The sequence below is a fragment of the Oryzias latipes genome, chromosome 3, assembly GCF_002234675.1.
Source record: "Oryzias latipes chromosome 3, ASM223467v1".
Lineage (NCBI taxonomy): Eukaryota > Metazoa > Chordata > Actinopteri > Beloniformes > Adrianichthyidae > Oryzias > Oryzias latipes.
Window position 1 is genome coordinate 33043296 of NC_019861.2, and position 71039 is coordinate 33114334.

At 42.5% G+C, this 71039-nt stretch overlaps 4 protein-coding genes and 1 non-coding gene across 5 annotated transcripts in view; 1 reads left to right on the plus strand and 4 right to left on the minus strand.

Annotated features, from left to right (window-relative positions):
* The first annotated feature begins 15069 nt into the window (after positions 1 to 15069).
* Positions 15070 to 36604, plus strand: LOC101166040 (asc-type amino acid transporter 1). The gene is made up of 11 exons (XM_023953695.1): positions 15070 to 15287; positions 19148 to 19352; positions 22906 to 23057; positions 30885 to 31010; positions 31175 to 31328; positions 31422 to 31545; positions 31644 to 31747; positions 31821 to 31917; positions 31995 to 32144; positions 34642 to 34819; positions 35319 to 36604. Exons 1-11 carry the CDS (start codon positions 15146 to 15148, stop codon positions 35414 to 35416), a joined length of 1530 nt encoding a protein of 509 aa, XP_023809463.1. The 5' UTR covers positions 15070 to 15145; the 3' UTR covers positions 35417 to 36604.
* A 64-nt stretch (positions 36605 to 36668) lies between these two features.
* On the minus strand, positions 36669 to 47559 carry lrp3 (LDL receptor related protein 3). The gene is made up of 7 exons (XM_023953694.1): positions 47119 to 47559; positions 43892 to 44027; positions 43609 to 43814; positions 41813 to 42429; positions 41273 to 41745; positions 40222 to 40354; positions 36669 to 40134 (listed from the first exon to the last, which is right to left on the minus strand). Exons 1-7 carry the CDS (start codon positions 47186 to 47188, stop codon positions 39409 to 39411), a joined length of 2361 nt encoding a protein of 786 aa, XP_023809462.1. The 5' UTR covers positions 47189 to 47559; the 3' UTR covers positions 36669 to 39408.
* Positions 47560 to 50079: 2520 nt separating this feature from the next.
* On the minus strand, positions 50080 to 50153 carry trnat-agu. Its single transcript has one exon. It is a non-coding gene; the product is annotated as a tRNA-Thr (tRNA).
* Positions 50154 to 50380: 227 nt separating this feature from the next.
* Positions 50381 to 58127, minus strand: dnaja2 (DnaJ heat shock protein family (Hsp40) member A2). Its single transcript, XM_004067476.4, has 9 exons — positions 57937 to 58127; positions 56956 to 57015; positions 54815 to 55044; positions 54663 to 54743; positions 54457 to 54590; positions 54170 to 54366; positions 52157 to 52301; positions 51942 to 52069; positions 50381 to 51433 (listed from the first exon to the last, which is right to left on the minus strand). The coding sequence occupies exons 1-9, from the start codon at positions 58012 to 58014 to the stop codon at positions 51245 to 51247; spliced, it is 1242 nt and encodes a 413-aa protein (XP_004067524.3). The 5' UTR covers positions 58015 to 58127; the 3' UTR covers positions 50381 to 51244.
* A 2397-nt stretch (positions 58128 to 60524) lies between these two features.
* The window catches only part of neto2 (neuropilin and tolloid like 2), a 29375-nt gene continuing 18860 nt past the window's right edge, over positions 60525 to 71039 (minus strand). Inside the window, exons 8-10 of the mRNA XM_004067530.4 lie at positions 64571 to 64684; positions 64338 to 64468; positions 60525 to 62179 (exon numbers count right to left, since the gene is read on the minus strand). Of these exons, the coding sequence (XP_004067578.2) occupies positions 61445 to 62179; positions 64338 to 64468; positions 64571 to 64684 (980 nt within the window). The 3' untranslated portion in view covers positions 60525 to 61444. The remainder of the gene's footprint in view (positions 62180 to 64337; positions 64469 to 64570; positions 64685 to 71039) is intronic.

Here is a 71039-nt window from a genome sequence, read left to right on the forward strand (position 1 = left end):
TGGGAAATGAGCACAGGCTTACTCCGTGCCAGCAGTTCCCCCCATAACTCAGATATGAATTTCTAATGAACTGTGTCCTAGAAAAACGACATTATTTTTTTTTGCCTAAAAACGGCATAATCATAAATTAAAAGACCACAAGGAAAGCCTTGAAAATAGATCAAAAGATGACTGGAGTCAGCCTTTAAGTGATTATATAATAATACAATTTTGACTTATTGCACATTATAATGTTAAAGGGCCTATATCATGCCTTTCGGTGACAATATCCATGTCAATGATAATATATATTACCGTTGGCTTAATAAAGAACGATTTTTAAAATGTAAACATGAGTTCTTTTCGCAGCTTATTTTTACTCGATCCCTGAGGCTCCGCCTGTCGCTCCATGTGGGTCCCGCCCATTTCATGACGTCATCACAGAGCCGGCCTCAGCAGCGTGCCTGCGTTTCACCCACGAAAACAAACAACATCTGAACTTTTGCATAGATGGACGTGCATATTGTGCATATAAAATGAAAGCATTCTGCTGATCACCGCTAGCTCCGGAGAACGTGGGTTAGTGTGTGTGTTAGCCTGGGGGCGGAGCTGGTAGCGCAAACACTTCCTGGAAGGGGCGGTTCCTCACTTATCTACGTCACAAGTGAGGAACGAGTTGGAGAACCCGCTCGCTTTCATGGATTGGGAGGGGCTGGTGCTCAGAGAGCAGGTTTTTGGAGTAATACTCAGAAAAGGATGGACGGATCAAAATACAGCTTTAGGGTTGTTTTGTGAGGACTTAACATATAATACACTAAAAAGCTAAAAAAAAAGTTGGTTTTTCATGATTTTGGCCATTTGAAGGTCCTGGTGGTGATATCCTAACAGCAATTTATATTCACTTTTTGGTTAAAATAAACAAACAAACAAATAAATAAATAAATAAATAAATAAAGTCCCCGTTTTGCTTCCGCAAACTGACATGCACGTCTTTCCTTTGGAGGAGAACAGACTCACTGTTAAAACAATTTGTTCAGTCCAGCTACTATTAAATAACCAAAGTTAAATACATGAAAAAGTACTAGTATTGCCTAGCTATAAGCACAATTCTCCCATACATTAGCTGAAAAACTTCCCATTAGTACATAAGGGTGCAGTGAACTGTAGTTGCTTTGGCTTTCCACTCATTTCCCTTCACACAATGAAGCACAAAGCTGATTGCAAGTGAAATGCTTCCCGGCTGTTTTTCTTAAGGAAGAGAGGGCACTGCGACGAACAACGGCCACCGACGTTCAACCCCGGCCCAACAGGAAACGCTGTGGTGTTGCTATGCAGCCCTGCTCCCCAACTGCAAGAACTCTGGGTTGCCTGTTAACAAATGATGGGTGGTGTAGACATTATGGAAGACCATTTGTGCAGGCACTCCAAAAACTCTATGACTACAATAGATCAAGGGTGGGACGGTCGAGAGATCGGGCCAGAGTGATAGTTTGTTCCTGGCAGTGAAGTGGTGTCAAGTTCTTCTTTGTTCTTCCTCAAGACTCCCTGAAAAGAGCGGCTTTAACCTGTTTGCCATCGCTGATGGAGTTTGCTGCAACCAAATGGACACAGTGGACATTTATGCACCAAACTTTATTTAATTGAACAAAAGAAGCAGATGTATCGCTTCTGTTCTTCCAGGTTCATTGCAACAGTTGGATTGCTGTTTATGCAGAGGATGACATAGTTTTGATACTAGTTTATGGATTATAGAAGAGCCAATTTGACATGAGGTCAAAACGTTTTCTCAAACAAGAGTGGCATCAAACCTAAAAATAATGGGGTTTTTTTTTTATTCCATATTCTCTGGCACAATGTCTCTTATAAATAATAGATGTTGTTTAAAGTCACCGTTTTTCTTCATATGGATTAATAGACGTTTTTCGTAATCCAATCAATAGTTTCTGGAGTTTAATCTTAATTCAACTGCAAATGCAAAAAAAGTAGAGCTAGAATATAGAGATTTCACATTCTTCTGATTATTTCTTTATGCAATAAAGTTTTTAGGGGATATTCCATTAATCTCATTAATAATGTCCTTTATAAAGCAGATTTCCACCAAAAATAAAGTTGGAAAAAGGAAAAACAGAGCAGCCAGAATGAAGGAAAAGTAATATTTTTGTCTATGTGTCCTTCTAAATCTGTGTGTTTGCAGGACATTTTTGCAGAAGAAAAACTTTATCAGTAAACGACAAAGATTCATTTAAATTAGCATTATCTATTTTTTTTAAATCTCTTGTTAATCCTCAATTTCTCTGCGTGTTTTTTCTCTTATCCTTCCTTTTTCTACCTTTGCTGTATGTTTTTTAATAACAAAAGTTCACCCCTTATGTCAAAAACAGAACTTTTTTCCTCCTCTTCCTCATCCCTCCTGCAATCACACTGAAGCCAGTGTTTCTGCTCGCCTTCCTGCTGCCAACAAAGCATCTCCTCTCTTTGTCGGGGCCTCCTTTTGGAGAGGGGGGCTGGCCTCCAAGTTAGTTGTGCATTCGTTAGCGTTTGCCTGCCGCAACTTAACAACTTAACTCCTTAAAACAGATGAAGTGTGTGTGTGTGTGTGTTCCAGTTTCTGCGTTTGCTTTTAAACTGTAATAAAGGGAAAAGGATTATTTACAAAAAAGCAAGTGCTAAAATAGAACCAGTGAGTACAGGACCTCCAGCTTTTTACTCTTCTGACAGACTTGTTGAGATGCTGTGCCTTTACTGCCCTAATAAATAACGTTCAGCATGTCAAAATAATAATAATAATAACACGTTGCAAATAAATATCCAACCTGCCCAAAAATTAGGAGCAATATAAGGAGCTTAATATATTTTCACAAAGCTTTTGACAGACATAATCTTTGATTAATAACTAAATAGAAATGATTGATTTAAAAAAAAGCCATAGTTTGGGTAAACCTTTCTGTTGGTCATTTATATTCTTATTATCTATTTAATAATGTTTAGTAAGAAACTTTAATTCTTTTAGGTCCTTTTAACCCTTGGTAGTCTTGGGGCCTCTTTGAACACTTTTACTACTATTTGCTCTTATAATTTATATTTAAAATACTTTTAAGTGGAAATGCTTGAAATCCATATTTTTAACCTCAGCTTTTTAACCTTTTTTTTTAATTATATTACACAATGATTCTAAAATAAGCTCAGTGAAACTCACTTCTTAGTAAATTTTGGCATTTTTTACAGCAAAAGTCGATATCAAATAGTTTTTTTTTATGTTTTATAACAAAGGTCAAATTTATAGAGACAAAATAAAAATGTAATAATAAATTCAAATACAGTAAAGTATTTAAAACTATGTGAAGTATGTGTATTAGTGTGTTATGCATTTCGTGCTGGAACAAAAACTTTTATTCATGAATGTAATAATTCTTACTCGCCTGTGTGTCTCTCAGACAATCCAAATGAACTGCTGCACCTCAGCTGTGTCATGGATCTCCAGAAGAATTTTATACTACAAACCCTAAAGCCTCTTTAAAAACGTTCCCATCTCTAGGACTTTCAAGTGTAGTATGTAAGAACCCACAACTTCAAAGACGCCTCATCTTTTTATTGTTGTTAATCTCCGGGAATATTCCACCAAACCCTGGACCAGATACTTTTAGTACCCCTGAAGGTTTTAAATCTCGTAATGGTCTTGGATTCATTCATCTCAATGTAAGGAGTTTATTGCCTGAAATGGATATGATATGCATTTGGGCAATTTCAACTGAAGTAGATGTAATTGTTGTTTCTGAAACATGGTTAAACAAATCAATAACTGACTTTGACATACATATCATTGGTTATGTTTTTAGGGCTGACCGTCCCAAAAGAGATGGAGGCATAGCCATCTATATCAAAACTAAACTTAATGCAAAAGTTCTGATACAAACGTCAATGGCTAAGAAATGTGAACTTTTAGCTCTTGATCTGGAGATCTCTGATTCTCTGCACATTACCCTAGTTGGTTGCTATAGAGCGCCCTCTGCTGATAGCTCTGCTCTTCCCTCTTTCATGGAACTGCTGTCTTCCTTTAAATACAATGAAGTTGTAATAATTGGGGATTTAAACTGGAACTGATTTCCGGAGAAATCCTCGCTAATTGATTTGATTCTTACAAATTCTCCCTCAAAGTATTCAACTGCTGCTGTACTTGCAAATGATATATGTGATCACAGTAGTATTGCTACTTCGAGAAACACAAAAATGCCCCAAACCAAACATTATCATAAAGCGCAATATCAAGCAATTTTGTGGACAATCATTTTGTCAGGATCTATATGAATTTGACTGGCACAAAATGACGGAAATTGATAATGTTGATTTGGCCTGGAGTTATTTCCATAATGAATTTACTAAAATTCTTGATAAACATGCTCCTATCCGGCACTATAAAGTGAAAGGTCATAATAATCCGTGGTTTATCTTAGATTTGGCTAACCAGCTACATGAAAGGAATGTAGCATGGGCAAAAGCTAGACATTCTGATGATGCATCTGACTGGCTGGCATTCAGAAAACTACGCAATGCTTGCACTACTGCAATTCAAAATGTGAAATCTGACCATTTTTTGAAAAATACCGCAGAAAATCTAAATAATCCCTCAAGGTTTTGGAAGATAGTTAAGTCCCTAAATGAAAATAATTCAGGTGTTGAGCTCCCTTCAAGTATAATGTAAAAACACTTGTAATATAACGGACAAGACAGAGATGCTTTCCTGTTTTAATGAGCATTTTGTTGCCTCTGGATCATTATTTAATTCTATAAAACATTCAGTTGAGGAATCCCTCCCTGTGAATCACGAAGACTTAACACATAATTTCTCATTTTACCCCTTCACAACTTTAGAAGTCTCAGAAGCCCTTAAACTCCTTGATCCTACCAAATCTGCTGGTCCTGATGATCAGACTCTATCGCACTTCCACTGACCTATTTATTTAATTTGTCTTTGTCCACAAACACCATTCAACATGTATGGAAATCGGCTTATGTGTTACCTCTACTTTAAGGCGGTGACCCTACAAATTTGAATAACTATAGACCAATTTCCAAGTTTCTCATTTTGGCAAAAGTTTTGGAAGGTCTTATAAGTGTGCAATTAAAAGAATTTCTCGCTTCAAATAATATTTTAAGCCCATCACAATCAGGTTTTAGAAAGCAACATAGCACGTCAACCGCAGCTCACAAAGTTTAGGATGACACATCCGAATCCCTGGATGACAAACACCACTGTGCCGCCCTCTTCATCAACCTCTTTAAAGCCTTTGATACTGTGGACCATACTGTGCTTAAACAGAAACTGTGCAGTATTGGGCTGTCAGAGCATACCGTCAGGTGGTTTGCAAACTCCCTGTCTGACAGGACACAGTGTGTAAAGGTTCAGAACCAAAAATCAATCAGGGGTTCCACAAGGCTCGATTCTTGGGCCGCTTTTTTTTTTACCATCTATATAAACTACCTTGATAAAAGTATCATCGATAACCTGCACCTATATGCTGATGATACCATCTTGTACACTTCAGCACTTTCAATTGAGCTTGCCATATCAAAGCTCCAATCAGCTTTTAATCAACTGCAGAACACCTTTTATCATTTAAAACTGGTTTTAAACCCTAACAAGACTAAATATATGCTGTTCTCTAAAAGCAAACCCAAACTCCAAAACATGCCACCAATTACTACAAAAGAAGGACATTTAATTGAACCGGTAACAGAATCCAAATACCTTGGTATTTTAATGGTGACTGTCTAACTTTTAAACCACATATTCAGAAACTGGCTCACAGGCTGAAACTAAAATGACGCTTTTATTTCAGAATCAAATCATGTTTATCATTTGAAGCCCATAAGAAACTTGTCACTGCCACTTTTATGTCTGTCCTTGATTTTGGTGATGTGATTTATATGAATGCTTCTGCTGATGCTTTGGACACCGTTTTTCATGGTGCACTGCATTTTGTAACAAACTTGAGGTCAAAAACCCATCACTGTGTTCTGTATGCTCGGGTAGGTTAACCCTCCGTATCCCAGCGCAGACGGAAACATTGGTACTTTTTAATGTACAAAGGCATTCTGGGGTTGGTACCGTCTTATCTCCAGCAGCTCATAGAACTGAAGAGCAGCAGCAGCTACAGCCTACGCTCTCAGGACACGCTCCTGCTCTCTGTGCACAGAGATGGGGAAAAAAGGCTTTTAGATTTGCTGCAGCGCAGTTTTGGAATGAACTCCAGAAAGACTTTAAATTTAAAGAATTGATCTCTCTGGGCTCTTTTAAAAAAACTTTTAAATGAACGTGAGACAAAGCTTTCAAACTGTAAATGCTTTATTTAAGACTGTCTGTTATGATTGAGTGTAAGTGTAAATAAGAGTTGTGTGTTATTGTTGTGTTGCTCCTTCTTGGCCAGGACGCTCTTGCAAAAGAGATTTTTAATCTCAGGGAGTTTTTATCCTGGTTAAATAAAGGTGAATGAATGAAAATGTAAACTAGGTCTAAAAAAAAACAGTCACACCTCCACTAAACCATTTACAAAGTATATAGAAACCATTGAACTTTGTTTACAGCTTTATTTAATCCAGTTGCACATTTAAAGCAAACAGAAAGTTAATTAGGTGGGTTTTTTGTGCGTTTTTGGTGAGATTCTGAACAAGATCCCCCAAAACACTGAAATGTTTGTTTACATTCTGAAAACCACAACCTGTTTATGTCTTTTTTTTTTTAAAGATGGTGTTCAGAGTAAAAGGTGAGATAGCAGCAACAAACAAGACAAGATAATGCTGACAAGGCAGAACACAGGACTGGACTCAGATGCAGAGCTTAAGGGTTTAATTTCTTGAATCAAGAGAGAAGCTAGCTTTGGCAGGTGAAAGCACATGACAAACAGGCACAGGACAAAGGGAAACACAGGCTATAAATACATGAGGAGGGGAGGCACAGGTGGGAATGATCAGGGATGATGAGGCAGACACAGGTGTGGGGAGCAGACACAGCAGGAAGGGGAAGGTCTGGAACGAGAGGTAGGTTAGACTTTCAAAACAAAACAGGAACCCCACACGAGACAACAGGAAACTTGACGAGACATGACAGAACCCCCCCCTTAAGGACCGACTCCTGACGGTCCAGGAGCCCCAGACCTAAAGAAATCCGTCAGGAGCGACTTGTCCACAATAAAGCGTTCCGGAATCCACTGTCGCTCCTCCGGCCCGTATCCCTTCCAGTCCACCAGAAACTGGCGACCCCGGCCCCGCTTCCGGACAGCCAGAATCTTCTCCACCGTGTACACCGGACCACCCCCCACCATTCTGGGCGGAGGGGGTGGCTCCGAGGGAGGCATCAGGGAACTGTCCACCACCGGCTTCACCTTGCTGACATGGAATGTGGGATGGACCCGGAGGGACCGGGGCAGCCGAAGACGGACCGCTGCTGGGTTGATGACCTTGGAGACAGGAAACGGACCCACGAACCTTGGAGCCAATTTCCGACTTGGAACGTGCAGGTTGAGGTCCTTGGTCGAGAGCCAGACCTTCTGACCGGGACGGTAGGTGGGAGCGGGACGCCTTCGGCGGTCAGCGGCTGCCTTGACCCTGTCCTGTTGCCGAACCAGGACCTGCCGGGCAGCCTCCCAGATGCGACGGCAGCGGCGGACCAGGGCGTGGACCGACGGAACTGCAACATCGGGTTCCAAGGCTGCAAACAGGGGTGGCTCGTAACCGAAGACACACTTGAAGGGCGAGATGCCGGTAGCTGAGGTGGGCAGGGTGTTGTGCGCATACTCAACCCAGATCAAGTGCCTGCTCCATGTTGAGGGGTTCTGAGAGACCAAGCACCGGAGGCCGGTTTCCAGCTGTTGATTGAGACGTTCAGTCTGGCCATTGGATTCGGGATGGTAACCCGAGGTCAAGCTGACCGTGGCACCGATGAGCCGGCAGAACTCCTTCCAGAACCGGGACACGAATTGAGGTCCCCGGTCTGACACAATGTCCTTCGGGAAACCGTGGTACCTCACAATTTGGTTCATGATGATCTCTGCCGTGCCTTTAGCTGAAGGCAGTCTAGGCAGGGCGATGAACCTGACCATCTTTGAGAACCTGTCCACGACCGTAAGAACAGTTGTGTGACCACGTGAGACAGGAAGGCCGGTGACGAAGTCCATGGAGATGTCCGCCCACGGTCTGGAAGGTACAGGAAGGGGTTGTAGGAGCCCCATGCGACGACTGGTGGAAGACTTGTTCCTGGCACAGACTGAACAGGCAGAAACGTACTCCCGGACCTCCGGCTCCATGCGAGGCCACCAGAACCTCCGAGAGATGGCGTGCATGGTCCGCCTAACTCCCGGATGACAGGAAAGCAGTGAGGTGTGGGCCCAGTGGATCACCCTAGAGCGCAGTGTCGGGGGTACAAATAGGCGATTCCTTGGGCAACCACTGGGCGTTTGCACCCCACTGTTAGCCTGCATTACCTCAGATTCTATCTGCCAAGACACCGCTCCAACCACACAAGTCAGTGGAAGAATAGGTTCAGGTTCTTTGGCAACAGGCGCGGGGTCGAACTGACGAGACAGGGCATCCGGCTTCACGTTCTTGGACCCCGGCCTGTAAGAAAGGGAAAAAGAAAAACGATCAAAAAAGAGTCTCCATCGGGCCTGGCGAGCATTAAGTCTCTTGGCAGTCCTGATATACTCAAGGTTTCTATGATCGGTCCAGACAATGAAAGGGTGCTCCGCACCCTCCAGCCAGTGCCGCCACTCCTCCAGAGCCACCTTGACCGCCAACAGCTCCCGGTTGCCGATGTCGTAGTTGCGTTCAGCCTGCGAGAGGCGCCGGGACAGGAACGCACAGGGATGGACCTTCCCATCCAGCTCCGACCGCTGTGATAGGACGGCCCCCAACCCTTCATTGGAGGCGTCAACCTCCACGATGAACTGACGGTGTGGATCAGGCATAATGAGCAGTGGAGCTGATGTGAAGCGGCGTTTCAACGCCCGGAAAGCGGTCTCAGCCGCAGGCGTCCACCGGTACTGCACCCGTGGGGACGTGAGGGCATGGAGGGGTGCTGCAATGGAGCTAAAACCCCGGATAAAGCGTCTATAAAAGTTCGCAAAGCCTAGGAACTGCTGCAGCTTCTTTCGGCTGTCAGGTGTCGGCCAGTCCCTGACTGCGCTGACCTTGGCTGGATCCATCTTTACCGCCCCTGCTGACACAACAAAACCTAGGAAGGTGACGGTGGAAACGTGGAACTCACTCTTTTCGGCTTTGACGTAAAGGTGGTTATCTAGAAGTCGCTGGAGGACTGCGGAGACATGGGAGACATGAGAGTCCAGGTCCGGGGAGTAAATCAAGATGTCATCCAAATAAACATACACAAAATGATCCAAGAAGTCCCTGAGGACATCATTGATCATGGCCTGGAAAATGGCGGGGGCGTTAGTGAGTCCAAAGGGCATGACCAGGTATTCATAGTGGCCTCTTGGGGTGTTGAACCCTGTTTTCCACTCGTCCCCCTCTCTGATCCTGACCAAATGATAGGCGTTACGGAGATCGAGCTTAGTAAACACCCTGGCCTGCTGGAGCTGGTCGAAAACAGAGGACATGAGCGGCAACGGATATCTGTTTTTGACGGTTATGTTGTTGAGCGCGCTGTAATCTATGCAGGGTCGAAGGGTCCCATCCTTCTTTCCGACAAAGAAGAACCCGGCACCAGCTGCGGATGAGGATGGACGAATGAGACCCGCTGCCAGAGATTCGTCAATGTATTTATTAAGCGCCTGGCGTTCCGAAGCTGAGATTGAATACAGGTGTCCTTTAGGAATGATGGATCCCGGAACCAGGTCGATGGCGCAGTCGTAGGGGCGATGGGGTGGAAGGCTCAGAGCCCGGGATTTATTGAAGACCTCAGACAGATGATGGTAACATGAGGGTATTGTGCTCAGGTCAGGGGCCTCTGGACCTGGAGCAGAACGAACAGGAACAGGGTTATTGTCTATGATTGTTCGTTTACCTGCAGCATGGGGACTTTTGTGTCCGTCACATCCTGGCCCCCATTCTAGTATTTTCCCGGTCGCCCAGTCCACCCGGGGATTGTGCTCGCGCAGCCAAGGAAATCCCAGAACCAGCTTCCTAGAGGAGCCCTCAAACAGGTGGAAAGACATGATTTCTGAATGGTTTCCTATGGACAGTTTGAGGGGTTCTGAGACATATGAGATATTAAAAAGACCCCTCCCATGGAGGCCCCGGGCCTGGATGGGTCTGTCCAGAGGCTGTGGCTTAAGACCTAAGCTGACTGCCAGCTTCCAGTCCATTAGGCTGACATCAGCCCCGGAGTCAATGAGAGCTACGAGAGCTGTGGAGGAGCCGTGGTGGGTCACCACTAATGACGTGAGGCTCCGTGTGCGTCCGTCCATAGCGGAGATCTGACTCACCGTTGCCGTTTTTTTTACGGGGCAGGAGAAAACGGGATGACCAATCTCCCCACAGTAGAAGCACCGGCCCTCCTGCAGGCGTCGCTGTCGTTCCTCCGCCGAAAGTCGTGTCCTTCCCACCTGCATGGGCTCTTCACAGCTGTCCGCCGTGACGGAGGGATGCGGGTCGGCTGAGAATCGGCGGTGGTTTCGTCTTTCCGCGGATTCAGCCCCGCGAGAAGACCCGCCTCCTGATGATCCGCTGCCGCGTCGGGAGACGAGTTCACGGAGTCGGTTATCCGTGCGGATGGCGAGAGCGATCAGAGAGTCGAGACCCTGAGGTAAATCCAACGGAATGAGCTGCTCCTGAATGCGCGGAGCCAGCCCTTTCATGAAGACATCATACAGCGCCACCGAGTTCCACCCGCTCTCGGCTGCTAGGGTGCGGAATCGGATGGCGTAATCGCAGACAGAGTCCCCCCCTTGGCGTATGATGGTGAGCTCACGGGCTTTATCCCGGCTGGTTGACACCGGGTCGAAAGTGTTCTGAAGCGCCTCCTGGAAGGCGATGAGAGATGAGCAGAGCGGGGAGTCACGAGCCCACTCAGCCATGGCCCATGCACGAGCCCTCCCCGCTAGATGGGAGATCATGAAGGCGATTCTGGCTCTGTCAGAAACGAAGGCATGGGGTGAATGTTCATAATGAATAGAACAATCAGTGAGGAAGGGCTTACACAGTCCAGGTTCTCCAGAGTAACGATCGGGAGGGGCGAGCTTGATTTCCTGGCTCCTGACAGGCATGGAGGTAGGAGGGACTGGGATGGAAGCAGAGGGTCCTGGAGGAGGGATTGTCCAGGGGGAACTTGAACGGAGGTCTTGAACTTGGGTAGAGACCTGAACCATATGAGACGCCAGGGCCTTCTGGAAGTCCTCCTGTTGAGAAAGGCGGGCTTCCAGGCGTTGCAGGATGGATGTTAAACTACTGCTCTCTGCTGAGTCCATTCTGGCCTGTTTGTACTGACAAGGCAGAACACAGGACTGGACTCAGATGCAGAGCTTAAGGGTTTAATTTCTTGAATCAAGAGAGAAGCTAGCTTTGGCAGGTGAAAGCACATGACAAACAGGCACAGGACAAAGGGAAACACAGGCTATAAATACATGAGGAGGGGAGGCACAGGTGGGAATGATCAGGGATGATGAGGCAGACACAGGTGTGGGGAGCAGACACAGCAGGAAGGGGAAGGTCTGGAACGAGAGGTAGGTTAGACTTTCAAAACAAAACAGGAACCCCACACGAGACAACAGGAAACTTGACGAGACATGACAAATGCTGTCGGGAAGTGTAGCTGTCTCCTGCATTATTCACCTGTCGGCCATGGTTTCCTTTACAAACCTGCAGTGTTTGGACAGATCACTTCAGTTCATGCTACACATCACTATAGGTGACTTCTATTCTCATTGTAATAATTACTTTTAGATTTCGTTTTTCAATGTTTCGCTTTTTATCAATTTATTTACTAAAAAATGTTTTTTTTAATTATTGAAAGTCTTCCAATAAACCAAATTCACCACAAAACAGGAACGTAGCCACAGTGTTCAGTAAATATCAGACTGGGAGGAGGAGATTGACTCATGGGTTTGTTGTTTGTGTTCAGTTGAGCCACTAAGTCGATGTTTTTGGGACACAAACTCTCAGTTTTATCTGGTGTAAGTCGCTGGACTGGTTTAGTAGCACTGTTTGAACTAACCCTTATTCTGAGAAGTCAGATGAATCCTTCAGCACTTCAGAGGGTTTTGGAAAATATTCATTAGTTTCAGAAAACTTGTTGGAAACATCATGAGATGCTCTTCATCCCATGTCTGTAAATCTTTTAATGGACTCTTCATGGGACTCTTCTTCAGCCTTTTGAGGAACTTGTGGCTCACTTCTGCAGAACAATAAATAAAATTACATCTTTCACAAGATTTAGTTAAGGTGAACACACAGGGAAAAGTATCCTGCTGATTTGGATGTTGTGATTTTTCCTAGTTCTGCTGTTAAACCTGGATGCTTTAACCCTTGTGCTATCTTAGTTGACCCCACCCTTACATTGACGTGTTCTTCCTACCATGACAAAGGTGGATAAAGGTGGACAGATTTCATGTAATCCATGGACACCAGTGAAGATCACAAATCATTGAAGAAAAAAGGTTCAGAGCACTGTCTAGTGGGTCTAGATGACCCAACTCCCAACGTTAAAGTGCCTAGCATAGCACAAGGGTTACCATATTTCATGAAAGAGTCTGCAGAGAAGGAAACAGGTTCTTCAGCTTTGAGACCGACCAACATGTCAATGTGTACAACTGAACTGTGAGAAAAGGGGAAGAAGTGAAGACCTTTGCAACTGGGAGATGAGATATATGACTCAATGAGTGGCAATGAAAGTCATGAGTTCAATCAAATTAAAATTAACTGAATTTTTGGCAAATATGTAATAGCAATCCAATAATAAAAGAGAACACGTGGAGGGGACGAAGCATCACTGTTAGCCCTTGTGCTATTTTGTGGGGTCCATATGACCCCACTAGACAGTGCTCTGAACCTGTTTTCTTCAATCATTGGTGTCCATGGATTACATGAAATCTTTCCACCTTTATCCACCTTTGTCATGGTAGGAATAACACGTCAATGCACAAGATAGCACAAGGGGTTAAGCCTGAATGTATCCACTAAAGAGGCATATTTTGTGTGTTAATGACAACTGTAAGGGGAACATTTTATTTATTCTTTTGCATCTCAAATTCTGCATTTTTTTGGGTGTGATGATTTGCTTCAACAAAATTTTCCTTTACTTTGTCCAGGCCATTGATGCAGATGTAAAAGTGTTTTTTCTCTTAGTTTTATTACAATAATTAATTTGATTTCAATGTTATTTAAATTAGGACCAATTTTATTTCAAACCCTGACATTTTCACTTAAAATTCCACTTATCTTTCATAACTAGCATCAGCAAAAGCCATTATTTTCTATTTTTACATTATTTTTCCTCAACCTGTCCCTATCAAAGAACCTCTGCACATCCTTCATTTTTCTTCTTTCTCTGCAGTGTAAGGTGAGGGGTTCTCCCCTCATTAGATGGAACTTTGATAGCTTCTGTTCAACAGCCAGGCTTGAGCAAAGTACCAAAGGAAAAAGCAGGACTGGCCTGGGAAGGAGCGTGAGGAACACTGTGTACCATTAAAAACATGTCTGTGCATGTGGGGTTTTTACACAATCTTGTTTAAAAAACAACAACAACAAAACTGGGGGGCTTTCTTTAAATTCAGGAAGGTTGTTGGTGAAAACAAATGCATGGCAGGGAAAGCAGCCATCCATCAGTGCCTCTGGTTACAGTACATCTCACTGCACGTGTGCTCTTTTTGACTCATTGGTATGGGAGCCTCGTTTTCATTGGGAGACCCCGTAAGGCCCCCCTCCAGCTTCACACAGACAGATGCTGTTAGAACCTGACTGATGCTTTTGACTATATTTATGAAAGCAAAGTCCTCAAATCCACTGATCTTTACCATTATGGCATGTATTTTATTACACAAATATTACACAAAGGCCATCATGCATCACTATTTCACCCTAAAAAACATTTTTCTGCTAGATTTAACAACACAAGCTCTTAGTAGACTTTGTTGACCCCAAATATGCCATTAAAGGGGTAAATTTTATTTCAGAAAAAATGAAGTGTACCTGTGCAGTTCTCACATGTGCATCAAACCTGCTGATAAACACAAATGCTCACCTGAAAAGCACCTACTCCACTTCTACAGCTCCTCTGTTCCTTTAAAGACCCGTTCCAAGGAAAATGGCGTTTTCAACATGTTCTTGTGGCATTTTTCTGATAATGCAGGACGTATATTTAAAAAAAAAAGCCTAAAACTGCATTACAGAGTATTTCTTTATCATTGTGAATCAGGAGCAGATGTTAAAATGCAGTTGGAAAAAGATCATATTTTCCATCCACTCTTGGCGGGCCACAAGCTACCTGCTACGCTCCATTCTGATGCATCCGCTTGCAGACAGATAGATCCATGAACGTCTTGGTTTTCCTCGTCTGAGCTGGAATCTGGATCAAAACTGTACGGCTGGATAGCTCCAATATCGCTCGGTTGGGGGTACGAGGGCTGTAAGCCAGCGGGAGAATACGTAAACAGAGAGCTCTCAGTAATGGGGCTGGGCAGTGGGGTTGCTTCGCCCACAACTTAAACTTTAAACTGTGTCCTGGGAAATGACAGGTTTACTGATTATGGCTAAAAATGACATATATGTAATTAAAAGACCACTGGGAATGGTTTAAAAATAAATTAAAAGATTAAACAATGATCAGATGATCAGTCACTTGGATAAATTTGGTGGAAGAAAACTTTTCTGATTCAAACGAAGAATGAATGTAAGATTGGTTTATTCATTTTTGTTGTATTAGACCAGTCAACTGTCAAGTCAACTGAAAGGTTTCTCTTCATTGTTACTTGCTTATTATCAGATTTAATCTGTGTTTAAATAAGATTATGTTTTTTTTTTCTGGTTTCCTCAAAGCATTTTATTCTTCTGTCTTTTTTGAACCCTGAATCCTGAAACATCTCCACATCGACACACCTGAAACAAGGTGCGGTGCGCTCCTTAACGCATGCGCACGTTCTCCCTCCCCGGTGACCGTGGGACATTATAAGGGCGTCCCGGGGAGCGAGACGCGGTTCAGTCTGCAGAGCTGAACCGGAGCATGGCAGAGAGGACGCGCATTTGCACGGAGGACATGGAGGAGAAAACGAGGAGGAGGAAGGATGACAGCAACTCCGACAACAGCGGCAAAGTCACCCTAAAAAAAGAAATCGGACTTCTGAGCGCCTGCGCTATAATCATCGGTATGTGAGACGTTTGGACAATATGTATCTGTGGATTTTTGGGTGAATGACGTGGAGTGTGGATGAGGAAAAGCGCACGAGCACGACTTTGAGGCAGCAGCTCTAACGGCGCGTTGTAATGTTTTTGTTGTGTTACTTCATTGTTGAAGTGTAGGGATTCTCAAGAGACTATAGAGTTGTTACTTCAACTATAACTTTAGAGGTTTTTGCAGGATCAAAACGTCAGACTTAAAGGTTTTGTGTCTGAATAATTGGCGTTTTTTAGTCAAATAGAGCGCCTCTTTTACGCACGCGGTCTGTTTAGCAGGAGACCTGGCTCCGGCTCGGAATGCGAGATTTTTGGGGCTTATGTGGAAACTGTTGCATCAGATGTGGATGTGGATTTGCTTACGTGGCTGGACTCCTTCTTGTGGACCCGCGTTTGGCTGTGTGGTAGTACAACAACTGAGCAGAGGCGTTGCATCATGGGAGCGGCGTGCGTGGTGAACCCCGCAGCGTGGCGCACCGTCCTGCGCCGCTTCAGCCATTCACTCTTTTATGTAAGTTTTGTTGTTGGACGCCACGTTCACTCCACATAAATAAACTTCAGGCATTAAAATAAAGTCAAAGGGGAAAACAAATAGCTTCTCTGGACTGGTGGGAGTTTTTGGAGCCTCTGCGCGCAGCCACAATCCGACAGAAAATACCTCAGAGGTTCGTTTTTGGGTAATGGGTGTTAACCCGACCCAAATTGACTGATGAGTTTTGGAGCGCATGCACATCTGGAGCCCTCGTGAAAAACAGCCGGTGGGGGAGGGAGGGGGGAGATTCTGCAGTAAAATATCTATTTGGGATCCCTTGGCTTTTCTAAGTTTGGGTCAAATGTGTTTGAAAGTTTAACCCAGGAATAGGAGCTTTTGTTGCATGTACCAAACATCTAAGGGATAGAGTATCTCTTGGTAAATGTGAAATTAGTTCTGGTTCCTTCCTGCTTTTCTCAGAATTTTAATGCAAACCTCAGAATTGTGTTTGTCAGCAACCAGACTTTAAGATTTCATCTAGAAGAGGCAGAAGTATCCTGCAAAAACAAAGTCTTCACAGATAGATCCACTTAGCCAAAATCAAAAAGGCCCACTCCAATGGAAATGGTGTTTTTAACATGTTCTTGTGTCATTTTTCTCATGAAGGAGGAGATATATAAAGAAAATTGAAATTAAAACTGCATTTCTAAGTATTTCTTTATTCAAACTGTTGTGAATCAGGAGCAGACAAAAAATGTGGTAAAAAAAAAGCTCTCCCTGCTCTGCTCCATTCTGATGCATCCTCTTTCAGATAAGTAGATCCACGTATGTCTTGGTTTTTCCTCGTCTGAGCTGAGCAAACCAAGATAGCTCACCACTTTTGTTGCACCGGTTATGTTAGTTTGGAGGTGTGAGGGGGCGGTATAAGCTAGCAGGAGTAAATGTCAACAAATGGATGTCGGGAAGCAGGGGGAAGCTTACTCCGCGCCAATAGTCCCGCCCACAACTTAGAGGTACATTTCTGATGAACTCCTGCTGCTCTGCAGAAACTATGTCCTAGAAAAAAGCACAGATTTTTAGATTTAGCCAAATGAAAAACATGTTATTTTACAATATTTAACGCCAGGAAAGTTTTAGTCCTAAACAAAAAAATAATAATAAAAATAATAAATCATTTTTTTCCGCAAATGTCCCTGAAAGTGGGTCAGTTAGTGTTGCACATCTAGTCGACAGACTTCTGAATTATAGGGGGGAAAAAACTTTTTTCCACTTTTTAAAAAAAAAAAGTCAATATACAATATTTCCACTGTCTCCAATTGTTTTTACAATAATAATAAAAAAAATAGTTTGGAGTCCATCCATTTGTGGGTTTTCTTTTCGTTACATCTTATTCCAGCGGGAACACGGCGAAGGCTGGATGCTCCCTGAATGAAGTGGCTGTTGATCGCCTGCATGGCCACATGAACACAACTACACTTTTATGCAGGCCCCCTAATGGGAAAATTAAGTCACCGATTTAACAAAATGGGGTTTTGGACCCCAGGAAGAGGCTGAGGGCTTAATGTCTAATCAAGATCACATCGAATGTATTGAAATGAAAGGTGTGTAATTTCACTTTGGGACTGTTTATGTTTGAGGAGATTCCTGTTTTGCTCCTTGAAGCATCAGCATTTTCCAATCGTGCCTGAACCTTCCTCTGTTCTACCGCAGCTCAACGATTATTTCACCATCGACCATTTAGTGTCTTTTCAAACAGGCGGACATGTTGACAACGGAGGCCATAGTCAACATTTTCACGAGCTGCAGCTGCACCTCCTGTGTTTTTAGTAAGTTCATGCAGCTGCAGCAACACTTACAGTCTGAATCCCTGGAACAGTTTCTCTGCTTTCAGTTACAACTCTAATTTTTACGGCTTAAACTGAAGATTTGGTGCTTAAAAACGGTTTGATTCCTAACATATGGCAGTCTGACATGCTAGTCTATAAATAGATTATTATGGAGAGTATTATTATGCAAAAAAACAAAATTCTTAGTATTTAATTTAAGGATTACCGGTAGTTTGGTTGATTTTCAGGCTGGTTCTGGAACGGTCATCAGCAGGTGGATCGTGGGCGTGCATGGAAACCAAACCATCTACGCAGTGATTCTGAAACACGCTCACAGTTCCGGTGCAGAGAGGCGGACGGCATCGGCGATGGCTTTCTGATTCATGTTTTCAGCCGCAGCGCCAAACTTTGACATCACAAAACAGCATTATGTAACGGCTCCACATGTCAACACGTCCTCCGCGATCGAACCAGACAGGGATAAATGCTCCACTTGGAATCTCTCCCTCGTTCTGCATCAGTGGGGAGCATTCAGAGCATCACTGGGTTTCAGAAGCAGCAGCAGTGTTTAACACCAACTGAGTCACATTTTATCAGGTTTCCCCCATAAATAAGGAAAAACGATCCCAGGAAGGAACATTAGTGAGTATAGTCTGTGGTATTTTCGCTCTTGAAGGTTCAGATGACGCCATTTCCAGCCTGAATTAGAACTTAAATCATAATAGCCCGTTAGGAGCGAGCCTTAGCCAAGTGGATCAGCAAGCTCTTGTAATCATTTAGAATCATGCAGCCAAAGATGTAATGAGCCATGTGTCCACCACCACGCTGCTGGTTGTTAGTGGAGCGGTTTTGAGAATAAACGTCGTTATCGTTTTTTTTGGGGTCAAGTTAAAAAAAAAAGATTGAATTGAGTCAACTTTCACACCAAAAAAAAAAAACTAAAAAAAAAAAAGGACTCCTCAAATCCATAAGTGGAATTTTTTTAGCCAAAAAATAGCTTTCAGTTGGTTCCGCCTTAAATTTAAATCACTTGTTGTATGAAAAAAAACAATTGAATTGGACAGATTTTTACTAGAATCAGAGTTTAAAGTGAATTATGACTCATTGAAATTATATTGATTAGGAAATACTTCTGTAAAAGAATATAATTTTCTTATTCTCTCTGAAGGCCCAAAGAGCTTCACACTCCTAATTTCCAATGCACACACACACATTCCCACTGCCGAACACTGGAGCCAACCGTCAGCCTCCAGGAGCGATGTGGGGTTCCGTAACTTGCCCAAGGACACTTCAACACTTGAGCAGGACAAGGCAGGCACAGAACCCGGGATTCGCGCCTACCTTTGACCTTTTTACGCTTGCTTGACATTCTCGTTTTTCCAAGAGTTTGCACAAGCAGAACATTTTATTCAACACTCAAGAATCATTTTGTTCAAACCTCACTTTGATTGTTTTTCTTTTAAAATGATTTGTTTGTTTTGAACATTTTGAATCCTTCCAAAGTAAGTGCACGTGCGTTGTGTTTTATCTGAAGGTAACATCATCGGCTCTGGGATCTTCATCTCCCCTAAAGGAGTGCTGGAGCACGCGGGCTCCGTGGGGCTGTCACTCATCGTCTGGGTCTGTGGGGGCGGCATCTGTGCCCTCGGGTCCCTGTGTTACGCTGAACTGGGTGTCACCATCCCAAAGTCTGGGGGAGACTATTCCTACGTGACAGAAATATTTGGAGGTCTGGTGGGGTAAGTTGTGCTTTTATTTTGACATTTGCATGTGTTTTATCCGATTCAGATGATCATTTTTGTTTAAAATATGACTTAAAACATAAAGGTAAACTGATGCGAAAACAACCTTTTCATATTTTGGATTTAAATAATAACTTTATAAACAAATCTTTGAGATAATAAACTATTACCAACAGATAAATAATCAATTTGTTACTTTTAATTGCCTAGTTTTTGGTAGTTTTGGGACAATACTAACAAGGGAGTGTTTATACTTTTTCTCAACAAGATTGAATTTCTTTTAAAGTCCACAGTTGCCAAATCTGGATTTCCACCCTGAAATCGGTTAGTTCTGCAGGCCTCTTCTGACCTTCTCAGATGTGTTTCACGATCATCTCATTTGACACATGATCACAGACAAGTCACACGGATTTTACTGAGTCTCTTTAATGTGTCGACTGGCTCCTTAGGAGCGTGGGAAGACAAAAACACTAAACATGTAAATAAATGTCGGAAGAAATAGCAAATTCTGCTTCACAATGAAACGGTAGACTTTCATAATCAATATTAATATCGAATTTTATTTTATCAATGTATGACAGAAAAAATTGTTGTAAACTCAAGTTCAATACAGAATTCTTAAACATTGTACATTGTTTATTCACAACTGCTGATATGTTTCTTTTTCCATCACATTTGGTGCACTTAACTGATCTATTTGCATCAACTCAATTTTGCAATTCTGCAATTTTTATACGTTCTGCTAAAATGCCCATTATGTATATTTATCATTGATAAATGTGCAAAATAGACTAACATTAATGTTTTAGCCATTTAAAGGGCCTATTTCATGCTATTTTAAGCCTTTTAGAGTAAACTATATCCATATATATAATAATATATTACCTTTGGCAAACAAAAGAATGATTTCTTTTATGAATTATGAGTTATTTTCTTACTTAGATGCCTCAATTTCTGAGGCTCCGCCTTTCACTCCATGTGGGTGCCGCCCATTTCATGACGTCAACCTTGAGCTGGCTTCAGCAGCGTTTTTCCCACAAAACAAACAACATCCGAACTTTTGCAAAGATGGATTTGGTGGAGCCTTTTGCCGATCACCGCTAGCTGCACGGAGAAAGTGTTTGTGTGTGTGTTAGCCTGGGGGCGGAGCTGGCGGCACAGACTCTTCCTGGAAGGGGCGGGTCCTCACTTATTTACATCACAATGTGAGGAGCCGCTCGTTTTTGTGGATTAGGAAAGGCTGGTGCTCAGAGCGCAGGGTTTTAGATCAGTGTTTTTCAACCTTTTTTGAGCCACAGAACACTTAAACCCTGACAAAAATCCTGCGGCACACCAGCATCCAAAAAAAAAAAAAAAAGAGAAACCGCAATGTCACATGCATTTTTGTGATACTTGTGGCAGAAAAAGCTGGAAGTTCCAGCTGTTTTTTCTAAAATATGTATTATACGTTAAGTTAAAAGATTTAAAAACTGTATGATGTGTGTTCGTTGTGGTTTCAAGACGCTTAACAAGGACGACTCATTGTGCGCTGAGACGCTGTCACTTTAACCCGATGCATCATGGGAGATGTAGTGCAAATAGCCGCCGAACGCAGACAGACTAGCGTCTCTGAGCTTCATTGTTTTGTTCACTTGTTCCACGGTCTGATACCAGATTCTGTGGAAAGCTACACCGCTAAAGACGAGCTTTAGCTGGTATTTTTGTTGGAACAGAGCAACAGGGCGGCCGTGGTGCAGCGGTAGGGCGGTCGACCCATGATCATAAGATTGCAGGTTCGATTCCCGCCTTGCACGCCCATGAGTCAAATTGTCCTTGGGCAAGACACTGAACCCCACCTTGCCTCTGGTGGTAGACAGGCGCATGTGTTTGGCAGCGGAGCCGCCATCAGTGTGTGAATGTGTGTGTGACTGGGTGAATCTGTGACTGTAAAGCGCTTTGTCCTTGTAGGAAGAAAGGCGCTATACAAGTATACGCCATTTACCATTTACCAACTTTGTGAGCAGGATCGGAACAAGGAAGTGAAGACTTTAACCACTTCTGATTGGTCAGACTGATGACATATAATTCAGGCTCTAAGCATGATTGGTGGAGACAGTTAAAGGGGCGGGACTTTTCAGAAAACAGCTGACGCTACGGCTAAATCGCGGTACCGTCATTCTTATCAAAGTGTCTTTAATAGAATCAAATAAACACAAAAAAAGTATTTTACGACCTTTCATATTCCCAACTACTCAGTGTTTTATGAGGGCCTGTTTGGATGAACAAAGAGCTGATATTCTGGAGATGGTAAATGTTTTTAGATCAGTGAATGAGGGCAATTTCCCACGGCACACCTGACCATCTCCCACGGGACACTAGCGTGTCATGGGAGATGGTTGAAAAACACTGTTTCAGAGGAATGCTCACAAATGTGAGAATGGATCAATATACCGCTTTGGGTTTGTTTTTTGTGAGGAATCAACATCCTAATACACTTAAAAGTACAAAAGGTTAGTTTTGCATGATATAGGCCCTTCAACAAACCTGTTATTATTAATAAATCCAGCTCGAGCGATGCATCAAAAATGGCGAGTGATACTGGAGCTATCCAGTCATACGGTTTTGATCCAGATGTCAGCTAAGACGAGGAGAACAAAGACGTTCATGGATCTGTTTGTCTATGCATTAGAAGGGGGCAGCGCAGGCAGCTTGTGGCTTGCCTTGTAGGTTCTGCCAACCAATACACTTTTTTTCACCATTTATACAAAGAAATACTCAGAAATGCAGTTTTTGAGCTTAATTTTCTGAATATATACCTTCCATCATCAGTCAGAGCATGTTAAAAACACCAAAATCCCAATTTTCATCAGAGTGGGTCTTTAGGAAAGCCCTCCAGTCTGTGTTTCACAGCTTCACTTGCAGATTACAGTCAACATTTTTGTGATCGCTGTGAAAAGTTCTTTACTTTCCAGGTCATAGGTTGGTGGTTTGCAAGTTTTTATAAAGTTTACTATCAAGCTTTTGTGCATTTTCAGTGTTGCTTCAGAAGATGCGGCAGATACAGTTGAATCCCACAGCTGAATTACCCATTACAAACAATATGACTCATGAAAGTATTAGTCCTAGAAGAGCTCACCGTAGAAGCAGGGAGGCTTAAGAAATAACTTTGTATAGTGTAAACATTTTGAAAGATACATAATGTAATACATTGGCGATAATCTAAAAATCACTTTACAAATCACAATAAATAGTTTGCTTTCGTCTCAAATATTGCTAAATGGTAGTTTTGCAAATATAATATGGATTCTTGGTAAAAACTGATAATAAATTGTGTTTCTATGTTCTCATATGAACATCTGCTTCATACAGCAGATAGAAAGTCCTTGATCAAGCGCTCAATCGCTACTGCTTCAGTGTAATTCATTGCAGAACAGAAACGAACACTCAGGAGTTAAAAAAACAGAAAGTTTGTTTTTTCATGAACAGCATACTGAGAGGAACTTCTACGCAGAGGTTTAAAGAGTGTTGTGACTTGAACAGATATTTCTTTGTTCCTCTCCTCGTCTTTCAGCTTCCTGTTGTTATGGAGTGCTGTCCTCATCATGTATCCAACCACGCTGGCCGTCATCGCCCTCACCTTCTCCAATTACGTCCTGCAGCCAGCCTTCCAGAACTGTGTGCCTCCATTCATCGCCATCAAACTCCTCGCTGCCATCTGTGTCTGTGAGTGCAAAGCCTTCTGGGTCTCAGTCGGATGTTTGGTTGGTTGTTTCACAGCTACGGTTGTTCCTGAATTAATCCTCGTGGGATGACAGCAGACGATCTCGTTGCTTTCATCACTTCCATCTAAAGGCCATGTCCCACAGCCCCTACGTACATTTTGCGCGCATTACACGGATGAAAATTGGTGAATATAGGTAGAAAAAGTGAGAAAATGTGTCTTTACGTGAAATTTTCACAAATGTATCCCGAATGAACCACGTTAAAACCACAGAAGTATGGATAACCACACAAAGAACACGTAAATCAGCGTAGACCATGACACCGTATACGTGATATAAAAGTTATACATCGGTGGTACATGCGTGAAAAGTCCGTTAGACATTCGTGGAATGGTCGCCACAAATTTGCAGCTGCGTAACTCTCAACTGTCCAAAAATTTTGAACAGCTCAAACCGAATTAACGTACAGACCCGTGTGCAGGAACCCTCGACGGACATCTGCGCACATCGACGAATGAATGACGTACATCACACAGGTGTCACAAAAGACAGAAATTCATTCGTGGAAAATGCGCAAAAGGTACGTAGTGGACTTTTGACACGCATTAAATCTGGTGCGACTGACGGAGGGAAAACAGAACATGACCAAAGCCACGGGCAGAACTAAAAAACCAAACCAAAGCGCAGAATCCTCACAAACATGGGGACTGTTGTTGATCTTCAACATGAATTTGTACCTGAACTATAGAAACGTCTGACTATAATTGGTTTTACCGACATTTGTTAACTCTTCGAGGGCATCTAATAAAAATTGTGTGTTGAGGTTTAAAATGAACACAACTGGTGGTTACTTCTAATCCCGTGACAGGATTCATGGCATGTGTGCACTCTGCAGAAAACAATGTGCAAGTGCTTTGATTTGAGCCCCACATAGCCGCTTCAGAGCTTCAACGTTCTTCTTCAGGACATGATGGACGGGCCAAAAAAAGACGGTGACACCTGTGTTCTGCTCAGGCTGCTGAGATGTTTTTTGTAAGCCTCTTTGGAACGGGAATGTAGGAACATTCTCCGTAGGTCACGGTCAGGTTCTGAAGCTTTGCTCCGTCATGCGCTGGAATGGATGTCAGAAATCATGACATCAGAAAGTCTGACACGTTCTGCTGCTCTGACATTCAGATCAGATGATTCTGTGAACCAGAGTAACGCCTAGTACACACTGGGGAAAGGTCTATTTCCTGGGTTTCTACAGCATAGAATAAGACAGGGTAAAACCTGGAATATGTCATCAACAATGCTGTGTAAAACTTCGGAGTTAAAAAAAAAAGTATTTTCAGTCCTCTAGGCTAATTTCTTCGCCCTGCATTGCTTCAAACAGAAAGAAGGGCAAAGCAGAGACAAAACTTTACCCCAAATAGAACCAACTTTGGTGATCAAACTGAATTGAGTTTGCCGTCCCGGCTTGAGGATTGTATTGGACTGGAAAAGCTCACAGCGTGCTGATGGCTGTCGTTTTGTAACCCCTAACGAAAGGCTGTGCTGCGAAGTTGGGATTCTGTTGCTTCATCCTAGATGCATGTTGGATGTTCTTGTTGGTTACTTAGCGTTCCCATCATTCATTGATCTTTTGTAAATTTCAACCAAAAAGCAACAATTGTGGGCTTCATAATTAGCAGGAGCTTCCTTTCTCAAAAAAACGCGTTTGAAATGACTTAATAATAAAAATGCTTAAGACAAAAGGCCTGGAATCAGATATTTATCTGTAATCAGCTAATTTTAAGCCTTTTTTGCACTTTTGTTTGATTTTAATTACCACTTCTGTAAATTGTTTTTATGTCACAGAAATGTTCAGACTTCCGGCTAAAAACAGGTGATAACACAACAAATCGTTGCTATATTTCTTTCTTTCCAATATTATCAAAACCTTTAAGGAATTTAGCATAGAATCGTTTCTCACAGGAGCTGCAAGCTTCCAGCTGTGGTTCAGTCCCTCAGTAAGTCCAGCAGACTTTCAGCAGAAACCGTAAAGTTGAGAGAGCAGAAGACATTTTTGCTTCTCCATGCAGCCGCTCTTTCTCTGGAATTACACGATGCTGCCGATGCCTGATTGCAGCTGGTGTAGATGTACGTGTTAAGATGCAGAGATGAGCTTCGAGTGACCGAATGCAGATCAAGATCCAGCAAGGTGATGGATCGAACTTTAGGCTGATAAATACAAACCTAAATTGCACAAGATAGAGTAACAGAGATATGGAGGAAAAAAATAGTTTTGTCTATTTTTGAGACAGAATTCTCGGCATACAATATTTTAAACATTTTTTTAAAGAATAAAAAAGTCATGCTTATTTAAAAATAAAGTGTTACATTTATCTTTTAAATTGTTTCAACAAAATCAATCAAATGTCACACGTTTAGTTTATGTAGCAAACAATGCTCGACCCTGGTTTTTCTTCTTTAAAAAAAAAAAAAGTCAGAATTTTTACGACTTTTTTATAGAACAAATTTGAGTTTTCCCCCATAATGTTACAACTTCACTCTCGTAAAAATTTTGACCTTTTCTTTCATTATTTACAACTATACTATAACTTTTCGACTTTATTCTCATGATTTTACGACTGCATTATCGTAACATTTTGACTCTTTTTTACTCATAGTTTTACTTTGTTCTTTATTCTAATTCTCATAATTTTAGGACTTTGATGTGACATTGACTTCTTTCATATTTTATATATATATTCTTATTTCATGGTCTGAATCATCCGTCGTACATTTATATCATTGATAACAGTGATAAAGTTTATTTTTTGGTTATTAAGGGATTTATGTTTCTTTTTCCTTCATTGTTGTTTCAATAACATTTGTTAACCTCACAAGCATCATTTTCTGTTAAATATTTTAACATGCACATTAAAACAGTAATGCTGAAGTCTGTTTCTCTGAGGTCACATGAACTTCCTCATGAAGGACCTCTGAATGTGAATCAGCCTAAATAAACGAGCCCCCCCCCCCCCCCCCCCCACCTCCTGCATGAGAGTCACAAGTCACCCATGCGAGTGTGGATGAAAACCAGACAGGTCCCGTCGTGGCCTGACTGTTCTTCTCAGTGTAGGCGCTGAAAGGATCTTAGCTCTTGGGAGGCCGGCAGACTTACGTGTGATCCTCAAGAATACAGTACAGAAACGGAATTTGAAACTCTTGGTCCACAGGATTAAGTAAAATCACTGCATAGTTCCAAAGATTCTGTGATTCCTTCAGGAGAAAGACTGCATCATTTGTTTGTGGTCCTGTTTTTAAGAAGACTGTCCTTCCCGTGAGCCACATTATGAACATCTGTACAGTTTTCAGCGCTCAGAAGAAACGCCACGGTTGTTTTCTAACTCAGTTTGGCTGTGACCGGTGATCCAGATTAGTTCTTGGAAGGCTTTCTGAAAATGATATTGAGAGGGAAAGGACGCCTATTTGGTTTTTGACTAAGGGACCTTTGTCAGGACCCAGACTGGCAACTCGTCAACGCAAATTCTCACAGAATCCTGCACTGCAAACAGAGGTGGACTAAAAACAGGGAAAGAACGCTAATCGATTCAAAGTAATTATCTGTCCATGCAGCAAGTCATTTTTACTTTACAAGAAATCTTACATGATATTCAAATCTATAAACAAGCACATAAGCATTCAAAAAATGGCAAAAATTATTAAAATAAAAAATTATTGACATAATTACTTCAAACTGAATATTATGCAGCCCAATAATACGTTTTCTTTTGTTTGTTTTAAGCAAATGGTTTGTATTTTTTAAGTTTTTATGGACCCATTTGTAATTCCTGTTGATTACAGTGACAAAAAACTAGTGTTACACGTGGAAATCACTCATTTTAGAACAAAATGAGAACAGTATGTTACTACAAGTTGGCCCTCCTCCTTTAAGCCTCATGAAATTTAAAACCAGCACAATGTAAAAACAAGGCTTTCCAGAGAATCTCAGGTTGAATTTAGCAGCAGAGAAAAGTAACCGATAATCCTTCCTGTCTAAATTATCCTTTTGCAACAATGCAAGTCTCATTTCAGTGATAAAAACAGTTCCACTGGGCCAGAAAAGTGTTTTGAAACGACCTTTCATCATTCCTTTCAACACGCTCAGACTAATCCTTGAGATTATGGAGTATTTACGGTGAGGAAATAAATTCCGTGGCTCCAGAGAGTCCGTCCTGGACCAGGAGGGGGCATTTCTGAGGTTGGAGCGATCTGATAAATAAATCTACGCCGAGTTTTAGATCCGAACCCATTAAGGCCAAAAGCAGCAATTAGTTTAGTATTCTGGTGCCGACGCGCGGCTCAATGGGAGCTGTGATGGCAGGACACAGATTTACCTGCACTGTCACACTCAAAGCCTCTGGCACCTCCTTCCTGTCACAGTCGACACAGAGGGAAAGTCGGGGGGGGGCTTCATGGGGAACACAAGAGCGGAAACGCGCGTAGCACCCCAAGAGTAACCGACTATAAAACACAGCGGTGTTGTAGAGCAGAAAAAGCTCTGCCCGGTGCCACCAAAACCTCCTGCCAACAATTCACGTGTGTGCGCCCCCCCCCCCCACGCCAGCGGAAGCAGTTTTCAGTGGTGGGAGGGAAGCCTTGCTAGGTTGATGGATGACCCTCAGTCCATATTTGTCCGCACACTCCCCCCCCCCCCCCCCCACCCACAGTGTGTTTGTGTCGGGGAGCGAAGGTTTCTGCTCAAATCCACAGGAACGTTCCTGCCGACACAGACGTGGAGAGATGAGAATGAGCTGACTCACACGTGTTGGCGGCGTTTCTATTCACTGGCCTCTTTTCGCCGCATCTATTTCAACCTTTGCTCCTGAAAATGATTAGCAGTGTATTCCAAAAAAGAGCGTCCGCATTGAGATGTGCAAAATGCCAACAAAGCAGCTGAACTGAATCAAACATCCAAGAATTCTGATGTTTATAACTCACCCAGATAAATGATCAGTAAACAGGAAATGATGCACAATCGATGGGCAAATAGTATTTCTCAGGATTCCTTTGATTATTGTACAACGACAGAGCTATCAGTCGGTCCAAAATGTCAACAAACCCTCAAACTTTACACATTTAGGCAGTAAAAGTGACGTTTTGGAATCCTTCAAAAAACTGAAAGAGCTTCTACATCATCATTATTAGTGTGCAGGTTTTTATAAAAGATTTTTATATACATTTTTCCGTCTTCACCAGTTATTGTGAAAACAACAAAACTTTAAGTTTACTAATAAACTGGAAACAAAACAAAAAAAAGCTCAGGGACTTTTCCTTCATGGAGTCAGTTTCTTGATCGGGTCGTATTCCCAGACTTTGTTCGTACTGTTGAGCTTCAAAGGTAATTTCCTGCCTAAAGTCCCACTCCGATCATCTTCTGATCCGTTTTCAAAGCGCCCCCAGTGGTCTTTTTAATTATTATTTTGACGTTTTTAGCCAAAATTTATAAAATAAAATAAACACGTCTGTTTTCTAGGACATAGTTTCTGCAGCGTTGCAGGAGTTCATTAGAAATTCACCTCTGATTTGGGAGTGATTGTTGGGTCTGTCCCCTTCATATCATGTACGAATGGATGTACTATAAATGAGTCTGTAAGCGGTCGACAACCAATCCTGAGATTGCGAGTTCGATTCCTTGTGCAAGACACTGATCCCCCCCTTGCCTCTGGTGGAAGGTTGGCGCCAGTGTTCGGCAGCGGAGCCGCCACCAGTGTGTGAATGTGTGTGTGAATGTAAAGCGCTTTGGGCCTTCGAAGTAGGTAGAAAAGTGCCATATAAGTATACGCCATTACGCCATTTCATGTCCCAGCTCTTAGAGAACGTCTGCAGTCTGGATCTTTCCTTGGTTGCTCCTGTACTTTATTTTCTTCTGGGTTTTGATCCTCTCAGGCTTGCTTTCCTGTGTAACTCTAGAGCTTCTTGCTCTCGCCCCGGCTGGGCCGGCTTGGACTAAGGCCAGCCCTTGTTCTGGTGGCTTTCACAAACATAGAAAAATTGAAGGTCGTCGGCTGCGGGGAGGGCAGCGGCCCGTTTATGCGCGCTCAGTCATAAACAGCCGAAAGTGTTCATTTAGAAACTCCTCATTTGCCTCCTTGCTGGAGAAGCTGCTTCATCTGACCAGCTGTTGCTCAGCAAGCTAACATAGTTCCACTACATGAAGACACAGAAGTTATTCTCCATTTTGCTCTGCCTCTCCTGTCTCATGTGGGGGGGGGGCTTTGTGACATAAACAAAGCAGATCTTTTTAGGTCAGAGTAAAGGAATTGAATGTTCAAGAGAAGAGACCAGAGAAAAACTGCAGTCCTGTAGTTAGATGAGATAAAAACTGTATTAGGTTGCTTTCACATGGAAACAAAGCTAAAGGCTGACCTTCAGGAGGTGGGCTTCAGGTTTCCCTCCTCCCACAAAGACTTGTGTTTCTTCAGAAAGCCCTTAAGGTGTACGATTCCCTCCACTTATTTAAGCTTTAGACGCAACTGCCCTTTCAGGTGGAGACAGGCCGCATGAAACATCCCGACAGAGCAAAAATGTTCATTTGTTTTCTGTGGGCATGCTACGGACGACATATAATGAACACGTAAGGGTGAAGGAGGTGAGACGCAGGATTTAAAAAAAATTTTTCTCCCCCCCAAAATCCTGAAGACTGTGGAAGGCGTCGGTTAGTGCTGTTCTTGTGATAAATGGGCGCTAATTAGACGCGTGGTCGCTAAGGAGTCAATACTCGCACCTTACTAACGACTAGAGTCTGGCATAAAAGCGCCGTACAACAGCATCACCTGAACGTCATAAGTGTGTGTATTGCATTAACTTCACGATACACTTAAGAGTACACTTATTACACAATAAATATAAACTCTCCAAATGTGCAAATTGTAAATGTTGTCATTTCTGAACTGAAATAAATGACAAAAATTGAGTTTTAACAGTTTTATCATTCATAACAAAAGATTGAATGTGTAGAGACAAAATATAAATGTATAAATGCACAAAGCATGTTCAAAACAATGTGAAAAGAGTCTTAAAAAAAATGGGCAAAGCTCCACTGAACTATGTGCAAAGTTCCATGGATTTACATCTTTACAAAGAGTTATGACTATGTGTCACAAGTGTTTTAAACCAAAAATATCAGCGCTATAAACATTTTGAAATCGCATTAAATGTAAAAGGAAATCCATCCTAAGGGGATGTTCATTTATTCTTTCAATCATCTTCTAAACCTGCTTTATCCCTTTATTCCCCACTTCTGGGCTGGGATAGGCGCTCTTGCTGTGAGGCAAGGGCGCTAACCACCGCGCCACGTGCATCTGTAAGGGGATGTGTGTGTTTTTATTCCTGCGCCATTGTAAACAGCCGATTTGATTGGCAGATGTACCGTGAGTTCAGCGATGACAGAGGGTTAAGATACGGCTTGACCTCTGCATGAACCTCCATGGGCCCGGACAACCCGACCCCCCCCCCCCCAAACGGGGGGGGTCAACCTCTCTGCATGTCGCTAAGGCCTTAATCACATCCATTTTCTTTCAGAAAACCAAAGTTTGGCATAGTTAGATCAGGCAGCAGTGTTTAACCCTTGTGCTATCTCGTGGGGTCCAGATGACCCCACTCCCAAAAATGAGTCTCCGGATGTCAAAGTGGTACTTGTCAGTTCACCCCTTCACTCTGCTATCACAGAACACGTTGGGTTCTCTGGCATTATTTCATTAATGGCATGAAACCTTCTGGTTTATTTAAAGTAAAAATACTGTGAATCCCCTTCCGTGTGGTCAAAGGGGTTTTATTCCCTCTGTATCTGTGCGTGCAGTGTTTCTGACCTGGGTGAACTGCTCCAGTGTGCGCTGGGCGACAAGGATCCAGGACATCTTCACTGTCGGAAAGCTTCTGGCTCTGGCGCTCATCATAGTGGTGGGCCTTGTTCAGATCTTCAGAGGTAAACATGTCCTTCCGCTGTTTATGAAATCAGTTTGGGCTGCACCGTCGCAGAAGGATTTAGGGTAGAGGAAGATCACAATGAGAAAAAAAGGAAAATCAATTAGAAAGGTACCGTAAAGTTGGAAAACCTTCCAGGTAAATGCCCCCCTTTTGTGCCTCCAGGCCACTACGATGCACTGGTGCCGAGCGTGGCCTTTGAATTCCAGCAGGACTCCTCGGTGGGACAGATAGCCCTGGCCTTCCTGCAGGCCTCTTTTGCCTACAGCGGCTGGAACTTCCTCAACTATGTCACAGAGGAGGTGGTGGAACCACGCAAGTACGACTTTAAGAAATACCAGCCGCTCTTGTGAACCCATCTGCACCAACAGAAAAGGACGTCCCTCAATTCTGCCTGATTGTTCTTCGTTAGAAACCTGCCCCGCGCCATCTATATCTCCATCCCACTGGTGACTCTCGTCTACACCATGACCAACATTGCTTACTTTTCCTCCATGACCCCAGAGGAGCTCCTGGCCTCCAATGCTGTGGCCGTGGTGAGCAGCTCCTCCTCTCCTGCAGTTCTCTTTTATGCCGCCAGAAGGGATTGTAACCGAATAAAGGTGTGAGGACTTAACGATAAACGTCGTTTCAGACATTTGGAGAGAAGCTGTTGGGTATGTTCTCCTGGGTGATGCCGATCTCTGTGGCCCTCTCCACGTTTGGAGGGATCAATGGATATCTCTTCACCTCTTCCAGGTAAACTGTTTTTTCAGCTTTTTCGTGCAAAACGTTGAGTAAACTTTCACGTCAAAAGTATACTTGCTTGTAGGTTGTGTTTCTCGGGAGCTAGAGAAGGTCACCTGCCATATCTGCTGGCTATGATTCATCTAAAAAACTGCACACCCATCCCCGCCCTGCTGGTCTGTGTAAGTACGGCCATTTTTACCCCATTTTTTCACCAGAAAACAGCAGGACTTCGCTGTAACCCTCTGTTTGTCTTTAGTGTTTCGCCACAATAGTCATCCTGTGTATCGGAGAGACACACAACCTGATCAACTATGTGTCCTTCATCAACTACCTGTCCTACGGCGTAACCATCGCGGGTCTGCTGTACCTGAGAAAAACGAGACCCAACCTGGCCAGACCTATCAGGGTATCTGCTCCTAGTGCTGAAGCTCATCCACGGTCTTTGAGTCCTGCTTCTTTCCACATCACTGACAGCTTCCTAAATCTGTTTGGTTCACTCTTGCTTTATTGTTCTATATTAAATTTCCAGATAAAAGAATAATTAAAACATTGAAAAATGAAAAAAATACCAGGCAACTTGTAATTTAGGCTTAAAAAGGCAGCAAAGCTATTATCTTTGGCAAGTAAGATCATAATTTCACTCAGTATTTTATGACTATTAATGCGTCTTGGACAAATATTAAATGCACAATTCTAAAACCGTCAGAAAGACTAAATAAAGACGTTAAAATATCAGTGAAAAGCAAGAAGGTTTGAGCGTTCACCCAAACCTGCAGGTCTGTTACGTCCACAAGACTGCTGGTCTAGAGTCTCGACTCAGGGTCCAGTGCAGCTATTTTTATCCTTTTTTGTGGCTTTTTAGCTATAAAGAAAAATGAAAATGCTTTCAATAGTTTGAATAGCTGAGCAAAAATGATGGTAACGGTTGAATTGACTGTCAGAACTGTTTATTAAAGCACATATTTTGATTAAGTCCTTAAAGTTAATTGCATTTACTTGTAAAAAAAATTTTCTTGGACTCTGTTATGTTCATATTTGATAGTGAGAGAAAAAAAGCTTATGCAAAGTCAAAATTATAGAAAATTGTTTAAATTGGCTTTCTTGCATTATTGTTTCAGTTAAATCTGCTGCAGCAGGATCTTTTCTGACACAAGGTGCATTTTATTTTGAAAAGAACTTGTATGTCCGGTAGTCAAAAGTAAAAGATATTAAAATTGTTACACATGAGACAAAAAAAAACCAGCCATAATTATTGCAGATATTGAAAAGCTAAATTACATAAATGTTTATTGGCCTCTAATAAATATCGTTTATTTTTCCTAACAGTAGAGTTAAGCAGCTCTTGCTGGGTTTTGGTCTGCAAGGAACTGACCCAAATGGCTCTTTTCAAAGGTTTACTGACCCCTTGTCTAGGGCTGGAGGGGACCAAAACACAAGAAACACAATTGACTTAAGGGTTTTATTACTGCAGATGCACAGAAACAGGACGTAGGGACCACGGCTGGGCCAAAGAAACGTAACCATGCATCACTAAAACAAAGGAAAAGTCTCCCTGACTTCCTTTCAAGAGGGAGTTCAGAGCATGCTATAGGCGGCACCAACTAATTTAAAGTTACACTACAGACTGTACAGGTACTCTGTGTCTTACCTGTCCACAAACCTCCCACACACAGATTGCTTTGTACGGCCCAGAAACGCATCAGAAAAGAGAGAGATAGATTCCTTTCAGTGCGTCTTCAGGACATTTGATGTCATCCAGGTGTCAGGCTCTGGGCCCTGATTGGTCAGCTGGTCAGGATGCCGCCAGGTGTTTTCACTCAGCTCATCAAAGGAGGAGATGCAGAGGAGAAAAGGAAAGATCCTAATCCACAAGAACTCTGCATGCAATCGATCGCATCTGCTGAAATTTACAACCAACCAGATTTTCTTCGTTTTTGGTAAAAAGGCTGATTGAAGTATTTGTGTACCCCCCCCCCAGTACTAAAAACCTTATATATAGTTCAGGACTATCTAGTGGCCTGGATTTTTAAAGCAATCTGGACAACATGCTTACTTTTTTTAATTTGTGGCAAATATGACGACACCAATTTCACGAAGTAAAAACCAGATAAATAGGAAATGTATTACAAAGATAATTTATGAAATCACTGTTTTTAATGATTTATAAAATCAATTAAAGTTCATTTATTATACATGAAAAACGGTTCAAACACAATGCATTTTGGTCTATGTTCGCCAACCTAGTGAGCATCCATGCACACTGGGTTTTTTTGCAGTAACTTCTGGGAAATATCTTTGGCGCTGGATTTTGGAATTGTAGATTGGGACCGCTCTACAAAATGGGCAATGCACTAAGACAATGGACTCACCTGATCCAGGTGTTTATCAGAGAGGAAAGCTAAGAGAAAACTGCAGTGGAGAATATTAACTCGTTAGGATGGAGGGTTTAGTTCCTGCCATTGTAGAGCCTCTTCCAACATCTACTGTGAACAAATCCACCTTTATTTAGCTGCAAAAACATTAAAGTTTTTTTTCCCCGTCAAAATACTTTAAAAAGTATTGCTTCTAAATGTCAAGTGCAAATAGAGACGCTTTTCTGAGCCTTGAGTTTTGCTTTTATTACAGAAAAATAAATGTATGTGGGATCAGGTTAAGCTGTGCTGCTTTAGTAAACATCCTCTAGGGCTTCATTATAATAAAATATATCAACGAAAAAGTAGATTTTCTTTGTGAGAAGCGGACTTGTTACTCCTGAGAGTTGGCGTGTTGGCGCCCCCTAGTGTCATAAATGCAAACTACACATTGTTGGGGGATACAGCTTTCTGCAAAGTTTGTCAAACAAGTTTATGTCCAATATATGCATCGTAGTCCTGCTGCAAATGCATTTCTGTTTTCCTGAACAGGTGAGCCTGTTGGTCCCCATCAGCTACCTGGTCTTCTGGGCTGTGCTGCTGGGCTTCAGTCTGTACTCTGAGCCTGTGGTCTGTGGCCTTGGGATGGTGATCATGCTGACCGGCGTCCCCGTTTACTTTGTGGGTGTTCAGTGGAAGGAGAAGCCCAAATGGGTCTACAGGCTGGTTGGTGAGTTTTTTTCTTTAATTGCACAGGTTTGTATTTAGAAACTGTCGTTTTACATATTTTTAACTTTTGATACTTGATCTGCATTAAGGAAACAGTGTTATGTCTGTTTTTCTTTCTGATTATAGTTTTATTTTTAATCGCAGTCATGGTATTTCTAATGAAAACAATCTGCATATATTCTAGATAACTGATCTTTATTTGCTTATGTTGATTTCTAAAATAGTTATGTCTATTTTTTACATAATTATTAAGTAATTCATCTTTGTCATGTGATTTATTGATACTTAAGGATTCTTAATTCTGTCTGTTATGAACTGGATAATAATAAATCATGTAATAAAAATGCTTATAGTAGAACAGGGGTGGGATTATATAAATTCGCTTCCTTCCACTCCCTTTCAAGCAATCTTTAATTTAATATCTAATTATCCTAAGTTAGGTACGTCTCTGTACAAATGTATAACTGCTGGTTGCATTGTTTTGTGCATTATCCTTACAGAAAGATTCACATACGTGGGGCAGAAGTTGTGCTACGTGGTGTTTCCTCAGAACGACTCCTCAGAGACCGAACCCCTCACTGCCAAAGCCTCTGACTGAGCAGAGCGGTCAGCCTGGACTTCCTGCAGAGGCACCTCCGAGTTTCCGACCGTATTGTTCCCCGATTGTGAAGCAGGGGCTTCATGCACGCTCTTGCACAGGTGTTGTTCAGGTGAAACCGCTAGTAAAAAAAAAGGGTTTCTATTTACAGGTTTTTCTCTCTTCTCACTCGGATAACTCCCTTTTTTTGTAATCTTCACATTTAGCGACTCTTCTCTCACAAACAATGACCAACTTTTGAAGCTAATGTGCCTTAAAGCGTGTCTGTGCAGGTGGCATAACTCTAATGGGATGGATGAGTGGGATATTTATTTAACTAGTGCTGCCCCTTTTGGTCAGTTTTTGAGGATCATTTCATTTGTTGTCGGGCATTTAAAAAAATAAATCAAACATTCTTTTCTTTCACCATTTTCCGTAGAAACCACAGGTGCCTCCTCCTCCTCCTCCTCCTTCTTCTTACATAAGATCAGCGTGATCTCGGTTGTTGCCGGCAGTGTTTGCAGGTCTGCTGAATATCCCGTTTCAGATGTTCTTCCAGCGTCACGTCGCTCTGTGTTTGCCGCCGTTCATCAGCATTAGGGATGAACCCACACTGGTGGAGGGGCGCTGGCGTTGTGCGCCCCCACCTGCAGTGACTCCCGGGATGCTGACATTTCACACGTCTACTGACTGACGGTGTGACGTATGTGCGCTCGTCTGCAGAGCCGCCCGTCTCGTCTTTTTGCGATTTTGTTTTTCTTCCTGTGTTTGCCTTTTACATTTTTAAAGATCAAACTGACTTCATCGGTGCAGCTCTACGGGCTCTGCTTTTTACACAAATGCTAATGGTTACCATGGAGACAAGGATGTGGACTCGCTGAATTTGGGCTGTTGTTCAGGAGCATTTGTTTAAAACAAGCCATTAATGTTCCACAAACACAACAGAACAAACTGGTACCTTTTCAGAGGAGGAAGTAACTAGCAGGTGCAAAACTCCCAACAAAAATGTTTTTTTTTTTGTTTTGTTAGTGCAATTATTATACAAAAGTGGTGCACTGTGAGACAAAAGTGTGTGGTACCTGCCTTTGTTTTTCACCTGTAAATACTGTGTAAAGAAAATGTTTCCTGCAAAAGATGACATTCCTCCTACGTTCGCCTGTTTTGTAACAATAACAATGTAATTGTACATTAAATATAGCAGCTTTTATCAACCCTGTTTTGAGTATTATTTGTTGTTGACCTAATTAAAAAAAAAGGATCAGAGGAAACGAGCTGAACTTTTTAGGTTTATTCAATTCAGGCACCGTGAAGCAAAAACAACCTAAAGCAGAAAGCTGGACGGGCATTTCATGGCATTTCTCTCTGCAGAAAATATACTAATCTTGTAATAAATGAAAAATACTTTCATCCAAAAAGAAGCCGATGGGGTTTAAAGTGAAGGCAGGTGCAGAGGTTAGTAATGGATTTCTTATTCAAACATTTTTTCAGTTCATTTTTCTGCAAAAACGATCACCAAAATAAGAAACAAACAAAAAGTGCATCCCAAATATTTCATCATGTAGAAGCGTCTGCTAGTAAACCCGTAAAAGAATTCTGACATTTCTTATGAAAAGGGACACAAAAAGGCAATTTTGTACTGCACAAATGATATCTGTTACCCTCCACACCCACACAAATTAAACCACATTCATTGCAAGAGGTTCACCCCAAAAACTGTACATTGTTTCAAAGTTACATACATCAGGCTTTAGAGCTCCTCAAAAAAAAAAGTCTGCTGTCTCATCAGAAAAATAGATAAGTGTTCTTAGAAATCCACAGTTCAGGTGTTTTCTGGCATGACTGATTAAACGGAGCAGAATTTTTTCTGGATCTCTGAACCATCTGAGCTGAAGCAAATGTCCAGGCAGAATCCTTCAAAACTGAAGGTCTGAGGAAATGAAATGATCAGCTGGCCTGAACAAAAATGGAAACAGCATCATTTCTATAGAACAGAAAAAAAGAAATACTAAATTGATCTTTGCATGTGGAAGTTAAATTATTTTTTGAGAGTTTAGGGGAACATGTACCTAATTTAAAAGACCTATCCTCAAGATAACAAAGGAGCCCTAAATTCCATCATTTGAAATTCAGATCATCAAACGAGCCTTAAAAAGATAATTGAAATAAAAAGATAATTGAGTTTGTTCAGGATTCTTGGAAAACAAAAACTCTCAAACCAATTCCACCAAGAAATCGCTGTATCTGTGTGTTCTAAAGAGAAGATATAGAGGCACTTCCTGCTGAGATATATGAAGAAACTCACCATCAACAATCGGGACATGTGTCCGGCTGAAGGGCTTTGATGATCTTTCTGTAGCTTCAGAACTTCAGAAAAACACAGCCAGTCAACATGGAGAAAACTCTGAGAACCTGAGGAGAGTTCAGCAAATCAAAAAGACTCAAAGAACTCAACAAGAAGCCATCCAGGAATTTAAAAAAGCAGCAGAACTACAGGGAGAAAAGTGCTCGACTCAGTTAGGGTCACGGTTCGTGATCAAAAAAGCAGAACATGTCATTTTGAACCAGCCAATAGGGGACCCGTGTGACAGCGGCGTTCAGGTCATCAAAGTAGAGCCTTGACACCTGCTCACCTCAACAGCACCTGAAAACCCTCATCCAGGTCTGCAAGGCTGAACCGCCCTCTGCCGGCGCCTGCTGGTCCAAAGCCACAGATCAGCTCTGAGGTCACGCATTCAGAGAAATGAGCTCCTTCTCAGCTTCATTTGCATTTATAAGTCGGACTTTGATGCTTCTTTTCCTTCTTCGATTTCTTCTTGGATTTTGATTGTTCTGCAGCTCTTTAACCAGTTTATGCTGAAAAATGTCTCAAACTAATTCCTCCATACGGAAAAACCACAAGCAGAGGATTAACCACAGACATGGGTGCGAGAAGAGACACTTACAGCTATCAGGTTTGGGGGTGCGGGGCAATAACTTTCTCACACGGGGCCCAGCGGGTGACTGTAACTGAGAACAGGACGGAGTGAGAATGGCGTCATCCACGGAAAACGGTTCCCCGCAGCTCCAGCCTCATGGAGTCAACTTGGAGCCAGACGACATCAGGGAGCAGGGATCGAAAAAAGGTATTTGATCAAGAATGGACCAATCTGACCAATAGAGGAACAGCTGCTTATTCTTGTAACCATCAGGTACTTCCTGTTTACCAAAGGGAGAGGGGTCACTCAGTCCAGTTCTCATGTACAGTCATTTGTTTGAACAGTGTTTTACCTTGATAAATAGAATTATCAGCACAACAAATTAAATAATATGATAAAAAACAGACTTTTCTTTTACTCTGGTTATCTTTAAGTCAAGCTCTTGTTTGATGAAAAAGGCCAGAAAGAGGAAACGGCAGGCAAATGTTGTCTTCCACAGTAATGTAGATTACAGAACCACGTTTCAGAATCCTGCAGTTCTCCACCAGAACCGCACTCCGTGTTTCTGAGTGGAAATTTCATGAACAAAAAAAAAAATAACCATGAATGCAAAAGACAATCAATCTAAATGAAATTTTGTCTGTGTTTGATCTGAAAAGAAAGTCCAGATATTACAAAAAATATACATATATTTTTGAGGTCGGGTTCTTCTGTTTTTCAGAGAAACTGGACTGAAGTGAAGAACTAAAGAGTCCAGATGCCCTGAAGAGCAGAAACCCTTTGATCCTCAAACCCATCTTCTTCTCAAAGGTCACGTTCTTGTTTTTGGATCTGAAAGTGGTTCTGATTTATCAGAATCGGGTCGGTTTGGGTTCTGAGACCCGGACCTGCACTGGCTGCTCAGCAGAGACTCTGAAGGCTTCTTCGGCTCACAGTTTGCTGCGGTTTGTGAAGGCAATGCTGTGGATGTTTGTTCTAGTGCGGGGCAAAAACTGAGATATTTACCCCACCAGGAGGTAACAGACCCCATCCTAGGACTGCTCTGAACCCCGCTGGGGGCAGTGAAGACGGGGGCTCTGCGGCGCGTGGACTTCAAGGTCACTTAATGGGGGCAGCGGCCGTGTGTGGCCCCTCCTTCCTTGACCTCACTGAGTCTGACTCCCCCCCCCGCCTGCTGTCCTCGGCCCTGACGGAAAGAGAAGGGGACGTCCCGCCATCGTGACCACGAGGTGTTTGAGAGCCGCTGGGAAACGCATGAGGGGAGAGGGGGGACGGGGACCCAGAGGGGGGGGAACGCCTCAATGACACCCCCTTTAGGTTGACTGCAAGTTCCAGAACTAACTTCCTGGAGGGCCGGCGCTGGGAAGGAGGTGCAGAGGCGTACTGGGGGGCGGGAGGGAAAATGTGGGCAGAGTTCCTCTGATGAGGCTGAGGAGCCTCGCCTTCATAAGGGGAGATCCCCCCCCCTTCAGGGCTGCCCACTGAGCGAGAGGACAGAGGCGAAGGGGGGCTCTCCGGGGAGGAGGGCTCCTGGTTCGACCGGGCGGAGCAGCAGATTCTCTGCGGACCCCCTTCGTCGTCCTCGCACCCGGCTCTGGACCCGCCCCCTCCCACTGTTCTGTAGCTGTGGAGCCCAAGTGTGATCTGTGTTGACCCCGGGGGGTCCGGGAGCAGGGAGCTGCTTCTCGCCTGACCCTCTCGGCTCCACAGACGTCTCCACAGGCGGCCGAGACGGCGGCGAGACGAAGAGAAAGTGGAGCGTCTGGAAGAGTGGCGTCTAATCTGTCTGCGCATCGCCAGCCGCAGGTTCTGCAGTACGGAGGCCTGTGGAGGGGGGGGGGGGGGGGGGGGGGGGGGTCAGTACCACCTCTGTTTGTCTGTGGGACACATCACTGTGCACAAGCACGTCACCTGAGAGGGGTTCTGGACCGGGAAGTCCTCCACTGGAGGGATGAGACCCTGGGCAATCAGCTGACCGTAAGAAGGCGGGGCCTCTCTCTGAACAAACTCCGCCTCCATGTGAGTCATCTGGGTCTCAAAAGCTCTGCGGATGGAGAAGCAGAAAGAAGTGAAAGGAGGGAAGCTGAATGTCAGCGCTGTATTTGTGAGAGATCGTCGTTCCCGACGTCGTTAACCGCCTGCTTTGAATCACAACAGTCCATTATGACTTCATTCTGATGCAAAACCTCCGAAAAGACGCAAGTGCGTCTGAATCTACCATTTTAAATTTCCCAGAAGTCTCCGCTACAACTAGCGAGAAGTGTCAGAATTTACTGAAAGGGTTTATTATGTAATATATTGGATTTTAATGCAACTCTGACACATGGTCACTACTTTGTCATTTTAAATCGTCACCCATTTTCTGGACTAAAAGTCAATCGTGAACATTTTCCGAAGATGATTCATGAATCCACTGTAATCTGATGATGAAAAATAGGATGATTTATTTAAAAAAAACAATACATCAAAATTTATTTTTTCCTATCACAAATTGTTCAAACGCAATGCATTGTGGTCTATATTTGCTAATTTAGTCAGCATTGATGCAGTGTGGTAACAGTTGTTACTGATCCGCAGAGAAAGAAAAAACCCTGACCTACAATTTTCCATGTTTTATTTTGAAAAACCACTGCATTCTCCCCACCACATTTGTCAGTCTGTCACGTGTCAAAAATATTTTTTTTTTAAAGCTGCTGTACCTAGCGCTAAATTGAAATCCCCAAGCTAGCAAAGTTAAGAAAACACAGACGTGTTTGGAACGTTTATTGTGGCAGAAAAGATCCAGAGAGGAAACAGAAGAAGAGCCTTCGACTTCAAAATAAAAGAAAGCTGCATTTAAGTGAGCAAGCTCAGTGAGGAAGCCCGTTTTGTGATGCTCTTTTGTGGTAGTTTGCCTATTGGTAAATGTTTGAGCTGGGACCACCTGTGTAAAAAAATGCAGATGCAGCAGCCGGAGCCTCACCTGTATTCTCGGCTGCGCATGGAGTGCAGCTTGAGGGCGCAGCCGAGGGCAATGACCAGCAGGAGGCTGCAGACCAGGCTGCCGATCAGCGCGGCGGTGATCACTTTCCTGGGCACGGCTGCCAGGCAGTCCCTCTCGTCGCTCCCGTCCAAGCAGTCCTCCTGGCCGTCGCACCTCCACGTCTCGAAGATGCACAGGTTGGTCCCGCAGTGGAAGTTCCCCGGTTGGCAATCGAAGCAGTTCTTCTCGTCAGACCCGTCCGGACATCTCTTCTGATTGTTGCAGCGCTCCCACGCGGGGTAGCACAGTCCGCCTCCGGCGTCGCACAGGAACTCCCCGTCGGGACACATGGAGCACCCCTCCTCGTCTCGGCCGGAGGGACAGTGCCAGTAGCCATCGCATCGCTGGTGTTCAGAGTAGCAGCCCTGATCGCTTCCGCAGGGCCGCTCTCCGGGAAAACAGTAACCTTTGACCTGTGAGGAAGGAGGATGGTCAACATTACCCAAAATTTTTTGCCAGAATAAACCTGACACACCCAACCTGGTAGGTGGCGTTGAAGCCCCGCCCCGGGCTGTGAGGCTGCGCCATGTACAGGACGCTCATCTGGCCGCCGCTGGACTCCAGCATCGCCGGCCGCCTATTGTTGTGATGCGACAGCACCTGGAGGAGGTGCTCCGCCCTCTGCAGCGGCCCGTCGAACACGTGCAGAGAGTCTCTGGGCCCCAGCTGCAGGTCCAGCTGCAGCACGATGGGTTTGGGGTCCTGGGTGTCCAGCAGCCACGAGCACCTCAGCTCAGACGCCGCGCTCCGGTTCACCCGGAAAAAATCAGGAGAGGCGAAAGAGCCGTAGAAGTTGCCCAGGTGTTTCCCGCAGGACGTGTCGGGGCAGCCCAGCTCGTCGGTTCCGTCGGGACAGTCTGGAACGCCGTTGCAGCGCAGGGTGCCGGGCAGACAGCGGGTGGTCTGGGCCTCCGTGCAGGGCGGGGAGCCGCGGGGGCAGACGCCGGCGTGGAACTGCGTGGGAGGCGGGGAGCAGCTGCGTTCGTCTGACGCATCTCCACATTCATCCTGACCGTTGCACTTCCAGGAGCGGGGAAGACACTTCCCGTTCCCGCACAGGAACTCGTCTGACTGACAGCTGCTCTGACCCAGATGACCTGCAGCAGACAGAGCAGAGACGGCTTCCTGTCAGGAGAAAAACCCTCTGGCGGACCGAAACGCATTTAGATTCAAGGCTAAATCTTTTCTGCTTGAGATTCAGAGAATGTCCGAATTCCTGCCCTAACCCCTATATAGTTCACTATAAAGCACATTTGCCATTTTGTAGTGCTGTCCGAATCTACAATTTAAAAGTCCAGTGCCCTGGAAATTTCCTGGGGGTCTCTGCGAAAAAACCAGGGTGCATCTATGCTCACTAGATCGGTAAATATAGACCACAATGCATTGCGCAGGAACATGTTTTACCAAAAAAATGTATTTAAATGAATTTTTTTATTAAACCATCAACGTTTTTATCTTCAGCAGACAGTGGATTCATAAATAATCGTCGCAAAACACTCATGTTAATTCGTTTTTTACTTTGTGAAATCGATGATGTCATTTCCGCGGCTAAAAAAAAGAAAAAAGTAGTGAACATGGCGTCTGAATTGCTTCTCAAATTCACGGCACTATATAATTTTTTAGTAGTTAGCGGTTAGGGTGGGAATTCGGACAGAAGATTCAATTTGACAGATGATCCGTCGGGAAGCGACTTTTTTTCGTTAGTGGCGTTAGTGTGGCGAGCTCGCAAAAGTGGCGTTTCCCCGTGGCTCTCATATTTCTAAGGTAATTTTGTGAGATTTGAATACATGAATTGTTGGTTCAACGTAACACTATAACTGTCAGAAGTCAGAACTCTGTTTCCCCGTTTTGTCACCAGCGAGGAACCATCTCCAGAGTTCTAACCTCACTTCCTGGATGCTGCACAACTGACTCTCATTCAGTCAATCAACCACAGCATACTTAAGCACTGCACTGCACTGAGCATCACTCAGTGGGACGTATTGTTTGTGCCACTGGAACCTGCTGGAGCCTATCCCAGCCACATGCGGGCGAAGGCAGGGGACACCCTGGACAGGTCACCAGTCTGTCGCAGAGCCACAATCACACTCTCACATTCACACTTATGGGCAATGTTTTTGGATTATGAATTGGTCACATGCATCTATGAACAGAGTGGCGGAAGGAGAGGGAGAGAGTGGGGGGCGTGGAGCAGCCGCTCAGCCAGTGGGGGGGTGGTCAAAACAAATCTTTTTTCCTGAAAAGCAGGATGATGAAGATGCTCTCCTGCTCCTCACCTCTGATGTAGGACAGGCGGAAGCCCTGGGCCTGCCCCGAGCTGTTGGCCTGAGAGTGGAAGAAGAGCCAAAAGCGCCCCCTGGTGGAGATGAATGGAGGAGGCAGAACCGAGCCACACAGCCTGGTCTCTCCGGTCCCGGTCGGGGCCAGAAGCAGCCAGTCTCCGGAACATTTCCCCGATTCCGCCAGGTCGAAGCTACGAAAACTGAAACGCATTCAGCCTGTTGAGGAGCTTTTTTCTGTGAAAACATCACATCGAATCGCAAGAAGGACTGAGGGTACCTGATGGTGATGACCTCCCCCTGACTTCCCTGGATGCGCCAGCTACAGTTGACCCCTGGGGCGTAGTTTAAAGGCCAGGAGGGGCTGTAGATGACCCCCCTGCGCTCCATATGCACCTCCGCCTGCTCACTGCAGCCTGCAGCAGACAGCAGAGCATCACAGCTGAGAAGAGGGGCAACCCTGACTCCACCTGACACCACCTCCTCAGGGAGCAGCAGCCAGGAAAGCCCCACGGTTCAGATGCAGGTGTGTGAGGAGGAGGAGGACGAGGAGAAGGCGGCGCAGCCGCCAAAACAGATCCAACCGTTCAGTCAGGGAATCCCTGAACCGGGTTGGAAATGCGGAAAACGCTTTCTCCACTTGTTTTTTTTTTTGGTATTGCAGAGTTTAAATACATTTTAATGGTGATGGACTGGTTCTTACCAGAACATTATGTGATGTATTATAACAGATTTAAAGAATCTTTTACTTTGTTGATTCTTTTTTTCAGATTTTCAAAAATTTCACGAGGGATTTTTCTTGTCTGTTACTTACAAAAATGTCTGAACTTTAACTGGACATGAACTGGATTTGAACTTTAACTTAACTTCTATTGCTTTTGCATTTTTATACTGTTTTTTTTTACTATTTCTATAATTTGTATAATGTTTATCTTTATGTATCATCTGCTCTAGGGCGACCTTAAATTCTCTTGAAAGGTCACAAATAACAATTATTATTATTGATATTATTATTAACTGGATTTAACTGGATTTTAAATGGATTTTCTTTGGATATTTACTGGATTTAACTGGATTTGAACTGGATTTAAATAGGATTTTAACTGGATTTTCTTTGGATATTTACTGGATTTAACTGGATTTGAACTGGATTTAAATAGGATTTTAACTGGATTTTCTTTGGATATTTACTGGATTTAACTGGATTTGAACTGGATTTAAATAGGATTTTAACTGGATTTAACTGGATTTGAACTGGATTCAACTGGATTTTTACTGGATTTAAATAGGATTTTAACTAGATTTTAAATGGATTTTCTTTGGATTTTTAATGGATTTAGCTGGATTTGAACTGGATTTAAATAGGTTTTTAACTGGATTTTAACCGAACTCTTTATTAATTCAGCCTTTGATCCAGATGTTCTGCTTTCCCTTTCCTAGTAGCCTGATTTTTGGTCAAAAATCTTTACATTTGTCTGCAGACATTTAGAGAAGTTCACGATCAGTTCAGTGACCGAACACGAACTTGCTCTTGTGTTGGATGACGAAGCCCACAGTATGACCCTTCCACCTCTGTGTAGAGATACAGTTGTCTGTGCCGAGCTTTTCGGCTAAACTTTGAGAGTAAAGGTTTTGTTTTTTTCCTAACGTTTTGGTTCCAAACGTTTGTCCGTTTGGTCCCGCAGCAGGACGGAGGATCACTTCAGTGCAGCTCCTGACAGCATGGAGACTGCTGAGTATGAGGCCTTGGTGATGCAGCAGTGAAGTCAGCAGCAGGATGAAGCCGGGCTGGGGGGGAGGGGGGGGGTCATTAAGAGCCCAGAGATGGATATCGACAAACACGTCCATCTTTGCAAAAATGATGGTGTTTCTAAAGCAGAGCTGCTGCTGAGTTCATCTCAGAAGAAGACATCTTTACTTCAGGGAGGAGTCGTCACCTTGATTTTCTGAGTGAGCAAAAACTACACGGTGAGATACTGAGTAAGAGGAAAGGTTTAATAATGGAGGATTCAGCGAATGCATGGAACCGAGAGTCCACAAAGACGTCACCGTCTTCAGGACAAAGACAAAAACACGTGACAGAGAAACCCCCCCAGATGTTGGCACATGTTCTTTAGTGGAAAACCATCAGAAGAAAAGTCAAATCTATCGATTCAGTTCAGCAAAGTGTGATAAACGATTTTCCCCCAAACCCAAAAAGAAGTTATTTATCAGAAATGTTTTTCACAAAAACACGTTTTTTTCTGGTCAAACAGTTTCAGATCGTTTCACTTTTAAGCTGTTTGCAATAGAAGATAACTTAGTATGAACTTTAATTATTCCAAAAACTCTGGTATTTAGTACAGAGCCCTGAACGTGACATTAAAAACTATTTGTGCGCAACAGACTTCACTCATTTTTTCAATGTCATGTCTAGTTTAGGCATCAGCCGCAATGACAGGAACATTTGAAAAATCCAGGATGAAATAAAATAAAATGAAATGTAGAAATCTTTAAAGGAATTACTACTTTAAAGAAATAAACGGGGCAAGAAACTATTACAAAGAATAAAAAAGGGGGGGTCTTTTTTAGTAATTAAAAACTAAATAAATTTCACATTATAAATAATTAATAATACTAAAATCTACACCACAGAACATATAAAAATGTTTAAAATGTGACCCAAAAAGATTTGGCTAAAGCAATATTTCATAATATTTAAGTGTCTTTCATTGATTATTTTCATCTCGAAATGTTTGTAAAGTCAGACATTTGGAGGAGAATATCATTATAAACTGATGATATATAATATTTTGCCTTTACCAGAATAATATAACAGATAATCCTCAAGAATCCATGTCATTTTGGAAGCCTGACCCTGTATTTAAATATTATACAATAATTATTGTATTTTTTATATGGTTTTTTTCCTTGTGTGTTTTCAGAAGGAGCAAAAAGATGAAGTCAGATTTATTTTTGTTTTTTTTAAGCTGTTATGGCCGGATGGAGGTTTTCCAGAACCAAAACATTGTTGGACTCAGCAGAACCACACAAACCCTGCAGAACCTCTGGTCACCCTTCAGAAATCCTTCTCCATAATCATGACTGTACCTCCTCTTTACATCACATACCCCTGCACAGCCCTTCTCTTTGTGCACGTGCCCATGATGTGCAGTGGGGGACAACAGAGGGAGGTGAGGAGGAGGAGGAGGAGGAGGAGGAGGAGAGGCAGCTTGCAGACAGGCAGTGATGTCATGCTGATAGCAGCATCACGTTTGTGAATCCGTGTTTCCACACCAACCCCGATCGCTTTCCCACCACAGATCAATGCAGCCGCAGGTCTCCGCAGATACGAGGAAGATGCCCCCCTCCTCCTCTTCCTCCTCACGGGGACACACATCCAGGTGTGACACCATCACAACATTTCAAAATAAAGCACCTCCAACCGGCAAAGCGCATGCGAGCATCAGTCATGACTGGCTTGGGGAACCCAAACAGAGAGGTGCCTCAGTCAGGCTGCAGGCTTACCTGCGCAGAGCAGCGCGCAGCCGAACCAGAGCGCTCCAAGCAGCCGAACCGGTACCTCCGTGGGCCCCATGGCTCGGGCCGGACCCCGCTCTTATCTCGGAGCCGCTTCACTGGACATGCGTGTGACCCGGGGGAGGTCCGGCATCTATCTGAGGCGCATTGTCCTTCGCAGGGCCAGTCGGGCTGAGCAGGTGAAGCTGGAAACAACAACCCACGTGACTTCCGCCCGGCTCTTTCAAAACAAAAGTGGATGGACAACACGAATGCCTTTCACAGAAAATGTGCCCATTTGGACATGAGACATTTGTCATTTTTTTCCCATTTTTTTTCTTTTTTAACATATTCTAAGTTATTGGGAATGTCTCTAACTTTCACAAAATAACATTTTCCCATCTCAGGCATTGCTTTGATTGTAGCAATTTTTCCTTATGTCTAGTTGTGGTTGAAGTCAATTTTCAATCCCGTTACATACACCATGGAATCTCCATGAATATTATAATACAAATTGTTTATTAAAATGTAATTATTTATTCATGTGTCCCCTGTTCTAACTAAATCATTTAAGACTGAAGATTTCTCTTAAATAAAGGTGTTTCTTCTCTAAAATCTTAAAATGTAGCTAACAGGTGAAATTCACGGTGGTCATTTTCATTAAATAAGCTATTTATTGGAAGATTTGCAATCCAAAATACAGACTTTAAGATAGTTCCCATAATTTTAGACAAAAGTCAACAAAAAACTATGCATTATTATTATCTTTATTAATAAATATTCTCTGACAATTGTTGTGTTACAGAGTTGAAACAGGCATAACGGGGTTAAACATGGTGACGGGGTTTGAGGGACAAATACAGATTTACTTGTAATTCCATACATTCAATGCTAGGAGTTTCTAGTAACGATTTCACTTCATAACCACACCAACATTAGATGTAAATTATAGTTTAATGGGTTTTATAAAATATAATAATCGAGAACAACCACAACAGCAAATGACCTCGAGGAAGTACCATTTCTGCATTTTAAATGTTCCTCCTCAGTGTTTGTTTGGTTCCTGTGGTCATTCTACTCACAGCATCTCTTAGATAGATTTGATTTTTCTTTTACCGATTCAGAAAATCTGCTGGATCTCTTCCTTTTAAAAGAAGACTCAGGATTTTTAATTCTATTGTTTTAGAATCCAAGTGATTCACTTCTAAATTTTTGCAACATGTATTTTTTAAATTATTTTGCCTGTTATGACTTTGGCAATCAGCTGCTATTCTTTGTCTTTGGTAGCTTTTTTGTATTTATTTCCATTATCTTGAATGAGTAACTCATGGAAAAGTAAGGTTTTTTTCTTGTTTGGGGATTGATGACGCCAAGTTAGCCTTTTTACTTTTGAACGAGGTGAATCAGAATACGTTAAACATTGGCATCTTTTTTTTGTATTTTTCTTTAGATTTTCCTTCTTTTTCAAGTCTATCTTGTAGTTCAGCTACATTTCAGCAATTTCAGTTTTTTATTTGATCAAACAGTTTGAAATACCTAATAAATTTCACTCGACTTCATGATTGTGTTCCAGTTGTTGTTGATTCTTCACGAAAACTTACAGTTTTATATCTTTATGTTTGCAGCCTGAAATGTGCAAAAGGTTGAAAAGTTCAAGGGGGTCAAATACTTTGGCACGGCACTGTATTTACCTCTTGAGTTTATGTGTTGTATTATATTTATAACAACACAAATATTAAAATCTCAACCCTGTAACATTTGAGAGTTTTGAGCAAAATCTCCACTGTTTCATATATTAAGCGCTAAGAAGAGGGCGCATAACATCCATAAAGTTCAGAATTAAATTGTTTATTTAAATAACAAAAAACCTTATTAGCAAGTAGTAGTTTTGTGTAATTTTTTAATGGGGTTCAGTGGCTGCGCTCGACCACATCAACTTCACCAAACAAATGACAAAAAATACCAAAAGGGCTGTAACTTCTCTGCTTCCTCCACTGTTGTCACTTCCTGGTTTATATGCAATCATATCCTTTTTTATATAAGGGGTGGAATCGTTATGTGTTACGGGGTTGAGGCATTACTCAGGGAAAAAACTAAAACTACTTTAAATAACAACGTAATATTAATATTATAACAAAAAAATCATCGCTATCAAAAGAGTAACCAAAAAACTTTAGATTCATGTAAAAATTGTTGACTTTTTATAATAAAACTGGTTGGTATTTGTAATGTAAACTTTCATTTAGGTCATGAGGACCATGACATAATGACATAATTGATGGTGTATGTTGGAAAAACAAATATTATTTCTAATTAAATCACATAATATCATAATTTTTTTAAAAGTAGTATTAAAATTTGCATTTCATTGTACATATTCAGCTGTTTGAATATAAAGCTCGATAACCAATTATATTAAATACAGCTTGAAGTAAGAGAGGGACACAAATTGTCACATTTTTGTGGAATGACTCGTTTACCAAAGATCCAATTACACTATTGTATTTGAAAAGTTTTTATTTTTTCACAATTTTATTATTTTTCTATACTGAAGTCCTAAAATAACAATATTCATAATCTCACAAGAGCCAGGGAAATTCTATAATGATCTAGTAAGCCTAGTTAAAAAATGGTCCAGCGTTTTTTCCAGAGTATTAGGGAATGTTTACGTTTTATGTCAGCAGCAATAAACACAAAACAAATCCCTGAAGTGAATTTTATTTTGAAGGACTTCCGTTGTACCGTTTCGCTTGAAATTAGTTGTTTTCTCTCGTTATTTTCTTAGTGTAATCTATAACAAAGCAATAAAATAAATGTAATATAAAGCATTTACCACAGAAGTTGACTTATGGAATGAAAGATAATGCCGTTTAATGCGTATGTGGAAGTAATATTGGTGTTTTGATTTCAGTATCGCCACCCAGTGGCACAAACGTAACATTGCAAGCAGCAGCAAGATTATGGTGCAAAAGGCACCGCTGGGATTCGAACCCAGGATCTCCTGTTTACTAGACAGGCGCTTTAACCATCTAAGCCACGGCGCCCTGGAGGGTGAAGTCGAAACTAAGGTTATCGTGGTTATCTGGGTAATGGATAATTACACAATCATATTTAATAAATCATATTTTATCACCTGCCAAAAACATGACAGTTCAATAATCCCCGATTTCTGTATTAGTTTAATGAGTTGATGTTGTTGCTAAATCTTAGGTGTGAATTATCTAATTATTACTCTTTATAATACAGAATAAAAAAGGGGCCACACAGGGTATTATATTTGGGAATTTATTCAACAACTTCATAAACATTTTTGAAGAAGAGTGCTGCTTTACTGAATGTTTGGTAAGTGCAGGAACCAACGCACTCTACATGCAAATGGTCTCAGCACAAATACAGACTATTACTCCTTTTTTTCCTTATTTCACTGCTGCTTTTCTTAAAAAAAGAAAAATTAAAAAAGAAAAGAAAATCACAGCTCAGGGATCAGCAGCTGCAGAAGTTTATCAACAACCACTTTAATGAAATACACAACTTATGTTTTGAAATAAATTGTAAAGAAAAAGGGAAAAATACGACAAAAGAAAAAAAAGAGTGTAAAAATCAGAAACAAGTCCTACAAATGCTGCAGAAAGAATGAGACCGTGTGGAAAAGAGCTCAGCATCTCTGCACACCAGTTAGTTTATTTTTAAATTAATGTAAATACTATGAAAACAAAATGCAAGTCACAGGCTCAGCAAACTAACCAATCTGTCTGATCTGGAGCTCCCATTACGAAGAGGGCTGGACTGGAGGGTTTCCGTTTGGAGGGAGGGGGACTACAGTGAACACCAGACGACAGATCAGCGAGGCGCTCGCGGAGGCAACAACGTTTATGCATCTCAGATTCTCTTTACAACATCTACCTGAAGTCTCAGAGGAGTCCCTTCAGCTGCAGCCTTCCTCAGATGGAGCAGGTCATGTTAGTAACAATTCAATGGTTTAAGGTGCTGGAACTGTGGGGCCATCAGGCCCTCTCAGCCTCGCTGACATCTTTCTTTATTCTAAAAACCATACATTCCCCCCCAAGTAGATGCAGGCCATGTGTTTTTATTTTTTTGTAATATATATTTTTATGTGAAAGAGAGAAATTGGAGATTACTGATGGGCGCACTGCACGCCCGGCCCGTGGTGGCCGCTCTCGTCGTCGGAGCTGTCGTTGTACGCCTCTCTGCGCCCGCCGGATGTGGAGCTCTGGCTGACGTCGTAGTCCTGCAGGTCCACCTCCTCCGTGTCGCCGGTGATGATGGGGGGCTCCGGCCGCGAGGGCAGCATGTCCTCCAACTCCTGCAGAAACGACAACCACGATGAAGGAAACGGACGCCCGGATGTGTTGAGATTAACAAGCATGGTTTGTGTTTTTTCCGTTAGTTAAGACGACAAAAAGTTGTAACTTTACGACTTTATTGTCGTAGTTTAATAGTTGATTTTTTTCTCGTAAATATAGAGCTTTGAAGTGTCAATTGAAATTTTTTTGTTTGTAATCTAGCCCTCAAACTTTGTCGTAATGGAGGACATATAAATAAAGTCGATTCAGCTTAAATTGGCATCCGGGTATTTCTTTATTTAAATTGTGATGATCGGCAGTAGATAAGAGCTCTCGCGGCGGTGGGGTTGCTACACGCCAACAGTCCCGCCCACAACTCAGAGGTGAATTTCTATTAAGCTGCTGCCAATGTGAAAAAACTATTTCCTAGAAACGACAAAGATTTTTTAGATTTTGGCTAAAAACGGGACTTGAACAAATTCTTGCGTGTGAAGGTGTGGATCCAGGAAATGCTACAAGTTGTCGTACCGTAAGTTTCTCAGGGCTGATCCAGTTGTTGTCGGGAAACTGGACGTCAAACTTGACGTACAAATCCCCCTTCTCAAAAGGGTTTCGGTACTGGGGCATGCCTTCTCCTCGCACCACCCTGACCGAGCCTGGAAGACACCGCAGTCAAACTCTGCTTCAACCACCAGAATTGTGGCTGAAACCCAATTCTTCAGCAGAGGAGGTTGATCCCTGACCTGGTTCAATGACTTTTCCAGCAGGATACTTGATGACGATCTGTCTTCCATCTAAGTGCTTTAGCGTGAACTGGAAGCCACACAGCGCCTCCACAAGGCCGATCTTGTGATTTATGAAGAGGTCGTTTTTTTCCCTCTTGAAGGTCTGGAAAAGGGGAAATGGAACATTCAAATCTCAGAAGAAAGCAGCCTCCCAGCAGGATACAAAGTTCATCTGGATGTTTGCTAAAACATTATGAAAAAAAGAACACAGATGAGTCGGCCACAGACCCAGAACGTCAGACACGGGCTGAAAAACGGGCTGAGCAGAGCACAGCAGCTGGGAAACTTGAATGTCTTAAAACACCAACAGAACCTCTTCATCAGTGACATCTACATCAGGATTTAGCTCTCTGTTCTAGCAGAAGCTGTCAATCATGCTCAGCAGAAGCTGTCAATCATGCTCTCTGGATTCTAGTTTCCATCCAGCAGAACAAAACATCTTTTCTCGGTCAATGAAAGACAAGATGGACTGATGATAAACAACAAAACATAAAGAACAACACCTCTGATCTCTGAGCCATTTGTTGCCCTGTGTTCTACATCCTAACAGGCTGTTGAACTCAATCTCCTGTGTGCTGTGTCCTGTACAGAATGTGTTCATCTCACATTTACACAAATATTTGATGATGATTTGATTCACACCTTTGTTTTCCTTCTAGTGTTTCTATAAAGCTTTGAAAATAGTAAGAAAATGTTCGTGTCTGTCTAAGAAAAGTATGTAAAAGTTTCACAGCCTTAAAACATCTGCAATTACTGTAAAAAATAAAAAACAAGATTTGATTTATTGTGGGTCATTTTTAGAGTGCAACTCCGGCGATGAGGTGACTGAAGGAATAAATGCGGTGTCTAAACTTCTAAATTCTTACTCGGCTCTTTGATCCAATTATTCAAAATAGAAATTCTCTGAAAAACAAAGGATACAAACAGCAAAACGCTGAGGTCCAACAGAAAATTACACGTTTCTTTTCATCTGGTAGGAATCAGGGAAATGACATTAATAGATAAAAAACGTCAAATATCAACAGAATGCTTCATGATCTGAATTATGTTCTATGAAAAAATCTGGGATAGGTTCTCTGATTTTCATCAGACAAAGTACCAACACTTTCTCAGTTAACCCTTTAGGTCCTGCGTAGGGCTGCACGATATGAGGAAAACTTGCGATATGCGATATAAATGATCAATATGGCGATAACTATATAATTTGCGGTATATAAACAAATAGAAAAATAACCAAAAACATCATTCCCATTTCATTGTAACACTTTGAAAATTATACTCCAAATGACCCTCATGGACATAGGTGAGAATCTTCTAACATAATAGGCGTCCATCTGATTGGTAAACAATGGGAAGGCGTCCATCTGATTGGTCAAAACATAAAGGGGTTTATTTAATGCGTTAAATGCTTCAAGCTGCCACATTTTGGGTTTATGATTTATTGCGATATTCACCGTCTTTCGCGATATGCATATTGCAGAGCTGGATATTGCGATAACGATAAATTTGCAGTATATTGTGCAGGCCTAGTCCTGCGGATTCTGAAAAGCAGCCTCACGCTGATAGGAAACGATAATGTCCTCCTCATTGGTGCAAAGCTGATTTTCAGCGCATCGGCTGATCCACGGCAGAATAGTTATGGTACATGAAAGAGTCTGTTATTTAGGCTACATCTCTGGTTTTAAAGGCAAAACGTAAACAGATCTTTGTTAACGTGTGACTCTGCATCAATGCTTGCTGGACTTCTGCTTTAGGGCTTCATGTTATAGGAAATAGAACTACTGATACCTAAAATAATCCATTTCTGTAGCTACACTGGGAGTATTACAACATTTGCACAGATACACTTACAGATTTAAAGAGGATTCTTTCGGTTGGGAGAATTCAAAATGATAAGTTTGACTCAAAAATGCAAAAACACGATGTAAATCTTAGTTTACTTTAAAACGTGCATTCAGAACCGGTCCTCACCTCGTGCTCTTTTTCCTGCAGGACGAGGACGATGTCTCCAGGCTCCACGCCAGGCGCCTGATCCGCCTCTCCCCCAAAGGTGATTTTCTGTCCATGTTTCATGCCTTTGTCCACGTGGACTTCCAAGATCTTCACCTCCTTCACTACTTTCTTGCCTTCACACTTTTTACAGCGGTCCTTCTCGCTGATGACCTCGCCTGGGGGTTTGAACCAGGGACAACAAGGACTGAACAAATGGCCAGGAGAACAGAGGACGTGCCCCGTGAAGAATTGGCAGCAGTTCTTACCTTCTCCGTTGCAGTCGGTGCAGACAGACTGCATCTGCTGGACCATGCCCGGGGCCAGCTGTCTGATCATGATGCGCATGCCACGCCCCCGACACGTCGAACACTTTTGCACGGCGCCCGTCTTGCCTCCTTGTCTGCAGTCATCGATATGAAGTTGACGTGGGTCACAGACGGAGACTCGCTACACCAATGTTCACACAACTTACCCATTACAAGAGCTACACAAAACATTCTTGCTAAGTTGGAGTTTGGTTGTTTTTCCGTTGTAAAGGTCCTCTAATGAAACCCTAAGGAGCAAAGTCAGACATTCAGAAAACTCAAATGATTCTGTTAGAAGAGTCCACATTCTCAGACGCACTTCAGCGGATGGACCATGTCCTCTCCTCTCCGCCGCCCCCCGTTTCTCGAGCGATTTCCTTGGCCGCCCATGAAGCCGAAGAGGCCGCCACCGAAAATGTGGGAGAAGATGTCGTCCATGCCCGGGCCACCCCCACCTCCTTCCCGTAGGCCCTGTTCGCCATAGCGATCGTAGAGCTCCTTCTTCTCCGGGTTTGACAGAACTTCATAGGCGAAGCTTATTTCTTTAAACTGCGTCAAGCAGAGAAAAACGACAAAAACATGGTATAAATACAAACTAAACCCTGCAACAACCAACATAGTGAAATATTTCACTAAAACATGTTTAAGTAGAGGTGAGCAAATGGCATAGTGCTGATGTTTTCTTCAACCCAACTCCGGCTAACATCCACTGGGCTCTCAGGTTGACCCACACAAAGGTCAGAGTCACACTTCGCTCTGTTTGTTGGTTTGCTACTATAGCAACAACAATGCGCCGAAGACAGGCATGTTTGCATGTTCTGAGGCTACTGATGTTATGCTCTGTGTATTATTCGTATTTTAAATACACAAATGTTACAACAAAACTATTCAATCATCTTAAAAGGTACTTAGATTAGCTAAATGTAGTCAATTCAATTAAAAAATGCTTCCGCAATTAACATCTTTATTTTTGACCAACTATAGTTTCAGAAAGAATCTTTTTTCTTTTCCGTCCTGATTAGACTGCAGCCCTTGAATTAGCAAAAACATGAATTATTCCATTTTAAAGAAAGCAGCCCTTAATGGATGTAAAAAGACATAATTTAAGATTATTCTGAAGCATTTATAAGTGAATGCATTTTTTTATTGTCTTCTTTAGCAAAAACTTTACAGTAAATGGGAAAGTTAGACAAAGAAAAACCTGAACGTTAACATATTTAATATTCTTCAGTTTATTCTTCACTTCTTCCTCATATATGGTTCTGCTTGGACCGTTGGTTGTTGTAAAAATCCAATTTTCATTCATGTTCCACCTTTGAGGCGTTTCTGTTGTTCCTGCTTGAAATGACCAGTTTCAGATTTACTCTTGTTGTTGCTTTTCATGGTGTGTCTTGAAGTGTAGTCACTGCATCTGCACTTAAAGAATCATTTCTCTGAAACATTTCAAGGAGGAAGGCTTTGGCCCGATCCAAATTCTTCCCCAACCCCCCTGGCTTCTCCCCATCCCTTCAACTGTAGAACAGGAGAAACACATTTCTGCAGGTTGGTGTTCTCTGAAGCACACAAGTTTGAATTTAAATGTAAGTAATCATGTTTAGTTTTTTTGAACGACTTTTTAAAGTTATAAAATTGATGTTGTGCTTTTCCGCGCCAACGTGGATGAACTGCAACTTTTGATGATGTCATAGAGTGGGAGTGAGGCCAGAATTAAAAAACACAGTTTTTCAAAACCCTCCATGTGAAGGGCTTAAGGTAGGAGTAAGGAGAAGCTGAAGAATTCCGATTTGGCCTTTGAGACCAGATGCCACGACTCAGCTACAACACAGCGGTTCTAGAAAAATATTTATGTCATCTTGTGACTGTGGCGTCACGGTGCTTTGTGACCAGAAACAGTTCAGTGGCTGCCCTCAAAGTGGGCTCAAATCCACAGTTGAGTCACAACCATTGACTGTAAAACAAATGGACAGCTCAACACCCCTCTCATGTTTCCAAATAGGAAGTACCATTGCTTTCTACAAACACCCAATTCCACCCACACAAACGACAAACACATTTGTTATTAGATGCTTGGCTAGAGCTGTTAATCCCCCCCCCTGTAATTTGAAACCTTTTGCCCCCATTGACCTGAATTCTGATCTCAAATAGAATTTTATAAAAGGAATATTAAAGAATTGTACTCTTCAAACTGCTCCATTCCATATCATGGAATTGTGAATAAAAACATTCTGTGTTCAGTACATTTCTGATGCTTCTGGGAAGGGAATAAAGATACCGGTCCAGGCAGTTGCACAGAGGGTCTTGGCCAAGGACCCAGACTCTGTCCTTTAATGTTCACACTTCCTTATTAATGTATATTTTAACACAAAAACCAAAGAGTGAGCTGCATGATTCCTTCATCACAGTTAATGACCAACCAACTAAGGACAAAGCCCCACAGGATTATCTTCAGGGGGGTCTTACCTTGTCTCCTGCATTTGGGTTCTTGTCAGGGTGGTATTCTTTTGCCAGTTTTCTGTAGGCCTGGATGGACAGCAGAGGAAAATGTATATACAGTATATTAAAAAAAGTACAAATGTCTCAACTATTGACGTGACTCAACAACATGCTGTTATGTAACCACACGTGGGCCCAACCTTGATATTAAAGCCGGTAAATACTCCACCTTTTAAACTTTAATTTACACATTTTTTTAAAGAGAAATGTAATAATCGTCCTTAAATCTATGGCAAATAAATCGGTTTTAAACACGAAAACACTAAATGCCTGACAGTTCCTGCGCTAACGTTTCAGTAAACTGTGCTAAACAGCATTTCATTGCTAACCCGACTTTTAGCAAAAACAAAGTAACCCCTTGAGATTTTTAGGCAAAAATAAACAAACAAACTAAAGTAAATAATACACTCAATAAAACAAAAATTAAATACTTTCCTTAATATAACTGGAGTTTCATTATCGATCACCAGTTTTCGGCACAGAGTCAGTGCTAAAAATCCAGATCTGCGTTCACTGAAAGTTAATCCGATATAATTTAATAACTTATTTATTAACTCGGTTAAGTCCTCGCCTCACTTAATAACTCAATAACTACCTGTTAAAGCCGAAAAAAGATTACGAAACACGACGTGATTAGCACGCGCGTGACGTTAGCTAATGTTGCTAACGTCAGGTCAACGATTAGATTCGTATAATATGAACAGAGACTCTCTCTGATTCAAACAATGTTTATTTTCAGTAATAAATTAACTTTACCAGTAACGTTTTTTTATTTGGCTTAAAACCGGTCAAAGTTTACAGCTACAAATCAATGCGGAACATCGAGGCCACTTAGCCTGTTCCTTTATCAGAAGCCGACATTAGCTAACCTAAGCTAGGCACCGCATTTCCTGTTTAAACTATGGATACACGTTGATGTCGTTTCCCTTTGTCTTTCCAACTACTTGCCTTCTTTAGCTCATTTTCCGTTGCGGACGGAGACACTCCCAGAATGTCGTACAGTTTCGTATCCACAACATTGGCCATGGTGTTTCGATGGATGTTACTTCGGCGAGGAGGAGGCGGACAAAGAGACGGAGCCGGTGGTGCTACGCGAATCGGTCTGTTCGGCCGGTTTCTTCACTTCCGGAAGACTCCTGGCTCTGACCGCGCGCTGCTGCCACCTAGCGACCGGTTGGTTGTATGGCAGCTGAGGTCAAAACAACACATACCGCTACTGATGAAAAAGAGGGACATGGCCCACTGGTTAGATTCTTACAAATGTTATGATACATATATATTTAAATTATTTCAAAAATATATATATGCTATTAGTTATCTTATACAATTTTAATGTCACTAATCCAGTTTAAATGTATTAGTGATATTCATAAAATGAGTAATATCATGCACAAGACTGTCAGGTGAACCCCTGCATAGAGTAAAATATCAAATGTGTCAGGCACTCTTCAAATGTGTTTTTTTGTTAACAAAAATCTGTTTGCTTCATTTGCATTTTGAAATAAATTAAGAAAAAACTACAAAATTAGACCATTTTAATGTTTTAAAATGTTTAAGAAGCTAGACAAGGGAAGACACAGAGCTGTGTAAATGTAAATATTAATTTGTTTTTCCTACAATACCACAAATGTTTTTTTGAATTTTTTTTTTATTTCAGTGTCACCAAAACCTTTGCAGAATTGTTTATTTGTTTCTATAATGATAATGGAGCTTGTGGTCTTAAGGTTCTCTGCTGGTTAGAGGACAGTTGGCAGGAAAAAAAGAAGACGGTTCAGAACCCATGTTTAAAAGATTATAAACAAGTCTTAATCATAAATTATTGATTGTTTTCCTTTGGTTTTCTCAATTTCAAATCAAACCGTGTGGAGTTTTTCTGCCACACAATTGATTTTGGCGTCTTTTATGTAACAAGGTCCCCAAAAGTCACACTGCGATGCATTAAAAAACTTCAATTGCATTTGTATTTGAAGGTACAGGATGAGGTGAGCTAAATTATGATTTACTGACTTAAATATGTTATTCTTCTGATGCAAAATTAGTCATTTTTAAATATGTTTCAAATTATCTCTACTAAGCTTTCCTTTTTTCTTTCTTAAACATTAAAGCATCCAGTTATAAAATACTTGCAACATGAAATTTAGATTTCAATATAATTGTCTGATTTCAAATTTAATTTTACATTTTGCAATCATCACTGATTTTGAAAATGTCACTGTTTTGTTAAAAAAAAAAAAATCTAGAAGAAAAATTCTCTGTCTTTGTATGATTGGATTCAAAAATGAGAAAGTTGAATAAACTGTATCCAGAAAGCAGTTTATACTACAAAATGTAAAAATACGTAAAAGCCCATTAAAACCCCATTTGTACTGAAACACATAGTATTCCCGACATCCTTCAGTCATCATTGATTGTATTTGACCATTTCTTGTCTGAACATTCAAAGAAATAAAAAAAACAAGGTTATACTTTTACTGATTTAATCCACATGAAGCAAGGTCAAGATTAAGATTGTTTTTTTAATCAAGAATTCTAAAGAAAGCGATCAGAAAATTGTCAAAGCCCTGTAATTAATTTAAAAAGAGTTGTATTACAAATAAAAATTACATCAATTTCTTAAAACTTAAAATACAACCTAAGATTCAATTCATGCTAGTAAAAAATACTTTAAACACACAAAGAGTAATTATGTTAATTCTGAGACGTTAAAAAAACATTTTGTCCATGTTAGAATTGTTTTATTGCTGTTCTTTGGGGAAAGTAAATGTAAATAATCAAATGTACATATTTTTTGCTTGATGTTAGCTTGGTTTCTGTTGAACATTGCATGTGATTTGAACCTCAACCCTGCTGTTGATGAAGATGTGAGAATGAAAGGCAGCAGTTCCCCTGCTGGGGGCGCTCCAGCATCACTGAGGAGCTTCTCCTGTGTGTCATTTTAGGTTTCTGACCCTAGAATATTTTTCATGAGGTTTTGAAACAAACACAAAAATACAGAGCAGATTCTATTTGGAGGGAATTATAGTTACATGCTGCATTACCAGTTATAACACAACAATAGCAATCAGTAACTCTTGTTGCTTTTTTCAGTGCATCTCTCTTTATTAGTAGTTTTAACTTAATAAAGAACAGATTCTTCTTAGGATTTCAACATGATAACATGTTTAGACTGTATTTAGAGGCCTGTATACACATGACCTGACGTGAAAGCCGAACACACGAGGCCACATCTGAAGGTCACATATTCTGCAAGATGGCCCCCAAGCTCAAGTTTGGACAAACACGTTGTGACAGCAGATGAAAGCAGGACTCAGTTATGTGGCCAGCAATAGACTGAGCGACAGATAAAAGGGGAATAATGCCACAAACATTCCTTCACGTGTGGTTTTTAAGGTGGAATTTGTCCGATTTGATTCCCCTTTTCAGTGTTATTCTCCAAAAACTGTAGGTAACAGACGGCATCTTACCATCTCCAGCGCGTTGGAACCCGCATCCTTATGTTTTCTTGTTTACAGGAAGAAGAAAGACTCACGCAGTGATGATGTGAGTAAGATCACCTTTAATTCAACAGAAATAAATCATACAACCAGTGATTAAAATCATAAAATGAGTCCACTACTGAATATAAGTCTGTCACTTAAGGAAACAAGTTGTGCTTGTTTGACACACTCTGGTTAAGGGAGAATAATAATAATACTTAAAAAAAAAGATGTTTTTCCTCCTGCTTAACACAGGCTTTTTTAACGAGGGGAGATTGTTGTTTTAATCCCGTCGCACAGCCAATTTGAGTCTCCACATAATCCCACACAGCAACAATCCTCTAACTATGGTTGTTTTTTTCCAGTTACGTAACAAAATAAGTTCGTCTCTTCGTGTGCTCATCCTGAGGAGAGACGACGTGGAAGATATCCTCTGTTTGTGAGGTAACCATGACAACTACATCCTTATTATATGAATATAACATCACTATAAATCCTCAGTCCTTAATCAGCTCCGATAAAAGCAATTCCTCCTCCCGAGTTGTGGAGAAGCAGTGGTGAAATGATCTGACCCATGTTTGAAAAAGGTTGATAGCTGAGAGTCCCCATAAGGCTGGATAATATACTGGCTTTTAACAGTACCGTACACAGACAAAAATAAAGAAATAAATTATCAGAAGAAACACTATAGGTCATATCATATATATCTGAGCATGGCTCGGGGATGGATGTAAAAATTTGGTCTCTCTTGATGTTTTCTTTGATAGTTCTGGAAGTGAGAGAATCCTCCGACAAGTCTCAGATGGAAAGACAGATTACACGGGATTCCTCCACCTCGTCTTTTATCCGTCAGGAAGAAAACGCTCTGTGGCTCCAGACTCGCTTTTTATTGATTCCGCCATGTTCTCCCCACACGAGGAGCACGAGAGGGAGGCGCTCTCCATCGCTGCGCCAGGAAACGGGAGGAATCCTGTCTCCTTTTAGAAGTCCATGGATATGGAGCGCTGCTGGGGGTCAACCAAGGTGGTGCTGTTGCGGGAGCTGGAGCCGCGGATGCTGAGGGTTCCACAGGCGCCGGCCATGGCTCCACCTATGCCTCCAGCGATGCCGCTGGGCCCACCCATTCCCATCCCACCCCCCATCGCCACTCCTCCTGTTATTCCTACGGCCCCTCCGATCCCTCCTCCTGCGATCCCCGAAGGTCCGCCTCCTCCCATCGCTCCCCCACCTGCAGCTCCTCCTGAGATTCCCGAAGCTCCACGCCCGTAAATCTCACAGGGAATCTCCTCGGTCACGCGGTCCTCAATCACCTGCTGGTCGCAGTCGTGCGCCTGTGCGTGCTGCTTGTAGCCGTAGCAGCTCTTCTTGTAGCTGGAGGTGGAGTTGAAAGTCTTCATGGGCGGGGGCTTGGAGAAGTCGTTGTGGTAAGACAGCTCCATGGAGCTCAGGGTGGTGCGGCTGTGCTTCATACTCCCGCCGCCCCCGCCGCCGCCGGCGGTGGTGACGGAGCCTTGGGAGCCGCAGTGATGCTCGTGGACGCAGCGGGACATGGTGGAGGAGCGCCGCATCTTGTGGAAGCTGTCCAGCTCCTCAGAGAGGTCAGCTAGGTCAGAGGACATCTCCTTGTCGCGGAGCGAGAAGAGCTCGTAGTGAGGCGGGTCGAAGACCTCCTGGAACCCGGCCTTGTTGAAAACGCCAGGGCGGCGGGCCACAACCTTAAGAAGAAGATCCATGCAGACGGTTAAATCTGAGTTACAAACAAGAGGCCAAGAAGGGACAGAAATCCAAGCAGAAAATTCATCAATTTCTCCAGTTCAGAAGAAATCTCTAGCACCTTTCTCATTAATAGCATCACATGTTTTTGGTTCAATCCCTCTGCGTAGATTCTTTCCGTTCATTTATTTTACATCCTCTAAAACATTAACTACTCTGAAAACACAACAAAAGAATTTGAGCCTAAAGCCGCTAGCAGAGCCGTACCGCCTACCAGCTGCTACACACCTCTCACTGTCTCCCTCTGCCACAAACCCCACTTTATTTCTAAATGCAAGCTTTATCTCCATAGCAACCATTTCATTTTTTGGTCACCTGGGGGTGACAAACAGGTGTACCTGTTTCTTAGAAGAGATGGCAAAAATACATGTTTGAATTTCCTTGGGAACGGACGTTTTTTGTTAACCGCGCCCACATTCCATATATATAATATTGTATGCCATGTTGTTTCATTCAGCTAAAGCCAATGATTAAGGTGTTACATTTTCACAATATTTCAGTCAAAGATGTGCGAGCAGCAGAGACATTTTTACGAGCTCGCCACAGCAACACCGTTCAAAATCCAACAAAATAAAAATAAAAACTTTTTTCCCTAAGTCGCTTCCAAATGATGCTCGAGGAGTTTGGAGGCGCTAGATCGAAATCCGTAGGAGGAGTTTAGATTCACAGCTGGTGCTAAAGGGGATTTTTTTTTGAGGGTCAAAGGTCAGCAAAACTTTATTTGTGGTTGTAGGCTTAAGCTGGCAATATGTGTGGAAAATTTTATGAAGTATTTTTCCCGTGTTGTGTGAAAATGTGAAAATCACAAAATGTTACACGGTCCCACAGAATAGCCACCAAGCCGTAGCTCCTGTGGCCATCCCATAATAATTTTAAAATGATCATTGGATATTCCAGAACACGTGGGTTTTGGTTTCAGTTAGGGCTGCACGATATGAGGAAAACTGGCGATATGGGTGATCAATATTGCGATAACGATATAATTTGCGGTAAATAAACAAATAGCAAAACAACCAAAAGCCTCATTCCCATTTCACTGCAACAGTTTAAAATGTATACTCCAAATGAACCTCGGCGAGGTAGGATGCAAACATCTAACACAAAATGGTCCATCCGATTGGTCAAAAGCATAAATGGATTTATTTGATTCGTTAAATGCTTCAAGCTGCCATAAGATTGTTTTAGCATATTTAAGGTAACCATTTATTGCGATTTGTGATGACTTTTGCGATATGCATATTGCACAGCTTGATATCGCGATAACGATAAATTTGCGGTATATTGTACAGGCCTAGTTTCAGTACTTAATAAAAAAAAATTTGAGCCCTATGAGAGATTTTGGCCCCATTCATGATTCTGACGGTTTTGCCCCCTCATCCAATTTTTTCTTTGGGGGGGAGGCTCACTATGTCAAAATTATTTTTCACCGGGAACTAGGTGTTTGTAAATCTCAGTGAGTCTTTCAGTTTGTGGCTGGGGTCAAATTCTTGCTCAAAGGCCCAGAAAGACAGAAGAATTGCGAAAACAATCCGGTCCTTGCAGCCCAGGACTGCCGCACGACAGAATTACTTCATCTCAGTCTTAAAAACACAAAAAGTAAAACATGTCAATCTGCAGCACCCGAAGCACACAACACAAATATAATAGTAAAAATAAGACATTTGACTCTTCTTTGTCTATAAAAACTGCATTTTTTTAACCGTCCATCCATCCATTTTTCTCAACCTGCTGTATCCCTTTCGGGGTCACAGGGTTTGCCTGAACCCACTGTTGGACAGGTTGCAAGTCTGTTGCAGGCATTTGTACCAATTTGGGCATTTTTATAAAAGAAAATGGCAAAATTCTAGCTAAAAAATCCATGAGAATCAAAATAATTCTTTATGCTCGTGATTTTCAAACAGATATGAATCGGTGCAGAAATCTCAAAGGAAAACCTCTACAAGGTTCACCTTGACCTCTGCAAATGATGTTTTTAAAAGCTCTGCCTTGTAAAAATGGTGAGATCCTGTAGCACTTGGCTCTTGTTGCCACGAAACACCACCGATTCATTTTTTGTGTTGAGACCGAACAGTATGTTATCTGGCCAACAAGAGGAGCTACCTTTTTCCTCGGCTGCTTCATCTGCACCAGGATGGAGATGATGAGCAGCACAAGGACGATGCCCGAGGAGACGCCGATAACTGTGCCGTGGGTCTTGGTGATCTGATGGAAAATCCCCTTGGAGCGCTTCTCTGGAGGAGGAACGCAGGAGAAAATGTGAAACCATGCAAAACCAGTAACACTTTCTTTCAAAAGCGGAGAAGGAGAGGAGAATCCCGGCAGGAGACGATCACCTTTGCAGTGGTTTTCATCCCAAGGATAGACGCAGTTCTGCACGCCGTTGCACACCAGCGTGTTGTTGATGCACATGTTGCTGTGGCAGAAGAAGGTGTTGGCTGTGCAGGGAGCTGCAGGACAGAAACAAAACAAAAAAAAAAAGGAATTTACAGATAAAATAAAACAGATGACAGCACAATGAACAGAAGCAGAAGGTATCGCGCTGATAATAACAATAAAAGCGCGATAGCAGGGTGATGCCTTGGCTGCAGAAGTCTAATGAAAGAGAAAATGTGCTATTATTTCTTGAACGGCTCGAGGTCTAATGGGGATGGTGCGCACCGGGCCGTACATCATCATCATCATCCTGCAGACACAGTATCAGCAGGTGATGAGGGGAGAGGATGGGAGCTCCACTCAACTGCAGCCGTCATGTCAGGAGGTCTGAGGCGAAGGCGACAGAAGAGGAGGAGGAGGAGGAAGGCTCAGAGCAATCTGAGAGATGAGATGAAAAGGAAGGCAGGGCCGGAGGAAATGGCTCCAGTGCATCATGTCGCGCTGGTCAGGCAGGTGAGACAGACCACATTAAAGGCTTCCTCATCGTGTGAGCACTGACGGCTCAGACTGCTGACTGATAATCAATGCCGGCTTCAGGAGGAAGAGTTTCAAGGCTGACAGGTCAGGCTGATGTCGGAGCAACAAAACAGGCCTGAGGATGATGGTGGGTGTCTCTCACCTATTGTCTGACTTTTACCAAAACCTGAGACTCAACCTGACAGTCACAGGAAGCACAGGTGCAACGATAATGAGCCCCATGCAAAGCAGCAGGACCTTGTGTTCAGCAGGGATGCAGGTATCATTAAAACGCCTGTGTTTCCTTCATCGGCACAAAAAATATTTCTGGAGCAGAGCTGGAGCAGCTGGACGGCAAAACCCCTCTGCTGAAAAACAACAGCTCAGGCAAATGCAAGGGGCCAGATCCTTCCCCCAGAACACCTCCATCGATGGGATCGGCGGTTTTGGTTCTGAGGATCCCACAGGCGGGCGGGCGTTTGGGACTGCTCCTCCCCCTGCAAAAGAGTGCAGACGCTTTTTTCCCTGCTCCTGCTGCTTCCTGCTTTATTTGCTTTTTAATCATTTAATTAATCATTTTTAATCATTTTACTTCTTCCACACATCCTGGAATATCAGACTGGTCATCCTTTTTTGTGACTTCTACCTATACAAATCAATATTTTTGACAAGCCAGCGACATGTCCGGAAGAGGAAGAAAAACAAACTCCCACTGTGAACGCTGTCGGATCTACCAACAAGAAATAAAAGAGCTACAAACACGGATATTTACTTTGGAAACTGAAAATGGACTTCACAAGACCCTTCCAGTAACATCGGGTGGTAAGAAGCCTGCTCTTACCACAAACGAGAAGAATAACAGTGACATAGACCTGAGTGATGTTGTGTCCTTTCCAAAACTTTGTGCGGAGGAACTCTGTGTTAAGCCAAAGCGTAAAGATGACAGAACATCCGAAATAAAGCTCACAAACAGATTTTTACCCCTAACACAATGTGATATTGAAGAACACAGTGAAATTGGACCACAGAGAAGGAGTCATAATGTTGGAAACAAAGCACAGGCAGAAAGAAAATCTGTGCCAAACGTCAAGGTCAGAGATACGCTGCTGCTTGGAGATGGCGCTATCAGTGGAGTCAGCCACAGAAGAATGCAAACTTTATGTTGCCCAAGTTCTACTGTTCCAGTGATTACAGGACTCTTATCTAAAGTCTTGTACCAAGGAGTTAAACGAATAATCATCCATGTAGGTGCTGTCGATATCAGAAAAGAACAGTCCGAACGTTTGAAAAAAGACTTCATCAAGTTATTTGAAGAGATTGACAAAGTAGAGGTTGAAGCATTCATCAGCGGACCTCTTCCTAACATCGATGGGGTGTCACTCAAGTTCAGCCGTCTGTTTCAGCTGAACAATTGGCTCTCCAGAGAGTGTGCTTCCAGAGGATTGCATTACATTGAGAACTTCAATACATTCTGGAAGCGAAAGGACCTTTTCATGGGAAGAGGCCCACACCTGAACAGAGGTGGAGCAAGAGAGTTAGTGAAGAACCTCCTCCACGCTCTGGGGCATAGAGGCCAAGGCCCTGAAAAGGCAGCAAGGAAGGACCGAGCCAGTGTCCCAGGAACCACAGCACAACGGCAACAACAACTACCTCCACCAACACCGGTCAATGACTTGGATCCGGCAGCACCAGCACCACAACCACCTCCACCTAAGGACTCAGCTCCACCAGCATTACAGCAACCACCTCCATCTAAGGACTCACCTGCACCAGCACCACAACAACTACCGCCAGCTAAGGACCCAGCTGCAGAACCACAACAACAACCACCAGATTTGGCCCCAGAAATTCCACCATCTGACCAGCTGTGGGCGCCCCCTGCTACATCTACTCCCAGTGAAGACTCACTTTCCTTTTCGTCCCCCCCACTTTCCCCCATGGCCCTACCTAGCCATTTTGATAGCCTCATTAAGTCAGGAATTAAGATGGCTCCCCTAACACCTGTGAGCCTCACACCACACAGGAGCTCTCCTACCCCTCCAGCGCCCCCTCCTCATCCTTCACCCAAAGTCCCTCCAACACGGCCTTCATCCAAACCCCCTCCAACACGCCCCCTCCGTCGTTCACCCAAATCCCGTCCAGCTCCCACTCCTCCCGGTCCATCACCCAAACTACCCTCAACTCAACCTCTCCTGCGCGCCTCTAGAGGTGCTATTCCCCGGAGCTAGGATGAAACGGGCCCCCAGTGTCCTAGGAAAGGTTATGTCAAACTGGGGCCCTGTGATGAACAGCTTCCTTCTGGTGCTATACCTGTAGTTGCACCACGTAGAATGCAAAAAAGGGCAGTTAGACTGTCCAATCAAAGAAATCTAGTTCACATCCCTTGCAAGAAGGTTTTGACCAGTCCCAAGGAAACTAATCTCAAACTTGCTGCACTCAATGTCAGATCTTTATGCAACAAATCATTTGTAATCAATAATCTTATCTCTTCTTTTAATCTTGATTTTATGTTTTTAACTGAAACATGGCTTGACAAAAACACAGGAAACATAGTTCTAGTCGAATCAACTCCCCCCAACTACAAACATGAATCGGAAATACGAGAAAATAAAAAGGGTGGAGGCGTTTCTGCACTGTTTAGAGATAATATTGCAACCCGCAGACTATCATTTGGTGTGTTTTCATCATTTGAGTATGTGTCCTTTAAGATTGAGTTAAAACAAACTCCTCCCTTACTCTGCATAGTTATGTACAAACCTCCTCAGCACAGCCAAAGTTTTATTGATGATTTCACTGAAATGCTCTCAGTTGTGTGCACAGACTTTGATGGTCTAGTCATTACAGGTGATTTTAATGTTCATGTTGACAATGTCAATGACAGAAATGCAAAATAACTCAATGGTGTCCTTGAAACCTTTAGTCTAATTCAGCATGTGAGTTGCCCCACCCACAGCAGAGGGCACACTCTGGACCTGCTCATCACAAGGGGGGTTACTATTTACAATGTCAGTGTGGTTGATGTCGCCCTCTCTGATCATTTCTGTGTATTCTTTGACCTGTCTGTTGCTCCCAAACCACCGCCTGGCCCTGCAGTTGTCCAAAGGAGACAAATAAATGAGAGCACTAGGGCACAGTTTGTAGAAATGATAAACCCTGAAAACGTCTCTGGTGCCAATGTTGATGAAATGCTGAATTCTGTTACTTCTAGCATCTTGAATGTTCTGGATGCCATTGCCCCTATGAAAGTTCAATTGAGAAAACATAGACAGAAAGCTCCCTGGAGGAATGATGATCTAGTCAGGGCACAGAAACAACAGTGCCGCAGAGCCGAGCGAAAGTGGCGCAAGTCAAAACTCCAGGTTCATTATGGAATATATAAGGCGGAGTTGTACGCTTATAACCAGATCTTATGCAGAACAAGGGAAAGGTACTTCTCTGAAATAATTGGAAGTTGCAGCAGCAACTCTCGTATCCTGTTCACAACAGTTAACAGATTAACTAACCCTCCAACCCAGCTACCAATAGAACTGGTTTGTACACCTAAATGTAATGAGTTTGCTGTATTTTTCAATGACAAGGTTCAGGGCATTAAAAAAGCCATCAACTCCACAACACATATAACTATCGAACGGCCACCTACTCACTCTAAGCTGACTCACTTTATACCTGTCACTGACCAAACTGTCCAAGAGACCATCACCCGTCTGAGCTCGTCTACATGCTGCCTTGATGTGTTACCCACTAGATTTCTAAAGTCTGTCTTGAACAGTGTGTTGCCATCAATTACTCAAATAGTTAACATGTCTCTTCAATCTGGAATATTTCCAGAGGCATTAAAAACTGCAGTCATTAAACCTCTCCTGAAGAAAAACGGTCTTGATCCCACTGTACTGAATAATTACAGACCTATCTCTAATCTGCCATTTTTAGGAAAAGTCCTTGAAAAAGTTGTCTACCAACAGCTCACTGACTTTCTCTTATTAAACAATTCGTTTGATGTTTTCCAGTCAGGTTTTAGACCCCATCATAGCACAGAAACTGCTCTTATCAAGGTAACCAACGACATCCGCCTGAACACTGATGATGGCAAAGTCACTGTCTTAATCCTGCTAGACCTGAGCGCTGCCTTTGATACTGTTGATCATGGGATCCTTTTGCACAGACTCCAAGACTGGGTTGGCATCTCTGGATCTGCCCTAAGTTGGCTCAAGTCTTATCTAGAAGACAGGAAATATTTTGTTGAAATTGGGAGTTGTGTCTCAGACTACATGGGCTTGAATTGTGGTGTGCCCCAGGGATCGATCCTGGGACCCCTTCTGTTCAACCTCTACATGCTGCCACTAGGGCAGTTAATACGCAGTAATAACATATCTTATCACAACTATGCAGATGATACTCAGATCTATGTGTCACTGACAACAGGTGAATATGGGCCGGTGGATTCTCTCAGCCACTGCCTCCAACAGATCAGCGCGTGGATGCAGAACAACTTTCTCCAGCTAAACTCAGACAAGACCGAAGTTATTGTTTTTGGCCCACAGAAACAAAGAGAAATTGTCAGCAGCTACCTTCATTCTCTGTCTCTTAAACCCTCAAATCAAGTCAGAAATCTAGGGGTAATCATGGACTCTGACCTGAACTTTAACAGCCATATCAAGTCAGTAACATCAGCGGCATTTTACCACCTGAAAAACATTGCCAAAATCAAAAACATAATCTCAAAGCGAGACCTGGAGATACTTATTCATGCATTTGTCTCCAGTAGGTTAGACTACTGTAACGGCCTGCTCACCGGCCTGTCCAAACGAGCTGTAAAACAGCTTCAGTACATCCAGAATGCTGCTGCTCGAGTCCTGACCAAAACCAGGAAGTATGATCACATTAGTCCTGTGCTCAGGTCTCTGCACTGGCTCCCTGTACCTCAAAGAATAGACTTCAAAGCAGCTCTGCTTGTGTACAAGTCTCTCCATGGCCACGCACCAAAGTACATCTCTGACATGTTAGTGCCATATGAACCATCTCGTACTCTGAGGACCTCAGGGGCCGGCCTCCTGTTGATTCCCAGAGTCAGAACTAAACAAGGGGAATCAGCGTTTCAATATTCTGCAGCTAAAATCTGGAACAGCCTCCCTGAAGGCGTAAGACAGGCCTCTTCTGTGTTCATGTTCAAATCTAGACTTAAAACATTTCTGTTTAGCCGTGTATATGACTGAAAGGTCCTATCTGTACCTTTCTTTCCTTCCTTTCTTTTTAAATCTTTTTTTTTTTTTTTCCTTTTCTTTTAAAGTAAATTTTATGTTGATTATTTCTATGATTTATTGTGATTTTAATGCATTTTTCTGTTTTGTGAAGCACCTTGAATTACTTTGTGTACGAATTGTGCTATACAAATAAACTTGCCTTGCCTTGCCTTGCCTTTATTGCCCAGTAACAAGTGTGACCCCAAACAGAACGGATGGGAGAGGGCCCGGACAACTATCATGATCAAATGAGGATAAAGAAGTAAAAGATTTTTAAAACACACTTGAACCTTTAACCATTTTAGTTCTTTGCAAACTATTTGATGCTTGCAAAGATTTGAAATCTGGTTTTTAGGCATTTAGGATATTTGACCGGGTTTTCGGTTAAGTTCTCTTTGCTCTACACACCTTTCCAAGTTTTTCTCAAAATCAGCACAGTCCAGAACTTATTGTCTCAAAAGATATAGGAACTGGAAATAAGGAAATTATGCTTTAAACTCTTGACAATAGAAAAACGTATTTTCAGACTCAAAAAACCTCAAATTGCACTGGACTTTTTATTTTAATGATCTAATTTTAGTATTAAATAACTGTTGAAAAGTTAGACTTCATTATTTTGTAAATAAAAATGTAGATTTACATTGTTTTAGATTTTATGAGGGTTGATTAAGAC

What these genes read in the sequence shown, in the direction of transcription:
- LOC101166040 (XM_023953695.1), top strand. Translation starts at nt 15,146, where the DNA reads ATGGCAGAGAGGACGCGCATTTGCACGGAGGACATGGAGGAGAAAACG. An exon ending in CCTTGTTCAGATCTTCAGAG is followed by an intron (nt 31,011 to 31,174) that starts GTAAACATGTCC and finishes TTGTGCCTCCAG; the next exon opens with GCCACTACGATGCACTGGTG. An exon ending in TATCTCTTCACCTCTTCCAG is followed by an intron (nt 31,748 to 31,820) that starts GTAAACTGTTTT and finishes ACTTGCTTGTAG; the next exon opens with GTTGTGTTTCTCGGGAGCTA.
- dnaja2 (XM_004067476.4), bottom strand. Translation starts at nt 58,014, where the DNA reads ATGGCCAATGTTGTGGATACGAAACTGTACGACATTCTGGGAGTGTCT. An exon ending in TTGTGTAGCTCTTGTAATGG is followed by an intron (nt 54,591 to 54,662) that starts GTAAGTTGTGTG and finishes CGATGACTGCAG; the next exon opens with ACAAGGAGGCAAGACGGGCG. An exon ending in TGCAGGAAAAAGAGCACGAG is followed by an intron (nt 52,302 to 54,169) that starts GTGAGGACCGGT and finishes CCCCTTTTCCAG; the next exon opens with ACCTTCAAGAGGGAAAAAAA.
- lrp3 (XM_023953694.1), bottom strand. Translation starts at nt 47,188, where the DNA reads ATGGGGCCCACGGAGGTACCGGTTCGGCTGCTTGGAGCGCTCTGGTTC. An exon ending in CTGCGCGCTGCTCTGCGCAG is followed by an intron (nt 44,028 to 47,118) that starts GTAAGCCTGCAG and finishes TGTCTGCTGCAG; the next exon opens with GCTGCAGTGAGCAGGCGGAG. An exon ending in GGGGAGGTCATCACCATCAG is followed by an intron (nt 43,815 to 43,891) that starts GTACCCTCAGTC and finishes AATGCGTTTCAG; the next exon opens with TTTTCGTAGCTTCGACCTGG.